Source organism: Diospyros lotus, chromosome 5 (genome assembly GCF_014633365.1).
Source record: "Diospyros lotus cultivar Yz01 chromosome 5, ASM1463336v1, whole genome shotgun sequence".
Lineage (NCBI taxonomy): Eukaryota > Viridiplantae > Streptophyta > Magnoliopsida > Ericales > Ebenaceae > Diospyros > Diospyros lotus.
The window spans coordinates 22,834,538-22,906,626 of record NC_068342.1 but is presented as its reverse complement, the minus strand read 5'-3'; the positions used below and the strand labels follow the sequence as shown (position 1 = coordinate 22,906,626).

The window sequence follows — 72,089 nt, the reverse complement described above, 5'->3', positions numbered from 1 at the left end:
CTTTTTTATATATAAAGATTATTAATGGCTGTGTTAATATTTGTGATTCAAAATATATTGATATGTTATATGTTTAATAAATCAATTCATGTAATTGTCATATGGCATATAGTGTTATATTTTGATGTTAAATAAATTGATGCATTTTACATTTGGGTTGCATCATATTTGCATATGAGTATATTTCATTATGTATGTGGGTTGCATTTACATGTTCTTTAATATGTTCTAATTTGGGTTTTTCATATAAAATAGGCCATGGGTCGTTGGTGATAACCGAGCCCAAGCCCAAGTCTGCCTTTTATCATGAGTTGGCTCGTGTATATAAGGCAAATGGGGGTAGCTGAGCATTCATTAATTCCAATGTACAAGGAGCAAACAAAATGCAAGGGAGAAAGTAATCGTGCAAGAGAGAAACCCTAGCTTTGTTTCTTCTCTTTCATCTTGAAATCAAAGTGTTGTGATAGTGAGAGAGAATAGTGAGAGTGAGTGCTGTGAATGGCTTGTTTCCTTGAAGTTCTTATACTCATTTTTCGCTGATTGTAGATACTATAAATGGTTTCTTCGTTTCTTATTGATTGCTTGTAATCTTTGTAATCCCATTGTATATATTAGTAGATTAACTAGGGGTTAGAAGCCACTACCGTGAGTAGGATTCTTTTGAATCCGAACACGTATATCTCTTATTCTTGGGTGCATTGTGTTGTGATTTTTCATTTTTGTTTCGGCTTTTGATTCCGTATCATTTCTTGGTACTTCTCTTGGTCTTGGTTGTGTGGCTATGTGTGGATTGATTCGCAGATAACATCAACAGGTTGTATTAAGGTTACTATTTTTATTTTTAATTCTGTCATTGCTTACATTTTATTAAAAATTTCGGTATTAGAGTACGCTTTACATTCTATTTTATTATTATATTTGATACTTTTATTTTTTTTTTTTTTGTTACCCATTGCATGTTATTATTAATTACTATTAATGCTTTACCATTTTAAATTATAGTAATTGTGGATGCACCGGGTTCGTCCCACATCGGTTGCCCAGAGGGCAACCACTGAGGGGCTCATAAGCGCAGTGGGGCTCCTGGCAGTTGAAGGGCGAGAGCTAAAGAGTTGACCCGCAGCTGTGGGGCCCATGATGATGACACGATGTGTGTAATACCCCAAGAGCCCAGAGAAAGGGTAGTATACATCGAAGATAAGTAAGGAAGGAAACAACACCAGCTAGATACTTTTTGGGCTGAATGTAGGCAAAGAACTCCCCGAGTTAAGCTTGCTTAACCTGCGAAAACCCAAGGATGGGTGACCCCCTTGGGAAGTTAGCGTAGGCCCATAAGGGTAAGTTATCTCGGACCTTCCTATCACTCGATGCGAGGCATTACAAAAATATGTGTCAACATTTGGCGTCGTCTGTGGGAATTCCCCCTAATGGTCCCTACAACCCCCGATAAGGGAGGGGCTGATAGAGCCCCACCACACCTGCACGCGCGGGGGGGGGCGATGGTGTGGATGCACCGGGTTTGTCCCACATTGGTTGCCCAGAGGGAAACCATTGAGGGGCTCATAAGCGCGTGGGGCTCCTGGCTGTTGAAGGGAGAGAGCTAAAGAGTTGACTCGCAGCTGTGGGCCCCATGATGATGACACGATTTGTGTAATACCCTAAGAGCCCAGAGAAATGGTAGTATACATCGAAGATAAGTAAGGAAAAAAACAACACCAGTTAGATACCTTTTGGGCTAAATGTAGACAAAGAACTCCCAAGTTAAACGTGCTTGACCTGCGAAAATCCAAGGATGGGTGACCCCCCTGGGAAGTTCGTGTAGGCCTATCAGGGTAAGTTGTCCCAGACCTTCCTATCGCTCGATGCAGAGCGTTACAAAAATGTGTGTCAACATTTGGCGCCGTCTGTGGGAATTCCCCCTAATGATCCCTACAACCCCTGATAAGGGAGGGGCCGATAGAGCCCCACTACACCTGCGGGGGGTGGGGGGCGGAGGGCAGGGGGGATGGTGTGGACGCACCGGGTTCGTCCCATATTGGTTTCCCAGAGGGCAAGCACTGAGGGGCTCATAAGCGCGGTGGGGCTCCTAGCTGTTGAAGGGCGAGAGCTAAAGAATTGACCTGCAGCTGTGGGCCCCATGATGATGACACAATGTGTGTAATACCCCAAGAGCCCAAAGAAAGGGTAGTATACGTCGAAGATAAGTAAAGAAGGAAACAACACCAGGTGGATACTTTTTAGGCTGAATGTAGGAAAAGAACTCCCAAGTTAAGCGTGCTTGACTTGCCAAAATCCAAAGATGGGTGACCCCCCTGGGAAGTTTGCGTAGGCCCATCAGGGTAAGTTTTCCTAGACCTTCCTATAGCTCGATGCATGGCGTTACAAAAATGTGTGTCAACAGTAATTAATTTATGTTCTTTAAATTCTACTTTTTAATTTCTACAACTTTAATTTTTTGTTATTTAATTTGTCATTTAGATTCCCATCATTTAATTTCTATCAACTAATTTTTAACTGGAGGCATGTGGCTAAGTAAGTCTTGGGTCGAGGTAAGGACAGTGTCCGATGCCATGAATAACCCAAGCAAACCGAACTCCATTGCTTAGTTGAGGTTTTGAAATTAGATAAAGAATTTTTGCCAAAACATTTAGATTTGGATTGGGGTATATGTCTAACTCGGAGCTCTCATGCCAAGTATGTGAGTTTCCCAAATAAGAAATACCGTCATACCATACCCAAATCTAAGTGTAATATATTTGCATTTTGGTTTATGATGGTTGCTTAAGTTAGAGCTTCTCATGCCATGAATAGAAGATGCTAGAAATAGAACCATCATCATCCCAAAATGCAATTAATAGCAAAATTCTATAATCTAATTTTCAAATCTGATGATACTATAATTTTATGCTTGCTTGGGGAATGAATGGATCGGCACTAAAATTGTCTTGTCTCAAGACGTTTTATTTTTAGTGTTAATTCACTATCTCAATTTTCCCTATATCACATCACACTACATTACAATTTACTTTTATGTATTGTCTTTATTTTCTTTTAATAATTGACTTCCCTGTGGATTCGACTTGGACTTACCAGTTTTAAATTCTGTACTACATAAACCTCATACACTGGCAAGTGTGACCCCTTGTGTGTGTGTCTTTAAGGTAATTAATTTTATGTAAGGGTAGGAGTCAAATAGTATTTCATACTAATCAAATTAGTAAACTTCGTGTAAGTCCATAATCGAATAATCAGAGTCCCCATCTGATTAATCTTAGGACCAAGAATATTGAAGAAATCTCGTCTCTAGAAAATCTCGTTACATATTTTTAATACCTTAAAAATAAGACTCTCAAATAGGAAATCTACATATTCATTTATATAATAAACTGGAGAGTTTAATGAATGAAGATAAACTTGTCTTTTATTAATTATATATAAAGATACATCAAATGTATTTATTACATATGTCATACGCCATCTAAATGTTGCATTAAGGCATATCACTAACAATCTCTCACTTGTACTAATGTTATTTACATCAAATGTACAACTAGTGCATAACCATAGGCAGGTATTGAGATCCTGTTGCTGATAAGCGACGAGCCGGACTCCCGTCGCTGATTCCGTCACAAAACTTTTCACGTTGCTAATATTTAGCGATGCCACATTTAACGACGGGTATGCCCCCATCACTAAATCCGTCGCTAAAAGATTTAGTGACGAATTTTAATGTTTCGACGACGAAAATTTCCTTCGCTAAAACTCTGATTTTTTGTAGTGTAGCTATGACTAAGTCATAGTCTTGGTCAGTGGGTCATCTATATTATCCATTGAATTATCTTAGGCAAATGCACATCCCCACATGTTATAATCTCTCGAATAAGGTGAAATCGATGTTCAATGTGTTTGGACTTCTTATGAGATTGTAGTTCTTTTGCCTATGGAATAGCATCATTATTGTCATAATACAAAGGTACTAGTGACAAAATGGATGGAACTACACCAATTTCATAAACAAATTTCCAAATCCAAATAGCTTCCTTAGCAGCATCACATGTCTCCACATATTCGGCTTAAGTGGTTGAATCTACTATGATTTCATGCTTGAAACTTTTCTAACTCATAGCACCACCATTCAAGAGAAAAACAAAACTAAATGTTAATTTACGATCATCAACATTTGACTAAAAATCCGAATCTGTGTACCCATTACTATGGATATCGAAGGTATTTAAAGATCATAATGCAACGAAGAAATAAAAAAATTTAACAGTAAATAACTTTAGGATCTCCCCAAGAGAATAGATTATGGAAGAATGGAAATGGATTATCTCTTGACATGTAGATCCAATCCCGAAAAGTGATGATCACGAATGATAGAAAAGTAAGCTTAAGAGGAGGTGAATTAAGCTTTTTCATTCCTTTTCAAAAATAAACTAAAAAGTAATGTTGTAAATAAATAGAGAAAACAATACACACAATATATAGTGGTTCATCTTTAACTGCTTAATCCACTACCTTGATCCGTGACCAAGGATTTTGCGACCACGCCCATTAGTGTATTCTATTACCTTGTAGTTTTAGCAGGCTCACTACCAACCTTTACACTTGGCTTTTTACAAAGGGCTCAGCCACAACCATAACATTTTCAAAGGATAGGGTTTAACCTTTACAAGTTGGTTTTTCAAATAGGTTGTTGCCTCATAGAATTCCCAAGGTCCATGTAGGGGTATTTTGGTCAATAAGCCCAAGGCGGGTGAATCCCAAAAGTGGTCTTGAGTCGGGACATGTTTCCCAAGAAGAAACCATAGTCAAATAACCAAAGAACCAAGCTAATGGGAAAAGAGTAAATAAGCTAAACTTGGAGGGAAAAATGGTCCAAGGCATAAAGGGTATATAAGGAAGAATAAGACAAAGGCAAGGTGGGGGCTCCTTTTGGAAGGCAAAAATCTCTCTCCCCTCTCTCTCTCTCAGTAAGGAAATGGTCATCTCGGAGAGGACCGGTGTCTCTCGGAGAGGCTTCCCCTCTCTCGGGAAGGCAAACCTTCCGGCGGCAGCATCTCTCGGTGGCTCTCGACGAGGCAGGACTACCTCTCGGCGGTGATGACAGGTTGTCTCTCGGGAAGGATTCTTCTCGAGAGCCCTCTCAGTGGAGGCCGACTTCTCTCAAAAAGCCGCCTCTCGACGGTGCCTAGATGCTCTCGAGAAGGCCTCTTCCTGAGAGGTCTCTCTCCCCCTCTCTCCTTCTGTTTCTCTCTGTCTGTGTAACATATAGTGTATATGTATATATATGTATGACATATATACTCACGTGGTGGCCAGAGAGATGGCTTTTTAGGTTGGGATGGCCTTATAATAGACTAAGACACTTAAATGGTAAGGTATGTCTCCTAAGTGCATAACGGGCCCCACTTCCATGAATTAGTCTCCACATGGCCTTCCATTATAATCCCCTATGCTAGGAACTTATTAAGCACACACGTGTCATGTACGCACACACACAGGAGCCCAAGACATGTTACTTGGCAATACATATATGGCATTAGGCCACGTGCCACAATAGTCTTCCATGGGCAATGCGTACGATCAAGTAAGCATCACGTCAAGGCATCTCCCACCAACCCCAGAGCTGCGCTCGGGCAGGTCCTCTAGGGGCCGAGACCCTGTTTCGGCAGTTCGTCATGAGGCTCAGCTTCTCCCGAAGGACTCCCTAGGTTGTCTAATCCTCTGGGGGGGGATTCCTTTCAGGCCTTCTCAAGTGCTACTAACATACAAGTCCATCCCCGACTCCCTCTAACAATATCGTGATCAACCCTTTTTGACCAAGTAAGGTACGATTATCTTATGTTCAAAGATAGTGTTATCTCTTTACTTATCCTGATCCTACTGACTTAAGTAACGGAGGGCATACACAGGTGAGGAATCCCCGCGTGCCTTCTAACCTATTCTTATGTGCGTAGTTACGCCCCGAGTGCCTGGGAGGCCACTACTTGATGGAGAAACCCATTACCGAAAGTGCTCTTAGAGGCCCATCTACGACCCCAACAAGGATATCGCAGACTGGAGCTGCCCCACATCCATCTCCACTGGCAGACTCCTTCCAACTGTCCACCTTGCTCTGCCTTGGCTATAACTCTCCTACACTACAAATTTCAATTGTTGTATTTTGAAAACAACATAAGTTAAGCCATAACCACTACCTTTTCAAGGCTAAAGCGTAACCTTTTTCAAGTTCACAATGAGTTTGTGAAAGAATATTTCAAGAGAATGATGAATGAAAAAGTAAGCATGGATGTTATTCTCTTAAATGAGAGAGTTACAAGATTTGAAATGAAGTTCACTCTCAAATAATTTCCCACATAAAGATATTAGAATGAATAGCTTTTGAGAAGCAAGATTGGAGAATGGAGAGAAGTCAAGAAGCTCATTTGAAGTAGTAGAACGCGTGTGCAAATCAGGTGCAACCTTCTTCAAGCAGCCCCTTCTCCTATTTATAGATTTCTTACACTGAATGTTAGCTGACATGACAGATTTCAAAATGAATAATCCATTTTGTCTCACAACTAACACTTTTTGTGTCTAATAACTTTAAACAACATTTAATAATTCATGCAAGAAAGCTCATGTTGTTTAATCAACATATAATGATATGCAAAGTGTAAATTGTCAAGCATTAAATGCGACTAATGACTATAATTTTTAAATTTGGATAATAGTTACTCGATTGGGTTAAGTAGATACTCGACTAATGAAAAATCTTCCAATTGATTGAATAAAGAATGTGAATTATGTAGAGTTTACTCAAGTATGAGCAAGCATTACTCGATTAACTCATAAGCCACAGAAAACACATAATAAATACGCAACTACCAAGCTAGACTTACTCGACTAATGACAATGTATACTCGATTACAAATACTTTATAGTCGATTAAATTTGAAGCATAGAAACTTAGCCATATTCAGTCAAAGCTTTACTCGACTAACTCATGAAAACACTCGATTGAGTTTAAAAGATACAAAGAGCATGCATAACTCACTCGACTAGTAGATCATTAATACTCAGTTGAAATTTATCTTTAGAAAGCATATATTCGATTAACTTAAAAATCACATAAAAGAATACTCAAATAATTTTTTCAAATAATAAAAACAATTGTGTAAAGCTCTTAACCAATAGATACTCAATTGATCTAAGTATATTCTTCGATTATAGAAACGACTTTACTATATTGAAAATATGATTAAACTTTGATGCTTTTGCAAATACTCAATTAATCTCAAAGCATACTTCAAGTATAAGAAGGATTTACATATGATTATATGAAGTGCCAAACTCGATTGAATTTTTTAGAAGAATATACTTGTATAGCACATCCTCGAGTTGGAACTTTGCAATAATCGATTGTATAATACCCCATATTTTTGTGAAGTTGCCACGTATTTTAAGTGAGTTTAAAATACCGAAAAATATGCTTGAAATGGCAACAAGTGACCGAATCAGTTGTAACGACCGGGGTCCACATAGTGACGTATTGTCTTGTTCAGGTCGCAACCAATCCCCGATTTTATCGCTCTTGGATTTAATCCCAAAACGCGCGTCACTATGTAGAACACCCTCCGCACTTATATGCCCAGTTCCCCCCCCTTTGCATAGCCGATGTGGGATTCGCCTATGGTGCTTACACACACCCCCCCTTGGGACTCAGCGTCCTCGCTGAGGTTCGCCCCACCACCGTGCTCAGAGGCTCGGGGGTCGGCTCTGATACCATTATGTAACGATCGGGGTCCACATAGTAACGTATTGTCCGGTTCAGGTCGCAACCAATCCCCAGTTTTATCGCTCTGGGATTTAATCCCAAAATGCGCGTCACTATGTAGAACACCCTCTGCACTTATATGCCCAGTTCCCCCCCTTTGCATAGCCGATGTGGGATTCGCCTAAGGTGCTTACACACCCCCCCTTGGGACTCAACGTCGTCGCTGAGGTTTGCCCCACCACTGCGCTCAGAGGCTTCGAGATCGGCTCTGCTACCACTTGTAACATCCCACATCGAGCGATAGGAAGGACTGGAACAACTTACCCTGACGAGCCTACGCAAACTTCCCAAGGCGATCACCCATCCCTGGATTACCCCAGGTCAAGCACACTTAACTTGGGAGTTCTTTACCAATATTCAGCCCAAAAGGTATCCAGCTGGTGTTGTTTCCTTTTTTACACTATCCTCGATATATACTAATCTCTCTGGGCTCTCGGGGTATTACATTCTCCCCCCCCCCCCTTAAGCACATGACGTCCTCGTCATGCGACCTTACAACTGGTCCCAGCTCTCCCCCGTCCAGTGTCCCCGATCTAGTACCCCCAGCCTTGGGCTAATACACGGTCCCCAGTCCAGTACCCCCAGCCTTTGGCTAGTACACGGTCCTAACACACGGCCCGGGTCGGCTTTGATACCACCTGTAATATCCCGCATCAAGCGATAGGAAGGACCGAAACAACTTACCTTGATGAGCCTACGCGAACTTTCCAGGGGAGTCACTCATCCCTGGATTACCCCAAGTTAAGCACGCTTAACTTGGGAGTTCTTTGCCAACATTCAGCCCAAAAGGTATCCAACTGGTGTTGTTTTCTTTCTTACACTATCCTCTATATATACTAACTTCTTTGGGCTCTTGGGCTATTACATTCTCCCCTCCTTAAGCACATGACGTCCTCGTCATGCGACCTTACAACCGGTCTCAGATCTCCCCCCTTGCATGGCCGATGTGGGATTCGCCTAAGGTGCTTACACGCACCCCCCATAGGGCCTACACACACCCCCATCGGGACTCAGCCTCCTCGTTGAGGTTTTCCCCACCATCACGCTTAGAGGCTCAGGGGTCGGCTCTAATACCATTATGTAACTACCGGGGTCCACATAGTAACGTATTGTCCGGTTCTGGTCGGAACCAATCCCTGGTTTTATCGCTTTGGGATCTAATCCCAAAACGCGCGTCACTATGTAGAACACCCTCCGCATTTATATGCCCAGTTCCCCCACTTTGCATAGCCGATGTGGGATTCGCCTAAGGTGCTTACACATACCCCCCCTTAGGACTCAGCGTCCTCGCTGAGGTTTGCCCCACCACCTCGCTCAGAGGCTTGGGGGTCGGCTCTGATACCATTATGTAACGACCGAGGTCCACATAGTAACGTATTGTCCGGTTCAGGTCGCAACCAATCCCCGATTTTATTGTTTTGAGATTAAATCCCAAAGCGATAAAACCGGGGATTGGTTGCGACCTGAACCAGATAATACGTTACTATGTGAACCCTAGAGAGATTAGTATATATCGAGGATAGTGTAAGAAAGGAAACAACACCAGCTGGATACCTTTTGGGCTGAATGTTGGCAAAGAACTCTCAAGTTAAGCGTGCTTGACTTGGGGTAATCCAGGGATGGGTGACCGCTCTGGGAAGTTCGCGTAGGCCTATCAAGATAAGTTGTTCCGGTCCTTCCTATCGCTCGAACGGGATGTTACATCAGTCATAGGGGGTACCCTAGAGCTTAGATACCTAAGGTTAAAGGTATATTTTTGACGAGTGTCTCGAGGCGAGATTTATAACGCTGAAAGAAATCAAATCAGAAATGGTTTTCGGTTAAGCTAAGTTGTATCCTAAAAAGACCTAATGATGGTAAGGGGCTTCCGAAAAATCGTATATATTGAGTAATTTTGAGTTACTAATTTTGGAATTTTAAGTATCTCGATAAACTTGATGTTTGAGGGTGTAATTGTAATTAGAGAATTATCTAAAAGAAATAAGGATAAAATTAAGAGCTTATGTGGTAAAACATTGAAGTTGAGGACTTGAAATAAGGGTCAAAGTGTTATTTGAAGAAGTTTGGGGTTTTAGCTTGGATTTCAAAAGTTCAATTCATTCTAGTTTTGGATTTCAAAAGCCACTCAATTATAACTTTGAGTCTTTGGAGTCCATGGCTAAGATTTTGACAAGTGGCATAATGTGATTGGTTGGAGAAATCTATAGAAAAGCACCATGGGTTGTTCTCAAATCATTCCTGTAACACCCCAAATTTCTTGAGCGTGTTATAACTTAGGATTTTGGGAATATAAAATTTTTCATATCTCAATAGCTGTCATACATCACACAACATCCCAAAAACCCTAATTTTCACCTTCTCAGCTTAACAAACCCAATTATTGAATAGCTAAGACAGGCATTAAAATTTCAAATGCGGAAGCTAGATCGAACCTGATATGGTTCACAACCATAATGCTTTATTTATCATAAAATTGTCCAAGACGTTTACAAAATGAATTACATGGACATCATCTCTCACAAGATATAACTGAACGTCTTAAACATATCCAAGACATACATAGGTTCGCATATAAATGAAAATATTCTAAACATGCTATAGACAGCAAATTAAACTTATTCTTCAGCTACCTCATTTCCCTTAGAGCTGCTCGTCGAACCTGGAACGTTTGAATATTCCAGGGACTTAGTTCAATTAGAAGATGAATCTTCTAGTGAGAAACTCCAAAAACAGTTTCTATCGATGCATGATCAGGTATAAAATGTATGAGAAGACAACGAGAACTACTCCGAAGTGCCTCGTGAACACATTAGCCTCCTCCAACTAGAGCTTTCTCAATGGCACACGCATAGCGCCTCTCGAGAGGTCCCTAACCATGTCACTTTGGCCCAACTTCATAGCACTCATGCAAGCACCACATCCGTTGTTCCTTAGACTCACAGTCTTCCCCACGAGAGCTTTCTCGATGGCGCACGCATAGCGCCTCTCGAGGGATATCCAACTTTTGCCCTCGACCAACAACAAATAGGTACAACAGTATAGCCACATGAATTTTATAAATGCAACAGTTAAAAAGCCAATAGCATATATTTTTCAGAAAAATACATTTCATATATGCAACAAGATTTCACGTAAGAGAATAACAAGCGTTTATGTATAAGAACTTCACGAAACACGTCTCATGCAATAGAAGTCTCTCATAAGAGAATAAAAAATAGGATTTGGAGTATAGGAGTCTCACCTTGTTGGTTTATCTCTTCGACGGTATAATTTCACAGCAAACGGCCTAGGTTTCTGCAGAAAACATGCGTTTTGGTAAACTTAATCTTAAATATTTTTACATAGGATTAAAGGGTATTAAATTAGGGGTATAACTTGAAAATTTGAAGGAAAATAGACCCCTCATGCGCCCTCAAGCGCCTCAAGAAAGTCGGCCATGCGCCTTCACACGCAGCCATTTTCCGGCGTGTGTAACTCACGCGCAAGCACCAGAATCCGAACAACAACGCCTCATTTTCGTATTTCGGCCATATCTCCCTCGTTTTAACTCTGATTCGACCCCCGTTTGAACCTACGTGACCCTCTCTTCCCCCTCTATAGGATTATCAAAAAAGGGACTTACCTCACTTTTTTGCTGAATGATTTTGGCGAACTCCGGCGAAGACCCGCAACTTCGACGAGGCTCGTACTCCGCCGCTTCTTCGCCGCTTTCTTCCTTCCTTCTTGCCGAACTCCCTTCTCTCTCTCTAGAGTAAGCTCCTCCTCTCAGAGTGCTTCACTCCTCAAACTTGGTTTGAATGATTTGAGAAGAACCCATGGTACCTTTTTATAGATTTCTCCAACCAATCACATTATGCCACTTGTCAAAATCTTAGCCATGGACTCCAAAGACTCAAAGCCATAATTGAGTGACTTTTGAAATCCAAAACTAGAATGAATTGATCTTTTGAAATCCAAGCTAAAACCCCAAACTTCTTTCAAATAACACTTTGGCCCTTATTTCAAGTCCTCAACTTCAATATTTTACCACATAAGCTCTTAATTTTATCCTTATTTCGTTTGGATAATTCTCTAATTACAATTACACCCTCAAACATCAAATTTATCGAGATACTTAAAATTACAAAATTAATAACTCAAAATTACTCAATATATACGATTTTTCGAAAGCCCCTTACCATCATTCGGTATTTTTAGGCTACAACTTAGCTAAACCGAAAACCATCTCTGATTTGATTTCTTTCAGCGTAATAAATCTCGCCTCGAGATGTTCTTCAAAAATATACCTTTAACCTTAGGTATCTAAGCTCTAGGGTACTCCCTACGACTGATTCGGTCACTTGTTGCCATTTTAAGCATATTTTTTGATATTTTAAACTCACTTAAAATACGTGGCAACTTCATAAAAATATGGGGTATTATAATTCTAAGCAAGCTTGAGAGTTAAATAACTCTAATAGGAGGAGCTTGCTCTAGAGAGAGAGTAGGAAGTTCGGCAAGAATGCGGGAAAGAATCGAAGGAGAAGCCGGGGAGAACGACCCTCATCGGAGTTACGAGCCTTCGCCGGAATGCACCAAAATCAGTTAGAAAAATAGTGAGGTAAGTCTCTTTTTTTTTGATAATCTTGTAGAAGAGAGAAAGAGGGTCGTGTAGGTTCAAACGGGAGTCGAATTGGAGTTAAAACGAGGGAGATATGGCCGAAATACGAAAATGAGGCGTTAATGTCCGAAATCTGGTGCCTGCGCGTGAGTTACACGCGCCGAAAAATGGCTGCGCGTGAGGGCGCGTGGCCTGCCTTTCCAAGGCGCATGAGGGGCCTATTTTCCTTGAAATTTTCCAGTTATGCCCCTACTTTAATACCCTTCCAGCATATATAAAAATATTCGAGGTTAGGTTTACCGAAACGCATATTTTCTATAGAAACCTAGGCCGTTTGCTGTGAAATTATACCGTCGAAGAGATAAACCAACAAGGTGAGACTCCTATACTCCAAATTCTATTTTTTATTCTCTTATGAGAGACTTCTATTGCATGAAACGTGTTTCGTGAAGTTCTTATACATAAATGCTTGTTATTCTCTTACGTGAAATCATGTTGCATATATGAAATGTATTTTTCTGAAAAATATATGCTATTGGCTTTTTAACTGTTGCATTTATAAAATTCGTGTGGCCATACTGTTGTACCTATTTTTTGTTGGCCGAGGGCAAAAGTCAAATATCCCCCGAGAGGTGCTATGCATGCGCCATCGAGAAAGCTCTCGTGGGGAAGACCGTGAGCCTAAGGAACAACGGATGTGGTGCTTGCATGAGTGCTATGAAGTCGGGCCAAAGTGACATGGTTAGGGACCTCCCAAGAGGCGCTATGCGTGCACCATTAAGAAAGCTCTCGTTGGAGGAGGCTAACATGTTCACGAGGCACTTCGGAGTAGTTCTCATTGTCTTCTCATACATTTTATACCTGATCATGCATTGATATAAACTGTTTTTGGAGTTTCTCACTAGAAGATTTATCTTCTAATTGGACTATGTCCCTAGAATATTCAAACGTTCCAGATTCGACGAGCAGCTCTAAAGGAAAGGAGGTAGCTGAAGAATAAGTTTAATTTCCTGTTTGTAGCATGATTAGCATATTTTTGTTCATGTGCGAACCTATGTAATTTTGGATATGTTTAAGATGTTCAGTTATCGCTTGATGATGTCCATGTAATATATTTCGTAGACGTCTTGAACAATTTTATGATAAATAAAGCATTATGGTTGTGAACCATATCAGTTTCGATCTAGCTTCCACATTTGAAATTTTAATGCTTGTCTTAGCTATTCAATAATTGGGTTTGTTAAGCTGAGAAGGTGAAAATTAGGGTTTTTGGGATGTTATGTGATGTATGACAGCTATTGAGATATGAAAAATTTTATATTCTCAAAATCCTAAGTTATAACACGCTCAAGAAATTTAGGGTGTTACAAATTGAATCACTTCAACACTCGATTAGTCATGAAGACAACTTTGAGCAATATTTTTTAGAAAGCTTTTATACTTAGTCAATTTTCTCAAAATTTGATTATGCTCGATTGATATATATATATATATGTGTGTGTGTGTGTGTGTGTGTGTGTGTGTGAACATATTTGACCATTTTTTTAAAATACATAACTATAAATGCATGATTTTTTTCAATAAAAAAATTTAAAAAAATGTTTTAGAAATCATCGTTAAACCAAATTTATCAAAAAATAGATTTTTTAAAAGTATTTTCTCCATAAATCAAAATAAAAATTTCTCAACAATCTCTCTCTTTTTTATTTATGAGCCTATTTGATGATGACAAAACATTTTTATTCAAAGCACTTTTAGAGACTGTATAATGACAAAACATTTTTATATAGAGTTTAAGAAAGCATAGAGGCTTAAAGAAAATACTCCCCCTGAAGCTAGGATCCCTTTTCTATAAAAAATAGACAACTTTTCTCCCCCTTTTTGGTAGAAATCAAAATTTGCTCAAGAGGATTTTTTTTTTTTCTAAACAAAGACTTCCCCTGACTTTCTCTGACTGATAGAATATAGGAGAACAAAGAATAGAAGGAATAGGACAAGAGTAGTTAGCATGTAACATGTAGAAGAAAAAAGAAAACCACATAATAGAAACCAAAGCATATAGCAATAAGAAATTGCACATTTTGCAACCCATCATGGGTGTACCACAAAAACAGACAAAAGATCGTCATTCGTGTTAATTACAACCCAGATAATCATTTTAAAAGATAGCCCCTAGTTATTGGAAGTGTCTGCTTCAGCAAGATAAGGTGAGAACTTCTTTCAGTGAGAGGAGGATGGACTAGCTCTAAGGGCTTCCAAAGCATGTTCCATGGCCTGCTGTCATTCTTCTATTCGCTGCAACTGATGGAGGATCTATGTCTAAGTTGATAGGAAGTTCTAGACAGAGGAAGGTGATAGATCAATGTGTTTACTCTTGTGATTGATTATGGTTTTGATGATGAAAACATTCCAAGCAAGCTATTCTAAAAGTATCAAAATAATTTATCAAAATATATATGTATAGTTACAAATCTAATAAATGTTTTTGGGATTAAATCTCTCAGTTTACTAATATCAAGATAAAATCCAAAGTATATGTGATTTGTTGAAACTATTGCTTTTGGACATTGAATTTACAAGATATAGTCATTTGTTGTTTATAGAAATTATCTTGAGGGGTGTTCTAGCCTATTAGTCGACAATTTTAAAGAAAATTGCTTGAGATTGTTGATAGTCCTCTAGGCAATTATCGACAGACAAAGAGCATGCTATGTTTTTTTCATGAAACTGTTGATAGTTTGGCAAACAACTATCGACAGACAATATGCTTGCAAAGGCATCTATCAACAGCCTATCAACATCTGTCGACTAAGCCTTTATTTTTATGTTATATCTGTCGACTAACATTCTTAATCTGTCAATAGTTTGTTTTGCAGATTCTCATAACGGTTAGTTTTTTTTAACGCATTTAATGTTCCCAACCACCACCAACGGTTTAATTTTTGTCTCATCTCTCCATTAACTATAAATAGGTGGTTGAAGCATTATTCAAAGCTCTTAGATGATTTAATACTCAACTACCAAGTGTCCAAGAAGTGATAGAGCTTTAATTTTCGTGTGTTCTCTGGTATCAAGTGTAAGGGTTATGCTTCTCTTGTATCTTTCTATATTCTAGCATTGTATTTTCATTGAGAGAACTTGTAACTAAGAGGTTAAGCTCTTAGAACTCTCATTTTACTGTTGTATTCATTTATTCCAAGCTTGTAGAGCTTGAGGGCCTATCTAGGTGATAGGAGGTTGTATTCTTTCCTAGTCTTTGGACTAGAGGACCTACTTGGTTTAAGTAGGGGGTGTTAGTGGATTGAGTTAAAAAATCCTTAGTGAGGAGCTAAGGTAGTGGACTAGGCTTGGATAAGCCAAACCACTATATATCCTTGTGTTCTTATGTGCTTATTTCATTTAATTTCCTTTTAGCTCTCTTACATCCCTCACTTATTTCTTATAACACTCTTTTACTTTGTTTAAAATATTGAAAATCAACATTTCTTTTTAAAATCACTAATTCACCCCCTCTTGGTGTGTGCCCTAGTACTTATTTTCTATCAGAAGGAATAAGATCATTCAAGATAGATTTGAATTAATCAAGAATGACTTGAATGATCAATCAATCAAAAACATCTGATAGAAAATTGTTTAGGGCACACACTAAGAATTTGTGAATTGGCTAAATAAGGAATAAGGATTTGTGAATTGGCTAAATGGTCCACAAACATCTGCATGGATTAAACCTAACAATTCATTGGCTCTCCCACTTTGTCCTACAAATGGTAACTTAGCCATTTTCCCTAGAAGACAAGATTCACAAGTTGGCCCAGGTTCAGAACCCACTGGATCAATCAATCCTTATTTAGCCAATTCACAAATCCTTTTCTCATTAATATGGCCAAGTCTTAGATGCCATAATTGTTTAGGGTCAACACCGTTATCACAAGAATGCTTCCTGTTGCTTATGAATGCAACATTTTCATCCCTCGGTTAGATACTTTCATCTAATTCTAATATATAAAGACCATTCACCAAGATGCCTATACCAACAACCTCATTACAATAATGGATGACACTACGTTTCGAATAGCATTAGGTAAAAAAAAAAATCTTTTAATTTCATTACATGCCCAAAAGAAAGAGTAATAGAAGTTATCCCTATAGCTAATGGCTCAACAAGAGCTCCATTTCCCACTCTTAGGACAAATTCCCACTTCTCAAGAGGCATACTTTCCTCGAGGTCTTGCATGAAAATACAAATATGAAACATTGCACCAGAATCAAGTATCTAAGAGATGGGAGAATGACCAATCACATTGATCATCTCAATGACAAGGAAGGAAGATATACCTACACCCTGGGTCTCAGCCCACTTGACTTTCAAGCTATGGAAATACACCAAGCAATTCCTCTTCCAATGCCCATCTGCTTGACAGTGGAAACATTTTTCCCTTGATGTTTTCTCCTTTAGCTTTGTCTTGGAGATGTCCTTCTTTGGGCCCAACTTCTTTTTCTTGAAAAAACTCTTCTTTCTTCTAGAAGGTTTAGAAGAGGAAGCAATGGAAAGGACTTATTCCTTGCTCTTCCCCTTGATCTAGGTCTGGGCTCTTGTTAACATGTTTAATAACTCAATAAGTGTGCACACAATCTTGTTCATGTTAAAATTCAGAATGAAAGAGATGAATGGATCTGGAAACGACTAGAGGATGAGGTATATTTGAAGGTCTACATCCATGTTGAATTCCAGGATGTCTAATTGACCAATCAAATATATCATTCTCAGGACGTGGTCTCTAACATCAAAACCCTCTACCATCTTAGACCTAAACAACTACTTAGATATATCATATCTAGTTGTTCTGTTCATCTCTCCATAAACCTCCCACAAATTCAAAATCATGTTGGCCACATCAACCATGTGCTCATGTTGATGTTGTAGCTCATTGTTCATGGAGGCAAGAATATAATTTCGTGCCCACAAGTCTTGCTTTCTCATTTCGTCCCATGTGACACGCTCTTTCTCACTCGAGCCTTCTAAAAAATAAGTAGGGACACTCATTTCCAACACACCATCAATTTTTTCCATGCTAAAAATGATTTTTGAGATTTCGATGCCAGTCTTTAAAGTTAGGTCCAGTTAAAATGTTTTTGTCCAAAATTCATGAAATTGGGTTTCATAAGTTTTCCATTTTTAAATGCTACATAAAATAAACAAATGATTGTTAGTTGATTTTATCTTGCATAACAATTTAGTTTTGGTCTCAAACCAAACAATACCTCCCACTTAATTTTTCAAATCTCACACTTTCCATGTGAAAAACGCTAATCCGAAAAGAGACTCATAGCGAGTGATCAAGTTCTCTCCTACATGGATACCCCGCAATGCTTTGTTGGTTTCTAGGGATACCACATATTCGAGTAGGTAACCCTTGCCTTCCACATCTCATATGGGGTTCGATCTTCGGCCCCCATGCCATCTAATACGCAACACTTTGGTGGTTTCTAGGATGATGACAAAATTAGATTTGACCTATCGCCTCAGTCAATGATCCACTTGAAATCTATGACCACAACACTTTGGTAGTTTCTAAGCTATATCTGTCTGGGTACACCAACAACATCTCATGCTTTAGATAGGCATCGGTCTACTCTCTTGAAATGCACCCTTTCACCTTTGGGTAGTTAGAGTGCACCCAATTAAGTGATGATCACCTACGATGATGGAGGCCACGATAAATCTTATTTATCGTTTTAATCTAATATTAAATTTGCACAATTAAAGGAAGATTTATGTCTTTATTTAGAGGTCTCACGTTGCACATGCATTAAGTTTTCCAACATGCATCACATACATAAAAAAATAATGCATATAAATAAATAGGATGATCATGGACTTTTTGCTCATTAATTAAATATGAGCCTCTAGATTTAATTAATAGCAATTTAAGAGACATACAAACAGCGCACATCAACATGTGCACAAATCTCTATCGGCCTTCTTGCTCCTTGGAGTCACCAACCCTTGATGTCTTATTCTTCGTTTTACATAGACTGTTGTACAATTCAATTTCTAAAATTTAAATGAAAAATACAAGGAGACTTATTTCTCTTTTATAGACCCAATGAAATGAATTATTACAAATTATTTCCAACAAATACTTGTAACATTCATCCAATCATTGAATCAAGTCCATGATCATCCATTGAATCACATTGAATCATATGGATAATTTTTTATAAAAAATCATCTTTATGTAATATATATCATTTTTCAGACACTTCATATCTCATATCAACTGCTCCATTCAAATATGCCCCAATGCAATCTCATTGCACTTAGGCATACACCGAAAATACCCAATCCAATGAGTTGTCAGTGCTTCATACAATCAATCGTTTCTAAGTTTCTTGGGGATCAGTCGACTGTTTAGAAGAACAAGATGAAGGTCTCCCATTGAAACAAAAGCGGTCGACTACTTTTGAAGATTGGTCAATTGGTTTCTAGGTGTGCTTTAAACGGGTAGAAACCAGTTGACCGATTATAAGAAGCTATCAACCAACTCTCTATTGGGGTTGACTATTTCACTGACTCCTCAACCATCCTCAAGGTAAAAAGCCAAGATCGATCTACTACATCATCAAAATTGTCGACCAATTTCTAGAAAACCTACAAAACAAATAACTATTTCCACGTCTGAAACACATACATATTATGCAACATCTAAGCATAGGTTGAAAATATCGAGCTGAGGCTCTGATACCATTGAAAGTAAATGCTAAAACTTAGTGGTTCATGTAAGGGTTTTAGCCAATTTTCATAACTTTCTCAAAAACAACATTAAAATGGCAATGGAAGAAATACTAGATAACCATGCAAGACCTGGTATCTAACAACCATATGCAATAAAACTAAACCATCCATAAGGTGTTAGAGATTATACATCATTGGATGATTTCGATGAAGATGTGAATGTTGTACAGATAGATGAGACAACCCCTAGTCACACAGTAAGCTATAAAATAGCTTCACAAATAGCCACCAAACCTGCTTCCTAGATGACCAATCCACCCCCCGCTTTCATGAGGGACCAATTCAGTCTATGCTCCAAGTAATGGTAGAACTCTACAAGAAGCTTATGTGCTAACCAAGCTTCTTTATAGGTGATCGGTGTTGTAATTGGGTTTATAATAAAACAAACCCAATAGTCTCATTGTTGGATTGGGTTGTTATAACAATAACTAATAAGAAGAGAGCAAGGGGAGAAAGAAGATGAAGCATTTTTTGGAAATACAAGGAAGGAGAAGAGAGCCAACAGCCGAGAGAATTTTTGGTAGTGTTATACCATAAAATTCCTGAGCGTCCACCTAGGGACATTTGGGTTATTAGGCGCCTAGAGGTATTTCGGTCATTAAGCCCAAGGAAGGCAAATCCAAAAAGTGGTCCCAAGCCTGGGTTTCAATCCCTAGAGAAAGCCTTGGTCGAACGGAGAAGAAATTATTTAAATCGGAGGGCAAATGAGCAATATAGAAGTTAAGGGGGGAAAACTGTAATTAGGCCAAACTTAGGGGAAGTGTGAAAGTGTAATAAAAGGGAAGTTGAAGGATGTATAAAAGGGAAAAAAGACAAAGGAAGAGAGGGACTGTTCATGCCCTCCTTCTCTCTCACGTGCTCTTTCTCTCCAACTCGCTCTCTGTCATTTTCTCTCCGAGGGAGATCTCCCTCTCTCGGAGAGGAAAAAGACCTCTCCAAGAAGTCTCCCACTCTCAGTTGTCTCCTTGCGGAGAGCCCTTGTCGCCGTGGCTCATTCTTAGCAAGGCATGGCCGCCCATCAGAGGCCATGACAGCTCTCTTGGTGAGAGCTCCCATCGGTTAGCAACAGTAACAGTCCTCTCCGCAGCTCCTATCGGCAACCAGCTCCCTCTTTCTTGGTAGTCTCCCTCAACAATGGAGCAGCAGCACAGGTCCTCTCGAAGAGGACCTGGGCCTCGTGGAAAGCAGGGGCTCCCTCTTTCTCGGTGAGCATGGTAGCCCTGGTGATCCTGGTCCTTTCTTCTACAGCTCTTCCCCGTAGCAAGCAGCTGCTTAGGAAGGCTCCTCCCTGAGCCCGAAAGCTCCCATGAGCCCCTGCCAAAGCCTCTCGGCGAGGCATCTTGTCGAGAGGCCTCTTAGGAAGGCTTCTTCCGAGGTCTTCCAGGAAGACCGGCTTCTAGCATTCTTTCCTCTCTCTCCCTCTATTTCTCTCCCCTACAACTAATGTCTAGCATATACATACATACATATGTGTACATAAGATGTGTTTGTGGGTGTTAGCAACCAATCAATATATGTATTTATATGTGTGTCACAAATGCTCACGTGAGTAGAAACTAAGTGAATGAGTCTTGTGTTGTGATATGGCGCCATGGCACCCCATGTTCCTATGATGTATCCTCAAGTCCCTATATCCCATTTCGTCCACTTGACAGTACATATATAAGGCTTATATATTTATATAATGTTTGCATAACTCCATACGCAGTATGCTCATAGGATATAATATGGCATGTTTGTGTTCATGGACCGCGATATATCCCTTAAGAGAGTAGTGGTCAAGTAAGAGTCACCTCAAAACATCTCTCATTAAGCCCAGAGCTACACTCGGGTAGGTCCCTTAAGGGCCTAGACCTTGCTTCGACTGCCCGCCGTAAAGCCCCCCTAGGCAGTCCGGCCCTCCAGAGGGGATTCTTCTTAAGCCCGTCCTATTGCTACTAACATGCAGGCATATCCCTTGTTCCCTGCAACAATATCATGGTCAACCCTCTCTCGCCGAGAAAGGTATCACTACTATATGTTCAATAATAGCATGTTTTATTTTTCTATTGCTCTTCTCTCCTATTGGTACTGACTTAAGCATCAGAGGACATATGCGAGCGAGGAATCCCTGTGTGCCTTCTAACTTATGCCTGTGAGCGCAGATATGTCCCGAGCACACAAGAGGCCAATCCCGAGTGATATCGAAGAGGCCACCAGGAGATCATCTATGACCCTGGTCAGTACATCGAGGACCAAAGCTACCTGACGCCTATCTCCACCAGAAGACTCCTGCCAACTGTCAACCTCGCTCTACCTCGACTCCAGCTTTCCCTCCTATATAAATTCTATTATCATGGTTTTTTCTGGCCACTACAGGTAGCAAAATGACAACTCACCTTATTTTCTCTTCTTCTCATCCTTTAAATACCAAAACCCCAAACCCCTATATCAACCCAAATCAGATAAAACCGACTAGGAGAGAGAGGGGGAGAGAGGAATGCCATTTACATACCCTCTTTCCACTTCGTTACCCTTTAAAATGCGTCCCTTTTTTAATTACTCTTGCTATTAGAAATGGTCAAACGATTTCAAGGACACAGTCGATTGATTTACACTGAATCAGCAAGGAATAGTCAATTGATTTTGAACTGGTCAACCGATTCAGGGTGAATCGTCAAAGACCGATCAACTACCTCCAAGGCCGATCAACTGCCTTTATTCCCTCGTCTTAACTTTCTATGAATTACATCTAGGCCCATCATTAACTTTTAATAGCCCTTTCATTATCTTATAATGAAACCAAGACCCCCGTTAACTCTTAACGGCATGCCTATTAACTCTTAACAATTGCTCCCGTTAATTAAACCAATTTTGTTAGCTCTTAAAGGCATCATCATTAACCCTTAATGATGATCAATAATTAATTACAACATTACATCATTAATCCACCCACCATACTCAAATTTGTGTGTAACCTTCTAGGTTCACCACTAAGTAGCAATCGAGACACATCAACAACTTTGACGTCAATCAAACACTTTGATCTATAATGAGGATCTCTCCATCTCCTGAATGCACCCCGAGAGGTCTTAAGTGACAACTAGCACTATGTTAGGATGATCTCATTAGTAATTAAGTCATAATTTCAAGTGAGCCTATTAAGGCATTTGATTCTCGTTTACTATAATCCTTCCACTGAATAGCATCCCGATCAAGTGAGAGTCATAGACTAATCAAACTCACAAAACTTGATAGATATGCAAAGATCTAGCATTGTGTGATTGAGATGACACTTTGAAACTCTTTCCGACATTGGAAACTCTTTTTCAATCACGTATACCCTGGACAGGGGTTTAAACAATCACAAGCCATAACTGATCGCATAAGATGTTTACCTCACACCGAACGTCAATATATCCCATTAGAAATCACTTGCCTTCATATGTTACTGTAAAGAGATCACACAGAGAACATTCCCACAGCAATATATGAGAGATTCTGCATAACAACAAATCTTTGTCTCTAACATACGAGACAATTGTATTGCCTCCAGTCTAAGGACCAATAACACAATCAAAACCAGGAACAAATCATTAATCCTCTCAGCCATGTGATTTGTTACTTGCGTCACATTCAATAGATGTTCAACTAATATCTGCCCACATATATACTATATTCATCTCATGAATTATGGCATTAGAGTTCTCTCTATAGACAAAATTGCCTCCACTTTTGTAGTTGATGTTGTTGAAGAGTTGCTCATCCCCCATTATGTGTTTGGAGCAGCCGCTATCTAAAAGCCACTTGCTCTTCACATAGTTTGATACTAATGCAGCCTGTCAAAAAATAAATTATGTTGTTTGATAAGTGTCTTTTATACACTTATTTTGGTCTATAAACTTAGCATTTATACATTCAATGAGCATGATTTCTACTTGATTTGGTTATATATATGGTTATGTAGATGTGGAGCATGTGTTGAAGACAATTGGAGCAAAAAGTGATGATGATGTCTCATTTTTGGAGCTAAAATGGCAGTAAAGGCAAGGTCAAAGGTCCATTCGGGGTCGAGGTTGATGATGTCGCAAAGCACCGGAAGAATGATGACATTGGTGAAGTGTTGAAAATCAAAGAGAAACGGCTCATGGTGCTGTCACGCAAAGCATTGCGTGGTAGGGTCATGGTAAGAATTATTTTCTGTGGCTCACGGCCTTATCGCGGAAAGCATTCCGTGATAAAGACGTGGTTGAAGAAGTATTATGTGGCTCACGACCTTACTGCAAAAATCTTTCTGTGCTAAGCTCGTGATAGGATTTGCATTATGTGGCTCACAACCTTACCGCAGAAAGCATTCTGTGGTAAGGCCGCGGTAAGGCTCTAGGCTTCGTGAAAAGGCCGTTTTAAGCCCGTTTCCTTTCAAATCAAGTGGAGATGGGCTCTCTTAAGGGACATGACTTTGAAGACCTGAAAAGCATTATATAAAGAAGGATTCTTGAGAGATTTGGGAGCTTTTGGAGGAGGAGAAGACAGCAAGTAGAGGAAGAAGAAGGAGATTTTCTTGAAGATCTTCGGTTTTGGTTGTATTTTTCTGTTCTTTCTTTTCTCCGACATCATGAACTCCATTTTTGTTATTATTTCATTGGTTGAAACTATGTTAGGCTAAGTACTTTGTGGCTAGGGTGATTGATGAAACCTAGTTCAATGATGGTTTAATTAAAAGTATTTGGGTTTTATTATATTCTTATCTTCTGGGTTGATCGTTTGTTATGCACTAATTCCGTTTTGATACTTGGCCGCCATTAGAACGTGTTTATGATTTATATGGCTTTCAAGAGATTCAATATAGATTAGCACTTGGTAATAAATGACATAAGGTTCAATAATAGGTAGAGATACCGTTATGCCTTGTGAAATCTTATTTAGATGATCATTGTGGATAAATGCATGTTTGTATAATTGCAGATTAATTAGAGATAATTAATCTCATATGTAAGCATAGATTCAATTGACCATTGAGAGAGGCTTTTGATTAATTTAAGATCATCGATTTTCAACTCAAACCAAGAATTATAAAACCCGATCACTAAAAGATTAAACCAATTAAAGAACTACGGTGGATTCAAGAACCCTAGTGCATTAGATTTCTACATTCGAAAACCTAAAGAATTATTTTGTGTTTTCCATTTGGTGAGTTCGTTTTAATTAATATAAAACTTCCATTGAGTATTCTTTTAATTATGCGTCGCTTATTAAAGTTAATAGCAGTTAAAGTAGGGATCAAAAGCTAATCCTCATGGGAATGATACTCTATTCATCATTATATTACTTGTTACGATTATGTTCACTTGCAGGAAAGAATACGCGAACAAGTTTTTGGCGCCGTTGCCGGGGATTAACTCTTTTGATTATTGCTTTCGCTAAGATTATCTTTAACACTTATGTTGTTTCCTTTAATTTTTGATGCTGAACTATTTCAATTTTTGTCGTGTTAGGATTGAAATACTATATGCGGCGTTCAGAACGTCTTGATCTTGTGGGGTTTGATCCGAAGATTGAACAAACCTTTCATCAAAGACGTCGTGAATAGAGAGCAAAAAGGGAACAACAACGAAGCACTATGGACGACAACAGAAATCAGCTTGTTCAAGTGGAGCGTACTATTGAGATCAATGAGAGAGATATCCTGATGGGAGATTTCATGATGCCCCTATCGTTGAGAACCGGTCTAGCATAATCTATCCTCCATATGGACATGATAACTTCCAATTGAGTCCAGATGTGATTAAGTTATTCTCCAACAACATTCCATTTTATGGAAGAAGTGATGAAAACCTCACTATCATCTCGCTCGCTTTTTTTAGTATTGTGGAAATTTTAAATATCAAGGCATCAATGAGGAAGCACTGAGGATGCAACTTTTTCCTCATACTCTGAAAGACAAAGCTCGGGAGTGGTTAGATTTACCATCACCTGGCAGCATCACTATATGGGCTGATTTTGTTCACAAGTTCACACTAAAGTATTTTCCACCAGCCAAGATCAGCAAATTAAAGCATGAAATTTTGACTTTCCAACAAGATGAAACTGAGAATTTTCATGAAGCATGGGAACGATATAAAGAGTTGTTAAGGAAGTGTCTGAATCATGGGTTCTCTTTACCAGCTCAAAAGCACTATTTCTATGCCGGGTTAACTCCTTATAGTCGTTCAGCAGTTGATTCTACAGTAGGTGGTTCTATTAGAAACAAATCAGCTGGGGAGCTACATGATCTTTATGAAACAATGAGTGAGCAATTTGTAATGTGGCCAGATAGGAGTTCACATAGGAGAGCATCTGGAGTACACGAAGAGGATATGAATACATTGATGTTAGCCAAGATTGATGCTCTGTCAAAACAAATGGAAACCTTAAAATACTCCCCATCAGTTAGTATGGTGCAAGGATCTCTTCCAGTTTGTGTAACTTGTGGGGCAAACCATCTTTCATACGAATGCCCATTGACCATTAGGGACCATTCACTCACAAAGAAGGCTGCTTATGCGCAAAACTTCCCGTGTCAACAAAATTTCCAGTGTCCACATAATAATCCATTTTCTCCAACATACAATCTTGGCTGGAGAAACCATCCTAATTTTTCATATGGCAACAATCAGGGAATTCAAAACCCACCAAAACAAAGGAGACCACATGAGGAAAAATGAGGATAGGAAGAAGCAATTTCTAAACTTCAAGAACGAAATGAACGAACCGATGCAGCCATCAAGAATATAGAGACTCAAATTGGGCAGCTAGCTAAAATTCTTACTGAGAGGCAATAGGGTACATGGCCAAGCAATACAGAAGTTAATCCCAAGAAGCAAGCGAATGCAATCACTACAAGGAACGGGGTGTAATTACCAGAGATTCATGTTAAAAGACCAAGTGTGGAAAAGAAAACAAATACTGAAAATGAGACAACAGCTAAAACTAAGGAGCCTGAAGACGTAGTTGAATAAGAAGAAGTGATTCCATCACCAGTCAAGCCTTATGTTCCACCTATTCCGTTTCCTCAAAGATTGCACAAGCACAAGTTGGATAAGAAATTTGAGAAATTTTTGGAGGTATTCAAGAAGCTACATATCAATATACCATTTGTTGAAGCTCTATCTCAAATACCCAGCTATGCGAAATTTATGAAGGAGATTCTATCGAATAAGAGGAAGTTTGAGGGGTATGAAACTGTGATGCTAACAGAGGAATGCAGTGCCATTTTACAGAATAAATTTCCGCCAAAGTTGAAAGACCCAGGAAGTTTCATTATCCCTTGCACCATTGGCAAGCTATATTTTGAACGGTCTTTATGTGATTTGGGTGCTAGCATTAATTTGATGTCATTTTCTATCTTTCAAAAGCTCGGGCTAGCAAATCGGTCCATGAAACATCCACGTGAAATTGTTGAAGATATTTTGGTAAAAGTGGACAAGTTCATATTCCCAGCAGATTTCATTATTTTGGATATGGCTAGAGATAAGGACATTCCCCTTATTTTGGGGTGACCTTTTCTAGCTACCGGACGAGCGCTTATTGATGTGCAGAAAGGATAACTCATGTTAAGGCTAAATAAGGAGCAAATCACTTTTAATGTGTTTGAAGCACTAAAATTTCCTACTGCTTCAGATTCTTGTTTTCAGATTGATATTGTGGATAAAGAGACAGAAAACACTTTCACTCTGGAGCACACATCAGATCCCTGGGAAGCATGTGTGATGCACTCACAAATGAAGATATCGACTCAGCTACGATTAAAGAATGTGTCAAATATTTGTAAGGATTTGAACTTGTTCAAAATGGGAGCAGTACAAGGCATTGGGCACGGGTCCTCCACGACCTTTACCCTCCATTCAACAGGCTCCAAAAATGGAGCTAAAGCAGTTGCCATCCCATCTTCAGTATGCCTATTTGGGTGAGTCTTCTACTCTTCTAGTTATAATTGCTAAGTCTATTAGCCAAGAAGAGGAGGATAAGTTACTCCGGGTGCTTTGGGAAAATAAGTCAGCTCTTGGATGGACTATAGTTGATATAAAAGGGAATAGCCCATCTCTTTACATGCACAAGATATTAATGGAAGACACTTACAAGCCGGTGGTGCAACATCAGTGACGACTAAACCCTCATCTTCAAGATGTGGTTAGAGCTAAAGTACTGAAGTTACTAGACGCTGGGATTATCTATTCTATCTTAGATAGTGTTTGGGTTAGTCTGGTTCAAGTAGTGCCTAAAAAAGGAGGTATTACAATGGAAAAGAACGAAAACAATGAGCTCATTCCAGTTCAACCTATTACTGGATGGAGAGTTTGTATTGACTATCGTAAGTTGAATGATGCAACACGAAAAGATCATTTTCCCTTACCTTTCATTGATCAAATGTTGGAGCGCTTAGCAGGTCATTCTCACTATTGTTTCCTTGATGGCTATTCAGGATATAATCAAATTCCAATAGCTCCAGAAGACCAAGAGAAGACAACATTCACTTGTCCATATGGTACGTTTGCTTACCGATAGATGCCATTTGGTTTGTGCAATGCCCTTGCCACTTTTCAGCGTTGTATGATGTCAATCTTTTCTGATATGGTAGAAAGATTTATTGAAGTGTTCATTGATGATTTTTCAATTTTTTGTTCTTCATATGATGAATGCTTAAAGAACTTAACACTTGTTTTGAAGCGCTATGAAGAAACAAACTTGGTGCTCAATTGGGAGAAATGTCACTTCATGGTCCAAGAGGGAATTGTATTGGGACACCGAATTTCAGTTAGGGGTATTGAAGTTGACAAGGAAAAAATTCAAGTGATTGAGAAGCTTCCTCTACTAACATCAGTCAAGGGTATCCGCAGTTTTTTGGGACATGCCGGCTTTTACAGACGATTTATTAAGGATTTCTCCAAGATTACAAAGCCTTTATGCAACCTATTAGAGAAGGATGAAAAAATTGAATTTTCTGAGGAGTGCCTAAAGTCATTTACCACTCTAAAGGAAAAGTTAATTTCAGCACCTATTATTGTGGCACCAGATTGGAACATGTCGTTCGAACTAATGTGCGATGCTAGTGACTATGTAGTTAGGGCAATTTTGGGACAACGAATGGACAATTTAAAGTCTTACATGTGATTTACTATGCTAGTCGAACTCTCAATGATACTCAAATGAACTACACCACTACATAAAAAGATCTCCTAGTAGTGGTCTTTGCTTTCAAAAAATTTTGGTCATATCTCATTGGTTCAAAGGTGATTGTCTATACGGATCATGCCGCACTGAAATATCTATTTTCAAAAAAAGATGCAAAACCAAGGCTAATTCGTTGGGTACTACTTCTCCAAGAGTTTGATTTGGAAATTCGAGATAAGAAAGGATGTGAGAATATGGTAGCCGATCACCTCTCTAGATTAGAGCAACAAAATCAATCTGAAACAGGGGATATTAATGAAAATTTCCAGATGAGCAACTTTTAAGAGTGGAACGAGCAAGCAGCAAAACAGAGGTACCATGGTATGCCGACTATGTGAATTACCTTGCAAGTAACCTTATGCCTCCTGATTATGACTACCACCAACGAAAAAAGTTCTTTTCGGGACTCAAATATTATTTTTGGGAGGATCCCATTCTCTATCGAAGAGGCACCGATCAAGTAATCCGAATGTGTGTTCCAAAAGATGAGATGGAGATGATCTTAAAACAATGCCATGCCTCCCCCTATGGTGGACATTTCGGAGCAACAAAAACAACAGCTAAGGTACTCCAATCTGAGTTTTATTAGCCAACTCTATTCAAAGATGCTCATACCATGGTAAAAAAGTGTGATAAATGCTAAAGAATGGGGAACATCTCTAGGAAGCAAGAGATGCCACTACATGGCATTCTTGAGGTTGAATTGTTTTATGTTTGGGGCATTGACTTTATGGGGTCATTTCCATCCTCGTTGTCCAATTTATACATCCTAGTGGCAGTGGATTATGTCTCTAAGTGGGTTGAAGCCGTAGCATTACCAACTAACGATGGTCAAGCAGTGGTAAGTTTTATGAAAAAGAACATCTTTACTCATTTTGGAACTCCTAGGGCCATTATCTGTGATGGGGGGAAACATTTTTGTAACCGGCATTTTGAATCCCTTTTGGCAAAGTACGGGGTGAGGCATAAAGTTACTACACCATACCACCCCCAAACAAGTGGCCAAGTGGAAATTTCGAATAAAGAGCTAAAGAAAATCCTTGAGCTTACAGTGAGTACTTCCTGAAAAGATTGGTCCAAGAAGCTGGATGATGCATTGTGGGCATACAGAACAGCCTTCAAAACGCCAATTGGTATGTCCCCATATTGCCTTGTTTTTGGCAAAGCATGTCACTTACCTGTTGAGCTAGAGCACCGGGCATATTGGGCAATGAAAAAGTTAAATTTTGATCTCAAGAAAGCTGGTGAGAAACGGTTGCTACAGTTAAATGAGATGGATGAGTTCCGGTTGGAAGCCTATGAGAATGCCAAGTTACATAAGGAGAAGACCAAGAAATGGCATGATTAGCATGTACACCGAAAACAGTTTCAGGTGGGGCAAAAAGTGTTGTTATTCAACTCGCGTCTCAAGTTATTTCTAGGAAAATTACATTCGAGATGGTCAGGCCCATTCACCGTGGTCCAAGTATACCCTTATGGTGCCGTTGAAGTGACTCATGACACCAAGGGCACGTTCAAAGTAAATAGGCAGAGGCTCAAATCCTAATTGTGGCGGTGATTTTCTAAACGATAAGGTTTCCACCGCATTGGGCAACCCTGAATACGCACATTGAAATCGTCAAGCTAACGACGTTAAATAAGCGTTTATTGGGAGGCAACCCAATCTCTTCACCTTTCCATTTCATATCAAGTTGCATTTATTTCTATTTTTTTTATAATTATTTCATGTGCATTTTTGTTTTAGGCTAGATTGCTAATCTTGTGAATTTGTTTTGTGCATCCACAATAATGTTTAGGTATTATTTGGATTTTTTTTACAGCAAATTTAAAAAAAAAAAAAAGAGAGAAGAAAAGAAATAAAAATAAAAAAATCAAAGGAGCAGAGGCAGTGGCGTGATCCACTGCCCTTTCTGTCATTCATGCCCAAGCCGCAGCATGCATGCCGTGGCAGTGGCGTGAGCCACTGTCCTCTTTGTGGCTCACGCCCAAGCCACGGCAAGCATGCCGCAGCAGTGGTGTGAGCCATTGCCCACTCTGCCGCTCATGGGTGGACCGCGGCATGCATGCTGCGGTCCAACCACGTTAAGGGCAGCCTTTCAAGGCCGCCCCCTTTTTCTTTCCCTCATTTTTAAATCTCTCACTCTCTTCCTCTGTTTACCTCTCGCATCCCTCCTCTAATCACTCTCTTCCCACTATTTTCTTGCTTCCACCTTGCTTGAACCTACACTCATTGCATTCCCCACACTTCCAACTAGTGCATCTCCTCCTTTACATTGGGGCATCCACAGTATGTGTTTTATTTGTTGTTGATTTTGCAATTTGTGTATGATTCATCTTGATGTTGCATGATGGGGGTATATAATAGAGTTGGGGTTTGTTTTTGAGCGATTATTGGTGGCTTTTTGTGGTGGTTTTGTTTTTGGGTTTCTCACACCTTCCATAGCCTATTTTACCTTGTGATTTCGGTTATGCATATGATGTGTTTGATAAAATGCCCAACCAATGTTCACCTGCACATTACACCTTCAATTTGGGATTGTGAGGTTTAAGTTTGGGGGGAGTTTGGGCATCCATGTGACTCTGTCTACTTCATGTCGCTCTTATTCATTGTTACCTTCTCATGTTCAAACTTGTGCATGTAGGTACGTTTTTGAAAGTGATAATGCAATCGAAGAGCCATCCTACACCAGCTGCTTAAAAGGGCAAAGCCATTGCCAAAAGTTCCAATACCTCAAAACGAGCATGTGTTGATCTATCCACCATCACAACCTTGACACTATAGACCGGGTATACTCCTTCCTTTTCTTTCTCTTCGTTCTATTGGGACAATGAAATGTTTAAGTTTGGGGGAGGTTCACTATGGGCAGCTACATATGTTATATGATCTGGTTGTATAGTATTGAAAATTGTCTTATTTTGTTGGGTAGACGTGCCATCAATGATGAAGCCTATTTGGTACGATTTTGATGAAACGGATAAAGATAGTGATGCTATTCATTTTGTTTTGTGATTCATTATCCATGATAGACGAATGTGAGCACAAGTGTTAGGAGGTTAAATGCATAGGTTCCCATTTAAACTTTTGCCCTTAAACTAATTTTGTGAGCAACTCAATCATCAAACATTATGAAAAGAAAAGTTTAGGGAAGGTTGAGCAATGATGGCAAATGTTGAGGAATGTGTTGATTCCGTGCATGTTAAAATTTGTGTGGAATGTGTTAGGCATACTAAAGGAAGCTAGGCAATGACCATAGGCTAGTGATCTAATCCATGTATCACATTGTCGTGCACCAAATTAAATTTGAGCCTGCATATATCTTATACCTTTCTTCGTAGCCTAAATGACTTGAGTGATTATGCCCGTAGGGGTATCTTAAAACCTGATGCCCTATGGTCATTTGGCTCGGGAGTCATCGGCTGAAAGCTTGTTACAAGGGTCATTCAGAAAGCTTAATGGAGTAAAGGCTTGCACATAAGATATCTAAAAAAAAAAAACGAGATGGAGCATGAAATGCACTCGTTTAGCAAAAAAAAAAAAAAAAAAATCAATAATGGTGCTGATGTTTGTAACTCTTGGGGATTGAGAAAATGGGCGAGTTTGACTGTCTAGTGGATGTTAGCATGCCAAAGCATTCAAAATAAAGGAGAGTCTTCACAAATCGAAACAACGCCATTTTTGGCTAAGTCTAACCAAACTTGAACAAGAAAGAAAAGAGTGATTGAGAGCACATAGGGATTGAATGAAAAGACCAAGTTTGGGGGTAGAGTGAATATCACAAGCGAGAAAGTGTATAGGACCATCAAGGGGTCGGGAAACCAACAACCTTATGCATGATATTGTATCTAACAGGATTCGCTCATACACACATCAAAACATGGAATAGGTCCAAAACATTTGTGTAGCATTACTAGAAAACTCTGTGTGAATTATGAATGATACCAAAATCTAAGGCTACCTGGAAGGCTATCCAACTTGTAAGTGAGTTTGAAGTATTAACTATTCTCTACTTGAGGGGTGATATATTTGAGTCGATAATCTTGCTCGGGACAATCAAGAGTCTAAGTTTGGGGGTATTTGATAAGTGTCTTTAATACACTTATTTTGGTCTATAAACTTAGCATTTATCCATTCAATGAGCATGATTTCTACTTGATTTGGTTATATATATGGTTATGTAGATGTGGAGCATGTGTTGAAGACAATTGGAGCAAAAAGTGATGATGATGTCGCATTTTTGGAGCTAAAATGGCTGTAAAGGCAAGGTCAAAAGTCCATTCGGGGTCGAGGTTGATAATGTCGCAAAGCACCAGAAGAATGATAACATTGGTGAAGTGTTGAAAATCAAATAGAAACGGCTCACTGTGTTGTCACGCAAAGCATTGTATGGTAAGGTCGTGGTAAGAATTATTTTCTGTGGCTCATGACCTTATCTCGGAAAACATTCTGTGATAAATACGTGGTTGAAGAAGTATTATGTGGCTCACGACCTTACCGCAGAAATCATTTTGTGGTAAGCCCATGACAGGATTTGCATTCTGTGGCTCACGACCTTACCGCAAAAAGCATTCAGTGGTGAGGCCACGGTAAGGCTCTAGACTTCGCAAAAAGGCCGTTTTGAGCCCATTTCCTTTCAAATCAAGTGGAGATGGGCTCTCTCAAGGGGCATGAGTTTGAAGACCAAAAAAGCATTATATAAAGAAGGATTCTTGAGAGATTTAGGAGCTTTTGGAAGAGGAGAAGATGGCAAGTCGAGGAAGAAGAAGGAGATTTTTTTTAAGATCTTCAGTTTTGGTTGTATTTTTACGTTCTTTCTTCTCTCCGACATCATGAACTCCATTTTTATTATTCTTTCATTGGTTCAAACTATGTTAGGCTAAGTACTTTGTGGCTAGGGTGATTGATGAAACCTAGTTCAATGATGGTTTAACTAAAAGTATTTGGGTTTTATTATATTCTTGTCTTTTGGGTTGATCGTTTGTTATGCACTAATTCCGTTTTGATGCTTTGCCGCCATTAGAACGTGTTTGTGATTTATATTGCTTTCAAGAGATTCAATATAGATTAGCACTTAGTAATAAAAGACATAAGGTTCAATAATAGGTAGAGATACCGTTATGCCTCGTGAAATCTTATTTAGATGATCATTGTGGATAAATGCATGTTTGTATAATTACAGATTAATTAGAGATAATTAATCTCATATGTAAGCATAGATTCAATTGACCATCGAGAGAGGCTTTTGATTAACTTAGGATCATCGATTTTCAACTCAAAGTAAGAATTATAAAACCCGATCACTGAAAGATTATACCAATTAAAGAACTATGGTGGATTCATGAACCCTAGTGCATTAGATTTCTACATTCGAAAACCTAAAGAATTATTTTGTGTTTTCCATTTGGTGAGTTAGTTTTAATTAATATAACACTTCCATTGAGTATTCTTTTAATTGTGTGTCGCTTATTAAAGTTAATAGTAGTTAAAGTAGGGATCAAAAGCTAATCCTCGTGGGAACGATACTCTATTCATCATTATATTACTTGTTACGATTTCGTTCACTTGCGGGAAAGAATACGCTAACATTGTTCCTTTTGATACCCACATTTTCTTAGTTTTTTTAGGTTAACATTAATTTCAGTTTTTGGAACCCAAATTTGTTTAAACCTTGTGGGTTTATTTCTAATAAAGCATTTTTTTATTGAATGTCCACATTTCCCACAATAATGACAAATAGCTCTACTCCTTGTGAAAAATATTTTTGATAAGAATTTTTTATTTGAAGCTCTTACAAAAATAGTCTTTCCACCTTTGTTTTGAAATGGATCAAATCCTATTCCTTGTTTCTCTCCAAAACTTCTTTGATTTCCTAGAATCATTTCAAGTTCCTTTTTACCTTCAACTAACTTTTCTAAAGTCTTTCAAATCCAAATTTTGTTTATGAAGACTTTCTTTCTCATCACTTAAAGCTTTCTTGTCACCATTCAAAGTGTCTTTTTGCTTTTTCAACAAGATAATCTCTTCTTTAAGAGACTTAATTTTATTTTTAAACAAATTATTTTTCAAAAATATTCTACTAGTTCATTAAAAGCATCACACAATTCCTCCAATGTAAACTTTGAACTAGAGAGATTTGAGATATTAGAGGATACTTCATCATCTTCTTTGGCCATGAGACAAAGGTGGCCATCTCTTGGTCACTTGATTCATCACTTGATGTTTCCTCATCACTCCAAGTGGCAAGAGCTATCTTCTTGCCTTTCTTTTGAGATATTTCATCCTTATATTTCCTAATTTATTACACTCAAAACAACGAATTTCGTTAGTAGTAGTTGATTAGTGATCAATTTTGTAAAAATTTTGTTATAATTTCACCCTTATTTTGATCTTAAAATGGTTTAAATTGAATATTATTATGCATTTTATGATTGCGTGCAGTTTTAAAAATATTAATATAAAAATATATATAAAATATATAAAATAAAAAAATAAATATAATATATATAATATATGGATTAGAACCCTAACACAAGGAAGGCTCAATCCCAAAACAAGGAAAAGCCCAAGTCCCACAAGTTGCTTACATCATCACTTGTATCATGGGTTGGAATGATGTCATCGCTTACATCAAGTCACGAAGTTCCAAGAACTACACTTTGGCTCTAACTTTTTGTGTAATTAAATATTTTATTTATCTTTGTATTTTTAAATTAGGTATTTTGTTTTTCTTTGAATATTTTGTATTATTAAATTATATATTTTGTGTGGTCTCCATTGCATCTTATGGGCTATAAATAGCTCACTTGGTTGCATTTGTATCCATTCAATTTTCCTATAATGAAAGCATAGTTGTGTTCTTAGGATTTCTCTCTCAAATTTTTCACTTCAGTTTTTATATAGTTTCGTTTTTAGAATTTCTCTCTCAATTCTTCAAACTTTAATTTTCATATAGTTTTGTTATGTTATTCTTATTGTCTTTTAATTATACACCGCCTATGTGGTCGGTTAAATATTGTCTTTCAATTCATGTCTCTTAATTATACACCGCCTATATAGTTGGTTAAATATTATTTTTCAATTCTTGTCATTTAATTTCCACCGCCTATATGGTCAGTTAAATATTGTCTTTTAAATACTATAATTTTAATTTCCACCGCCTATATGGTCAATTAAATATTGTCTTTTAAATACTATAATTTTAATTCCTATCATTTAAATTCCTACTCATTTATTTTCAAATGAAGATTAGTAGTTAAATCTAATCTTGGGTTAAAGCAAGGACAATGTCCAACGCCAATGATTCCCAAAGAAAGCTGCACTTCAAATGTGTAATATTAATCTGATTTAATTCGAGCAGTGTGTGTATAGTGTATCCTTGAGTTTGGATTGGAGCATAAGTCTAACTTAGAATTTTCATGCCACGTATGGAGATTGCTAGACCTATAAATGTTTTCATACTCAAGCCCAAATGATTAATCTGTAACTATAAATTCTGTCTGTGGAATAAAATTCAATTTATGGTAATTGCGTAACCTAGAATTTTCATACCATGTATGGAGATTGCTTAAACAAGAATTATCATTATCTTGAACTAAAATTATTGACAGATCTGCAAAACTTAATTCAGATAAATATTACTGATATTTTCTATTAAATCGGGAATTAATTAGTTTTGACACTGAAATTGTCTTAACCCAAGCTGCATAAATTTAGTGCTAGTTTAATTTTAATTCTTACATTTAGATCATTTTAATCACCTCTTAAAATCAAATATTCTGTGATTTTTATTTTCATCCATAAATAATCTCCTTGTGAACCAACTCAGACTCACCCAAATATAAATTTAAAATTGTACTACAAGCACACTCGCACACTAACAGGTATAATCGCCCTACACCTGCTTTATTAAGAGGATTGACGTTTGATGAATTTGGTTGTAGTTTTGATGAATAAATGTGCAAGGTAGCGTAGCAGTCAGTAGTGTCTTCCTTGTGATCTTTTTCCCTCTTGAAATTTTTTCTTTGGTTGAATTTTCCTCTTTTCAAAAATCTATTAAATATTGTAGTTAACAAGGCAATATGTTCATTGCCACTATCAATACTTTCATCTTGTTCTTTATCAACCTTGAAAGCAACATTTTTCATTTTCTTTGATTTCTCTATTACATCCCTTTTTAACATAATTTCATGAGTCATTAAAGAACCAAACAAATTATCAAAAGACAAAGTATCTAAGTCTTTAGCTTTAGTTATATCAATTACCTTAGAATCCCATGCCCTTGGAAGGCTTCTTAAGCTTTTTCTCACCTTTTCACTGTTTGAATAGATTTTTCCCAATTATTCTAGCCTGATAATGATGTTGTTGAATTGTGTGAACATCTCTTTAATTGTCTCTTCATCCTTCATAGACCGTGAGCTGGAAGTCACTCATTTTATTATGATCTGCAACATGTTAATGTCCTCCATAAGAAAGCAAGAAATTATTTTCTTCCAATACCCGTAATTAGTTCCATCAAAGAAAAGGGGTCAGGATGTGCTTTGGCCTTCAACTTGCTATGAGCAGAAAAGTGATGTTCTACCCTTGTGTTTAGTTTTGATGATGAAAAACAATACCTTGTTTTATCCCTAAGTCATGAGTCAAGTCTATGGTTTTCAACAAAAATCAATTTCAAATGCTTTGTTAAAATGAAAACCAAAAAGATTTATCATTTTCTATATTAGTTGGAGATTTACAAAGTCAAGTATTTAGTCTTAAAAGAATCTCCTAAAATGATTATCAAATTAGCTTTGAAGTCATTGGTCAACATAGAGCTAAAATTGTTCTAAGGCAAAAGACCATCTTTAACATATATGTGTTTGATGAAAATCCAATCTTAAGTATGAAAAATCATTTATGTTAATCTCATACTTCAAAATAAGCTTTCATATTTTGAAACGTGCATGAAATGTTTTGGCTTGAAACTTAATCGTATGAAAAATTCTTTAGTTCATGCATCATATCTTGAAACTCATTTTGATAACGTTTCAATATTTTTTCTAAGTCTGGAAGACTAGCACCTTATAAGGAGACATATATGAAAATGTTTCCTTTTTAGAAAACTAACTCCCGGTAATTCAATAGCTAACATTCATTAGTGATAAAATGATTTTTAACGAATTTTTCAAGAAATAGAAAGTGTATATCTTGGAGGTGGTAAAATCGCAAAATCCTAAGTTCCTACTAAAATCCAAATTCTACTTTTTTATTCTTATGGATTTTGATTTTTTAGATATTTTTATTGAATCCAAATGGGGGGTACTTTCTTATTTACATTTATGTATTAAAGTAAATGGAAGGTAAAATATAAATTAAACAAAATGAGGACAAAATGTAAATATGTGGTGATGTTTTGTATTAATCAAGTGTGCTTCTACATGTTATCTATTAAGTTTCCAGATTTTCCAAGAAGATAGTCGACTATGTTGTTTAGTGCTGTCGACTATGCATAAGGATAGTCGATTATGCTTGTTTAATCTGTCGACTATATATGGCCTCTGTCGACTATATTTCATTCTGTCGACTATTGTGTAAAGATAGTCGACTATGCTATTTCATCTGTCGACTATTTTTTTTCTGTAAATTCAAAATTTTCTTCACATTTTCACATCTGTCGACTATACATTTGTATCTGTCGACTATGGGATTTTTGTGTTATAAGATAGTCGACTATGCTTTTTTGTCTGTCGACTATGGCTAGTTTTATTTTATAAAATAGTTGACTAACCTATTTTCTCTGTCGACTATGTGTTTCCCAGAAAGCTTCCAACGACTATTTTTTCAAATCCCAACGGCTCCAAACGACTATATTTCTCTTCAACTTTGTGGGACACTTATATATACATGTCATGGATGATCAAGAGAAGGCTAATGGACGGAAACGAGATAATCTAAATATTACAAATCATTTTATTTGTGCTTACAGTGTTCTCTGTGCTTTCATTGTTATATTTTTCTATGCAAGGCTTTGTTCTATCATTGTAAATCTATTCTTAAGCCTAGTTTTCATTGTGAGAGAACTTGTAACTAAGAGTGTTAACTCTTAACTTCTCTCTTTCATTTGTATCGTTGTTATTTTCTTAGCTTGTGTAGCAAGAGGGCCCATTTGAGTTGGAGGTTGTAATTCCTAGTCTCGGAGTAGAGGACCTACTCGGGTTGAGTAGGGGATTGATAGTGGATGGTTTGAAAAATCCTTAGTGAGGAGCTAAGGTAGTGGATTAGACTTGGGTTAAACCGAACCACTATAAATCTTTGTGTTCTCTCTTGCTTATGTTTCTTTTTATTTGTTTATCACTGCTAGCATTTCATTATCCTCACGTGCATTGAGTTTTTCATTTTCAATCAAAAGGATTTCAAAGTTCTATCAATTAAGTTTTTTTTTTTAAAAAATAACCAATTCACCCCCCCTCTTGGTGTATGCCATAGAACCTACTGTTCTAACAAAAAGATATGCCATTTGAGGATCTTCCTTAGGTGATTAAACCTGAAAATCAAATAAATCAACTCTAATACCAATTGTTGGATTGGCACAAGCAAGTCACCACACACCCAAGAAGGGGGTAAAATGGGTGTTATAAAAATTAAATCGATTTTTACAAATTTTTTCTTGAAAATTGGTTTTAGTGCAGAAATAGACACAAGAAATTTATAGTGGTTCAACTCAACTCAGCATGTCCACTACCTTACCTCATCTCTAAGGATTTCAAACCTCACTAAAACCTCATTCTTGAAATCAAATAAGCCTTCTAACAACTAGCTAGGTAGATATAACCTGCTACTTGCACCCAAGTAGGCCCTCTAACAAAACTAATAGGAAATACACAGAGATTACAATTGACAATATCTTAAAGTTAAACCTCTCAGTTACAATGTCTCTATAAAATATACAACAAGGCTTAAATAAGGTATAACAAATGAATTACACCTTTGGTTGAGAGAAAAATTGAAAATTTAAGCACTTGAATGAAGGATGAGATCACTTGAAACTTGTATATGCTTGGTAACCTTCTTTAGTGCATCATTGGGCTGGTATTTATAGGTTTTTCCTAAGCTTTGAATTTATTAGCTGTTTCAAGAGCCGTTGAAAGCATTTAATACTTGCAAAAACTAGTCATTTTATCATGTCAATGAAGAAACCGTTGACAATTTTTCAAAACGATCTACTGTTTCCATCGAGAATTTGAAAATCTTCTTACGGCTTAAGAAAAACTTTCGACATCTTCTAAAAATAGTCGACTTTTTAAAAAATTCAATTGACAAATTTTATAACCTATAGACATTTTCATGCAAAAGGTCAACTATTTTATCAAACAAGTTGACAGTTTTGAGAAAAATCTGACATGTTACAGCGACGATTGACTTTTTTGAACTTACACAAAAATTACATAGAGTATGAAAATGTCCTGTCAACAGTTCACAAGAACGATCGACTGTTTTTGCTCCAAAACTAAAAATGGTCAACTCTTTGGACAAAGAGGTCGACAATTTTTACGTGATTCATCAGCCCATTTTCTTAGGCACAAAACGGTCGAAAGATTCTCCAATGTGGTTGACAGTTTTGCTTTGAATTTAACCGAGTATGTATGATTTTAAAAGAATTTTAACACACTCCTCTAAAAAAACGTTTGATTTCAAAATGAATATTCTTTAATACCATAATACTAACTTCCAAATTGAAAATTTATGCCACAAAGGATTTTTGCATATATTGAAAGCACATTAAAAATAGATCTATTCTTCGGTGTTATTTGGATTTTTCATTTTCTATTTCCAAAGATATAAAGTTTTTTTTATCATCAAAAGCAAAACAACATAATTGACACTATAGCCTCCAATGATATACACTATCCTATTTACAAATTACAACTAGTTTTGAATGAAGTTAACCCAACTGAACATTGATAACAGGAAAGCAAACTCAGCTAATCTTCAGCTCGTCATTAATCTTTAAATACATTCATATATACATCTCGAATAAGTAAAACAAGCCATAGTCTTGATTACATTTATTGCAGAATTAAAATACAAATACTAGCCTCCAGCTAGTTGTACATGAGGACATATATATAGATATATATATATGCACAATCAAAACTAGAACTAATCTCGTATAGCCTTTGTAAAACGTACGCTATATGTGTTTTCCTTACTAGCCAAATTGGTTGGATTTAGATGCAACTCATTCACATCAATTCTCTCTCCCAAACCCATATATACGTGGGTTCCTTACTAACTAAACTGGCTAAAGTTTGGATGCAACTCAGAAAATGACTCTGGTTCCCCCTTTTTATAAGCACCCCCAGGACAGGAGACGAAGTGGCAAGGACCATGCGTCACTCCAAATGGAAGCCCACAGGAGACCCCAATCGTTGGATCTCAACAAATTGTACATAGCCCAAAAGGCATTTCAAATATAAGCTCGCGTAAGATCTCAACAAATGGATCAAGTGGTAAAAAGATCTGATCCGGTAATTGATGAAGGAAATTAATATGTACATAGTCCAAAAGGCCCACAAGCCCAAAAATAAGAGAGACAATTTTACCGAGCAAAAGGACTTGAGGGATCCTCTCAGGCAAAAGCCTTTGGACAAACCCCACAAAGGGTGCCCTAAGAGACTTTCTTAGTCAGTCTCTCATGGGCTATTCCCCTAATATTGAATGTAAATCGTTGCCTTTGAAAATCGAAACAAACAATCTTGAAATTACGGGAGAACTCCCCCACCCACCACACACACACACACTCATCATCTACCGCCTGTAAAAATAGTATGTGACTCCTCTCAAAGTATGTGAAAATCATGCACAAAATTCTCTGCATTTTCTTCTGATTTTTGCCAAGCTTGACTAACATTTGAGGGTTTGCGCGGAAATAATTTGGGCCCTCTGACCAACTTCTTTTTTACAGAATCTAGACGGTTTGAAGATGATTTATTGTCGTATTTAGGAAACAATAAATGAAAATTTAATTTTAAGAAATAATCTAATATAAGTATTAAACAGTAGGTGTAGTTAATTATAATTTTTAAAAAATAAGAGATAATGTGATATGATTTTGGAACTAATAAAAATAATCAATATAATTTTAAAAAAGTGAAGAATATTCTTAATATTTGTAGATTTGTGCTTAAATGTAATTTTCTCCCAAACTAAGTATGGAGGCTCTCTATAATTGCTACACCGTGTTTGTTGTTCAGGTTGGACAAACATGTGTGAGAGATTTGACTCATAGAGTACTGTGTAGAGGGGAGAGAGAAAAATTTTAGAAGTTAGGTGCTTGTAATTAACTAGTGAGTTTTATGTTTTTAACATTTCGTTGACCTCAAAAAGGGTGAAAAGTGATTATTAATGGGATGATGTTATTGGTACTATTTGAACTATACTTTAGACTACATAATACATTATAAATGATAAAAATACTCCTTACGCGTCTCACCGTCTTGGATGAGAGGTATTTTACTTATGCGCTTCATCACCTCATTCATTCTCACCGTCTTACGCTGCCTCATTACCTTAGATAAGGGGTATTTTAAACATTTTAGCTACATTATTGTTAACGTTCAGAATTGGTCGACCGTGATCCGTCGGCCTGCACTGATTAAATCAATACGAATACGAAGGGAAGAAACAAATAGCAAACAATACGCAAGAGAATTTTTATGCGATTCAGCCAAAAAAAATCTACTCCACAACTATTCTCTGATAATTTTGGTAGAGTAACAGTATGTAATTCATCATGTCCTTTACAATGGTTTTGTGACACCCTATTTATAGAGTGGGGTGTTTACAGTTTACATGAAGTTCAAAGTAGTGGGCCATATCATGAGGACAAGGTATCCTTATCAACTCCATACAATCAGGAATGAATTCTATACTATCGGGGATTGGGTTTGCTTTTGATAAGGAAGGTGGGCATCGCCTCCAATTATTACTCGATCTTTTTGCCCTACGAGCTTATCGGATTGGCGAGCGAGCTAAAGGCCTCGCTGGGAGCTCGCTTACTCTCGCTGTCAGAGCTCAGGTTTTAGCGATCTGCGACCTTATTGAGGTGTCCTCATCCTTAGGCCCATTGGACTTCGGGAGGTTGGATCGGCCTGCTTGGTAAAGTCTGGTTCATAAAAGGTGATTCAGAAATTACCCATAACACTAGCCCCCAGCTCGCAATGCGATCTACGAAGCGCGAGCTGATATATGCTGGTCCGTCTGGGCTACGCAAATTGTCGGCCCACCTTCTAGACTTCTGCCCAATTGTTTCAAATAGTGTCGCTTTCTGCAGCACGTCTTGTCTGAGGCGCATTAAATGTGCACGTTTCCCGTAACCGCTTAATATTATGCTCGTGGGACCCATGACTTTATGCATTGCCATTAGATCTAGGGAAGTTCATCAATCTCTTAATCCAATGGTGGAATTACTCAACCTATAGAAGTGCGGGGGAATTCTTTTCCCTCTCACTGTGCCATTTCAAAACGCCTCTTGCTCTTGCAATCTTCTTCTTCCTTCCGACTCCAAGACTCCACTGCTGACTGCTCCGAAGCTTTTTTGCCTTTCTTCGTCGCATTCCTACCAAGTATTGGTTCTTGTCTCTGACTTTTGCAATGATCAACCAAGAACAATAAGTTTCTCATGACTCTTTAGTTTGCTTCGTCACTACTCCCATTCTTTTTGTCGATTCATTTTCCGTGCTTCACCTCCTGGTGATGGTTGTGTGTTTTTTAGGGCTAGCTTTCATCTTTTTTAGGGGGCTTAATAGGCTTATATTAAGCGAAGTGCGCGTTTGATAGGTAGGAAATGTCTTTAGGAACTTCAGTTCGTGAGGACTGGTCTGCTCTCAATGACCTGACTCTTCTTTTTTCTTTTTGCCTTTTCATCATATTTGTCTACATCAAATCAGAAGCACCACAACCACAGGGTAGAAGACGATAACACCGTTAGCTCTCTAGAGCACTGTAACGACCCGCTCCCACTTACGGGCGCTATCGGTAAATAATCGACCGGATTACTCACCTGACAACCTCAACTGAAGGGTTGGACTATGTTTCAACAAGAAACGCCCTAGGTGGGAACTAGGCTTCGTCCTTCCCTTCGCTCCACTCAGGAATCGGTCCCAACTCAAATAAGAAAAATCCAGCAGACCAAGACCCGAAACCCGAGTGAGCTTCACCTCTCTTCAGCTCACCCCATAGCAAGCCAAAGGTGACCCAGGCACAAGGCTAGCATACAAACACTTCGCTGAGTATTGGGGATTTATGAGAACATACCTTGCTGATCTTGACTCGATCCGAAACTTGGCTTTAACGACTATGCCACATTCAACAAGCAATCTCACAATCATCTATCACACTATGATGATTACACAATTAAATACATCTAATGCTCAATATTGCTTACACTCAATTACATGAATAAGTATAAAAATTTACAAGGGAATATACAACAACACATCTCAGGCAACAAATTTAATTGCCACAGTAGCCTCCCGGCGCCATCCTTGCTTGCCTCTGGACTTGCAATATCTACACATGAGGTAAAACCTCATGAGTCATAAAGACTCAATAAGGGTGCAATGCATGTAAATATGAATATAATCATGTTTATGTATGCCAATGCATGCAAATTAGGCTAGGCTCACACATCCTCACAACCCACTAAGGTTTGAGGCATCAACCTATCAGCCCCCACCACACTAGTCCTCCCTATGGCCATAGGTCCACTAGGTTTTGCATCACACAAGATATAACCACTACATGCCAATGCAACATAAAAACATTATCAGGCATATTTACCAACTTGCAAGGCCACCACCACATGGGGCCGTCCCTTACCTGGCTCGAAGCCTCATCTCTGCCTCGGCGAGAACGCCAGCCCGAACTCCGAGCCCTTCTAGGATTACCGCCTTCCCGATCGAACCTAGAGGCAAACACACAAAAACCCAACTCTATCAACATCCGGCATTAAACCAATGCCCTCTACTTCGCCACACACACACACCGACAACAACTTCCAATCAACCCCACTGAGGGCTCAATCCAACCAATACGACACAATTCATTATCTCTCATAACCAAATTATTTTGAAAAGAAATAAATTAATTACCTCAATTAATCTGAAGAGAAAAGCAGCTAAACGCCCACATCGGCCTTGCCTCTCGAGAAGCCACTTGTGCTCAAAAATCCAATTTTCGAGCTTCCGGCAAGCTCATCAAGCCCCAAAATAATTTCAAAGATTTTTCCCATATTTTTCTGGATTTTTTGACTATTTTTCCTTATTTTCCAGAAATTATTTTCCTTTTATTTTTTTTTCTTTTCCATTTTTCTTTTTTTTTTTCCCTGCTCATCTTCTTCCCCGCGCCTTCTTCTCCTTCGCGCATGGCAGCCTGCCATCGATGCCCAGCCCGCTGACCGCCGCCGCTGCTCGTGGCCACCGGCTAGCCACTACCTCCGCCGAAATCTGCCTCGCAACCACCGCCATCAGCCGCCATCGCCGCTGCCAGCACCTACGCGCGCCATCACCTGCTCGCGGCCAGCCATTGCTGCAACCAGCGGCCATTAACGGCCCTTGAAGCTTCCGCCGACACCGACCCCCGCCTCTGCTGGTGCTCACATGGCCACCACTGGTCGTTTTTGCCTCAGCCTCCATCGAAGCCCATCTCACTACGGCTGCCTCACCGCTGCTGGTCATCTTCCTCGGCCATGGTGGTTGCTGCCATGGCCGATCAGCTTTGCTGCGCTCAGCCCACATCTCCCTCTATCTCGATCTCCCTCATTCTCTCGATCTCTCTCGGCTTGGCTCCCTCTCTGTCACGAGCTCTCTCTCCATCTTTTCTCTGATCTCACTCTCCTCTGTTCGGCCATTTCAAATGGCAGAGAACTCACGAAGCTTCAAGGAAGCTTCCTTGCCTATATATATATATATATATAAACTAATTACATATATAATCCTCTAATTTTCCCAAATTACACTTGAGGGATTTATTAATTGCAATTAAAAAAAATATAGGTAATTGCACTTTGACCCTCCATGCCTTACTTAATATATATCAAGCCCCATTAAATCGTGATTTCTCTCCAATTAATTATCGACGCTTACTCGATAATACCAATTTCGTCCCTGGGCCCACACGGAACCTTTATTTGACCCAAAAATACTTAAGAGTTGCCTTACTCAGAAAACCGAACCACCCCTAGGGTTCCCTCAGCTTCCAGGAGGTCCCCTCCGACTATTCGGTATCGGCACCCACTCGGGCTTATACAGAATTTATTCCGAAAATTATTCCCGGTCGGACCGTCAACAGCGTCACTATCCTCATCTCGAGAGGCTCACCAATCCCTTGCCCTCTTCCCTGGACATCCAAGTCTCGAGGCACTCCCAGTTATCAATTTGGCAATTCTTAATAATTAATTACTCGAAATTGACTTTTGGCCTTCCCGGACCACCCGAGGTCCTGCCAAAATAATCAAAATTATTTATTTTCAATACCATGTAATACCGGATATTACATTCCACCCTCCTTAAAGAATTTCGTCCTCGAAATTCACTTTACCTTGATCTCTTACCCAAGATAATCACGTTCTCCGGCTACCCCCCCCCCCCAAATCCCCTGCTCGAGGATCTCGTAACCGAACCATTTCTCGACCTTTGCCCTGGGTCATTCTCACCTTAAGGTTTCACTTAGGCATTTGGTCCTCCACTTCTCGAGGACATTTATCAACCAAACACTGCTTTGGCCTCTCGCCAAACCGCACCACTGGTCGCTGGTCATGCTTACTGCAACGACATTCATCTCCGGATGAATTTTCTCTACCTCGAAGCATCGCTTTGCAGGTTTTCTTCCCATTTCCCTCTTTCGCATCAACCAAAACAACTCTCACTAACATTGCATTACTGATCAGTCTACCACGATTTTACGCCGATCACACACGGCAACGTTTCCCACTGCCAATCACACATGGCCACGATTTTACGCTGGTCCAACCAACAACGTCTTAGCACTGATCATTAGCCGCAATGTTTCTTTTTAGTGCCCACAAGACACTCAGACACCCATTTATCATGGCATACCGTCATTAATCACACACATGCATAGCTTGAGTTGATCCTCATGGCAATCTCTCATTACCGATCAACTTATCACGCTAGCACTACATGGGAAGCACCCATTTGGCCCACCCAGCCAACTTCGACCATTTCATACATGGTTTTCTACTTTGACCAGCCGACCCTCATTTATCGATACGATTATGCAAAATCGATATACCTAACACCATGCTAGGAAATTTCACATTTCAATCACACGTGCACTACTCGAGTCCACCTCGAGCTTGGCGATGCACGCACCATGACATTTTCACCTCGAGCTTAACCATGCTCGGGCCACAACCTTCTCCCAACTAGGAGTTCTTCGCATTAAGCACACAAGGTACTTACTAGCCGATATCACATGCTAGTAGGGGTTTCATACCCCAAACAAGGAACTCTTCACTGAGCAACCCCCTCTTCAATTCCTCACCTCATTTTAGATTTCACAATCTTGCCCCATGCTAGGCCTTACCTTGGCTTTTAAACCCTACCGCGAGTTAAGGATTCTACCATTTCGCTTTTGGGTCGCCGAACCATTAATCGGCCCTCGTCATCACCCACGGTGCGTGGCACAAGTGATTGACTTATTACTATCTGCACATTCACTTATTGCATCGCACCTGTAGGATGACTCGTGCCTTTGGTCCGCACCTTAACAAGCTAACACGGTAACACCCTCACTCTTGTAGCGGTCTTCTAGCCAAATTTATTCGCCCAGCTTCAATTTCATTGGAACTTTTCAAATCTCGCTAGAGCCTCGACAGGGCCTCTTACTCTTGAGGCACGAAACTTTCAGCAATCCTAAATCAGGTTCATCCTCAATTTGCGATAAACACCTGATTTAAACTATGCATAATGGTTCAAAAATAACAATGAATTTTTCCTCCACGGTCGTTGCATCTGAAATTTCACAGGCACCAGCCTTCATGGCCATTCACACTCGGCTTCAAGGTCTTACCATGCAAAATGGCTACCTTTGACTTTCCTGACATCTTTTCCCTGACAGCGACGATGACACTACCATGCCATCTCAAAAGACTCGTTGCTCCATGAACCTTACTGGTCATCACAACAAACACGACCCCACCCTTAGGCCATTTTCCCAAATCACTTTGCTATACTTATAGTAGCTAGCTTATTCCCTGAGAAACTTTGGCTTCTCCCAGGTTTCTTATAACTTTTGCTACAACCAGCTCACATCACTCAGTGAGCGTGCACATTAGCCTTAACGCCATCATCATCAGCTAAGACAATCTCTTGCCATCGCTTAGCGCCACATCCAGCCGCAACCACGACTCCAGATCCACCAACGCCACTGACCAACTACTCTCACGACGCAACACGACCATGGCTAGCCACCGCTCGCCGCTGCTGCTATCACCAATTGGCGTCTTTGGTCACCATCAGCTACCCTCAGCTAGTCACCAATCGGCTCCACTAGCTGATTTCCTTTCACAATCATTAACCTTTAGCCACGAGGTTAAATCTCATTAATTGCCCAAACTCCAAGGCATCCCTCTAGCTGTATTACTCACAGCTTCCAGGTGATTTCATCACTTTTACACGATTCCTGGAAACCAATCTCGTCCCACAAGCTCTTTCTTTAAGCTCTAGCCACCCATTGGTGACATCTTAAATTCGCCTTCACCTTCCATCTAATCAACTCGATTAGCTTTAACAGGATCGCCCGGCTCATAACCAGCACAACTTTTCTCCAGGCACTACTCTTGCACTCATCGACTATGATTTTTGATTTAACTCCACCCACTGGACATCACCCCTGCTACTTCTGTGGAACTCACACTTCCATTAGATGTCGTAGGACTCACATTCCTACTCAGGCACTTGCCATCACGCTGGCTTTCCCCGGGTGATGCATCCCGTTAGAGTGGTAGTGCCTTAGGAGGTCCATTTAATGTTGTTGCCCTATGCTCGACCTTTCTCGGGAGAACCTCTCACGTTCTACCCAGGACACATTTCAACTCCACCATTTATAACTCTCGTTACGGAGTAGCACTCCTTCAAGCGGCACAACTTTGCCTTGACCAACCTTCTTTTATCCCCTTGGATCTCTTTCTCAAAATTGGCCTGGTCTAACTACCAGGACCCGCTGAACCTTTATACTAGAGGCATACACGACACCCAACAAGGCTTTACTTCACAGTCCTCGAGCTTCACGCTCTCACCATTGCCATCAGGTGCTACCACCTGGCAACTAATCCTGTGTCTTCAACCGGAAATCCATCCGGTGCTACATGAGGGTACCTCCTCATTTTTGCATCGACACATCAGGACTACTACTAGACCGTGCAATTTCAAGCCTTCACGAATTTCAAATCGTGCCTCGGCCACACGTTCAACCTGCCACAACTCACATCACAGGATTAGAGATCCTCATACTTGAGACTTTCGCACGCCTCAATATTCCCATCTCATGGTTGGCTTCTAACTCGTAAGTCTCGCCCTTCACGACACTTACGTAACATCCTAGAGTCATTTATCGACTCCACCAATTGACCCATCTTCTTGCATCACCGCAAGGTCACACAGGGTCCATCATCTCAATTTATTCGATCAACTTCGATCAAATTCAACCACAACTGCGTTAGCATCCTTTAGCAAGGAGCATTGCCACACATCTTGTTATCACACCACAAGATATCACCTAATCGATTCATAATCCTTCTTGCTGCCCTGACAACAAAAGCACTACCACGACACTTCAACCCTCACAGAAATTTAGGTCTAGCCCAGACATAACCTATGGCATACCCCAAGTCTTCGGCGTCTAATCGTCTCCACCGCAGACAGGTTACTCCACATAGAGGGCTGCAGTCCCTCCTGTGAACTAACCGTCTATATCCAGTGGTCCTTAGCATTAGACCCGTCAACGATAGGCATCAACCGTAGCGTTATTCCCATGCTAGACCCATTTCTTTTTCCCAGGTTTCTTCCTTAAACATCTCGAGATGCTACAACACCTCAACATTCGCCAAACCACTTCGACACTACTTTAACGAGATAAAGGGGCTTACACTCCACCTGGGTGGAACACCCTGACAACTCTTATTACTAGCAGTTGAGTTGTGGAACTGGCCACAACTTTCGTCACCCTACCGCATTTCACAAATCTTTAGCCCCTGACCATCTGCATAATCACTGTGTTGCCCTGTGCTTTAGGCGAGCCAACACCTGGTCACCATCACCGTGTCACTCCCATACACTGGCCCAACACTGGTTCCCCATCGTGTTGCCCTGTGCTTCGAAGAGCCAACACCTAATCATCATTACCGTGTTGCTCCCATACACTGGCCCAACAATAGTTTCCAACAGCATGGCTCAGGTCCCACTCTGATCTGTTTCACACCCCGTAATGTGACTTTCAGCCTTTCAGTCACACCTCTGACATCGAACTTGACGTGACTACCTCGTTACGCTCGCAGCCACTATTCTTACCAGGCGTCCTACTCGACAACAAATCTATCGGATCATTACCGCGTTCCACGTTTTCTCCTTAGGACTACTCTAGATGTCCTATCCTTAGCAGGAGATTCTTAGACTCATCTGACCAAATTTCCTAGGGTGCTGCTCCAAATCTTCGGCATTTGACCGTCACCTGCAGTTCACTAAATTGATCAAGCCCATGGGCCACTTGCCCTCAATGCGAGCCAACTCATTAGTCCTCTGCCACACGGTCCATAGCATCAGATCCGTCACATCGAGCCTTGCACCCTTAGCATCAAGGCTACTTAAAGCCCTCCTGAGCTACGATGGTTCCACCACCACCTTACTAAAGCCATCTTGCTTGGTTATCCTTGCCTTGATAACCTCAAGCTCATACCATGAGCCTCGCTTCTCAAGACTCTGCATCTCTTACCTCTTAAGAGACTCTCAAACCACAACCAACATGCTGAGCCTATCTCAAGCTTAGGTACCCATAACCATCGAGCACCTACCATTACCCTCTAGGTGAATTGAGACCTCTCGTCTCTCCTTGCACACCCATAGTGCATTCAGTCATGATGCCCAGCTTGGCCTTCCAGCACGCCTCACTCAGGCTCCCATGAATTGGAATTTAAAATTCGGAGCCTCCACATTGCTCACCATGCCCCTGCCCACTTGGCATCCGAAGTTGGCATTTCCATTGTGCGCATAGCCTATGGATGTCCTATTGCCACACACTCATCGCCCTCGGAACACACACACCCGTTCATACCCTTCATCGGGTGACCTCCGCGTCTCCCATCAAGGGTCTCGAGACCTTAGGCGTCATCACGACCCTAGGCATCATAATGAGGGTCTATTCACCTCTCATCTCCCGACCTTAGGAGTCCTACCAGACCCCAAGCATTCTAATGAGAGTTTTGATTGACCCCTCATCCATCACTCACATGAACGGTCTTTTGGCCCTTCACAACTAGGACTGCTAACCCAATGGCTCTCACACGCACATCAACGCATGCCCAACTCCTTAATCTCAATCTGGATTCCAGCTCGACTCGCTTGGGACTTCCATCACATACAAAAACCTGCTAGGGTCCACTCATACCCTAGGCACATCCCCTCCGGGATCATCATAACAGTACAATCACCTCTCATTACATCGTACCGTATACATCTAGCATGCTTTCAGCACGCATGACTCAACTCGAAGTCCTTCTAGATGCTACTTACTTCATGCCATCATTGGCTATGACAAACAGATGCCTTACATGCATGCTCCCCATGGAGCCTTATTGCAGGCAACCTTACTCCTAGGAGCTCGTCACATAACCAGTTGACGACTCATTTTTCTTGAGTCTCGGGCTAATCCCACTATAGCTCACTCTATCTCAAGTGCCCAAGCCTTACCGCACCACTTCCAAGGGACAACTCTATTCCCTCGAACATGCTCGGCAGATCCCTGGCATAGGGATGCTCCACTAATCCCTTCTCGGATTAGTCATGCTTCGATTTCGTGTCCCCACACAAGCCTCAACACTTCATATCCCCGAAATGCCACATTCGAGTTTTCTTAACACCAACACCCACACTCGGGTTTTCGGTTCCTCATTGCTCAACTTGTATACCTCTTACAGGTATATCTTCTCAATCCAGGGTATTTTCTCATCCAAAGAACAGGAATATCCAAACATGCCATTGCAGGCCTCAATGACTTGACCCAATCCCTTAGGGTCCTCGGTCCACATGTCCAACTTTCAAGGTTATCGGACCAACCTTACATTGAAATCTCAAAATTTTAAATCAATTGTTCTCGACCCCAACTCAGCAGTTACGAAATTTCGACTTGCATTCAAATCATGCCAGACATCCTCTATTCCAAAACCCTTGCAATTCCTCACATTAATCACTTAACCGACCACATTTAACACTTAAGCACGCTAGCCTTCCCCACTTATACAGCTATCCATGCTCTGATACCAACTGTAACGACCCGCTCCCACTTACGGGCGCCATCAGTAAATAATCGACTGGATTACTCACCCGACAACCTCAACTGAAGGGTTGGACTATGTTTCAACAAGAAACGCCCTAGGTGGGAACTAGGCTTCGTCCTTCCCTTCGCTCCACTCAGGAATCGGTCCCAACTCAAATAAGAAAAATCCAGCAGACCAAGACCCGAAACCCGAGTGAGCTTCACCTCTCTTCAGCTCACCCCATAGCAAGCCAGAGGTGACCCAGGCACAAGGCTAGCATACAAACACTTCGCTGAGTATTGGGGATTTATGAGAACATACCTTGCTGATCTTGACTCGATCCGAAACTTGGCTTTAACGACTATGCCACATTCAACAAGCAATCTCACAATCATCTATCACACTATGATGATTACACAATTAAATACATCTAATGCTCAATATTGCTTACACTCAATTACATGAATAAGTATAAAAATTTACAAGGGAATATACAACAACACATCTCAGGCAACAAATTTAATTGCCACAGCAGCCTCCCGGCGCCATCCTTGCTTGCCTCTGGACTTGCAATATCTACACATGAGGTAAAACCTCATGAGTCATAAAGACTCAATAAGGGTGCAATGCATGTAAATATGAATATAATCATGTTTATGTATGCCAATGCATGCAAATGAGGCTAGGCTCACACATCCTCACAACCCACTAAGGTTTGAGGCATCAACCTATCAGCCCCCACCACACTAGTCCTCCCTATGGCCATAGGTCCACTAGGTTTTGCATCACACAAGATATAACCACTACATGCCAATGCAACATAAAAACATTATCAGGCATATTTACCAACTTGCAAGGCCACCACCACATGGGGCCGTCCCTTACCTGGCTCGAAGCCTCATCTCTGCCTCGGCGAGAACGCCAGCCCGAACTCCGAGCCCTTCTAGGATTACCGCCTTCCCGATCGAACCTAGAGGCAAACACACAAAAACCCAACTCTATCAACATCCGGCATTAAACCAATGCCCTCTACTTCGCCACACACACACACCGACAACAACTTCCAATCAACCCCACTGAGGGCTCAATCCAACCAATACGACACAATTCATTATCTCTCATAACCAAATTATTTTGAAAAGAAATAAATTAATTACCTCAATTAATCTGAAGAGAAAAGCAGCTAAACGCCCACATCAGCCTTGCCTCTCGAGAAGCCACTTGTGCTCAAAAATCCAATTTTCGAGCTTCCGGCAAGCTCATCAAGCCTCAAAATAATTTCCAAGATTTTTCCCATATTTTTCTGGATTTTTTGACTATTTTTCCTTATTTTCCAGAAATTATTTTCCTTTTATTTTTTTTCTTTTCCATTTTTCTTTTTTTTTTTCCCTGCTCATCTTCTTCCCCGCGCCTTCTTCTCCTTCGGGCATGGCAGCCTGCCATCGATGCCCAGCACGCTGACCGCCGCCGCTGCTCGTGGCCACCGGCTAGCCACTACCTCCGCCGAAATCTGCCTCGCAGCCACCGCCATCGCCGCTGCCAGCACCTACGCGCGCCACCACCTGCTCGCGGCCAGCCATTGCTGCAACCAGCGGCCATTAACGGCCCTTGAAGCTTCCGCCGACACCGACCCCCGCCTCTGCTGGTGCTCACATGGCCACCACTGGTCGTTTTTGCCTCAGCCTCCATCGAAGCCCAGCTCACTACGGCTGCCTCACCGCTGCTGGTCATCTTCCTCGGCCATGGTGGTTGCTGCCATGGCCGATCAGCTTTGCTGCGCTCAGCCCACATCTCCCTCTATCTCGATCTCCCTCATTCTCTCGATCTCTCTCGGCTTGGCTCCCTCTCTGTCGCGAGCTCTCTCTCCATCTTTTCTCTGATCTCACTCTCCTCTGTTCGGCCATTTCAAATGGCAGAGAACTCACGAAGCTTCAAGGAAGCTTCCTTGCCTATATATATATATATATATATATATAAACTAATTACATATATAATCCTCTAATTTTCCCAAATTACACTTGAGGGATTTATTAATTGCAATTAAAAAAAATATAGGTAATTGCACTTTGACCCTCCATACCTTACTTAATATATATCAAGCCCCATTAAATCGTGATTTCTCTCCAATTAATTATCGACGCTTACTCGATAATACCAATTTCGTCCCTGGGCCCACACGGAACCTTTATTCGACCCAAAAATACTTAAGAGTTGCCTTACTCAGAAAATCGAACCACCCCTAGGGTTCCCTCAGCTTCCAGGAGGTCCCCTCCGATTATTCGGTATCGGCACCCACTCGAGCTTATACAGAATTTATTCCGAAAATTATTCCCGGTCAGACCGTCAACAGCGTCACTATCCTCATCTCGAGACGCTCACCAATCCCTTGCCCTCTTCCCTGGACATCCAAGTCTCGAGGCACTCCCAGTTGTCAATTTGGCAATTCTTAATAATTAATTACTCGAAATTGACTTTTGGCCTTCCCGGACCACCCGAGGTCCTGCCAAAATAATCAAAATTATTTATTTTCAATACCATGTAATACCGGGTATTACAGCGAAGGGACATTGGTGCAGATTGCGCAGGATGTGATCCCGTCTGATACTGATGTCGTTGAAAAGGTACCTCGGCGTCTTGACCCTGTAGTCGCCCAACGAGCTGTTGAGGAACGAGCAACTCGCGAGGTCTTCAAGCGTTACCCTTCGAAACTGACGATCAGCAAGCTGAGGTCATGCACTTCGGAGTACCACCTACCCTGCGGCACTCGTGTAATGGTGCCTTCTCCCAACAACCACGTAGCCTTTCTGAAAGGGTTTAATTGTATATATATTTTTATCTATTTTTTATCTTAATCTTGTGTTAATATTTCTACATAAATATGTGTTTATATGAATTTTATATTATTTTAACCTCTTTTTGTAGATACTCGGCAAAGGAAATTAATTTGACGATTTGGGCGTAAAAAGAAAAAATATATATATTGTAAAATTAATTTTAAAATAAATAAATATTTTAAATAATTAATATTATAATATAATTAAAGTTATTATAATTAATAGTATATTAAATATTTTATATTATATTATATTATATTATATTATATATTAAATATTATATTATATTGTAATATTTATATATATGTATTATATTATACAAATTATAATAAAAAGATAAATAATATATCTATATATATAATAAATGGTGGCAGTGGCGCGAAGAATAGGACATGGCATATGCATTTTAGATATATTATATATTATTAAATAAGAAGAATCTAACAGTGGCGTGAATTGGGTTGGCTAGGGCAGCCCACGCCACACACACACACACATATATATATATATATATATATAATACGTGAAGGGGAAAAGGGGATTGAATGGAATTGGAGACGGCTTGGAAGCGGCCGAGCACTGGAGGCGCGCGCAGTAACAAAGAAATTGAAGCTGCGGACACAGAAGAATTGAGCGCAGCCGCACCCAGATCTGAAACAGATCTTGGATAGGGAGCCTCTCTGTTTCTTCATTTAATTTTTATTTTATTTTTATTTTAATAATATCTAGTTAATTTATTTTAACTAGGATTTGGATGGATTTTAATATCGGGATTATGTGAGTATTTGTTTGGTTTGATTCAAAATCCGATTATTATTTGCGTGAGAAATTTATATTGTTGTATTTAATACTTTAAAAGATTGGCTACCTTTTAATGATTCAATGATTTATGCATGACTGACTAAATGAATGTTATAAATTAGATCCATAGGCAATATAAATCACATGCTTGACTATGAGATCGAAAGATGATTAGCTCATGTGTGAGAATCGATGAAGCTTAGTGAGTCAAATCCCCTTCCGAGATTAGAGATTTCTAAAGAACTTAATGCTTATTTATTTCGTTGATATTTGTTCAGAAATCTGACAGAGAAATTGAATTAGTAAAGGATTAATATGACTTGAGAAAGCTTATTAATTAATTGAGGAAAATCCACCATCACATGCAAATAATTATAAAATACTGTAAAGGTATTTATGGTTTTGAATTGGATTGAATAGAAAATTACATAACTTAGATTGAATGAAATCTAAATCCTAGTGCACTCGTTAATTAATTTTTCTCACAAAGAATCTAGTTTTTCATTTATTTTTCTTTTTATTCATCAATTAATTAATTGGTTCAACTTAGGTTAATTTAGAATCGTTTTGATATTGTGATCTAGTTCTCGTGGGATCGATATCTTTTCATCACTATATGCAGATTTGACTAGGGTACACTTGCCTGAATTAATTGTGCATAAATCAAACATCAAGTTTTTGGCATCGTTGTCGGGGACTAATTTATTACATATCAAAACTACATAAATTAGCCTTAGATTGAACATTTATATATTTTTCTTTAGGATTTAAATATTTTAATTTTATTTTACTTCTTTTCTTTTTCTTTGTAGATTTTCTTTTTTTATTTCATTTATTTATGATTATTTTTATTTTACTTTACCTTTTAAGAAATTTTTTTATTTTTAATTTTTAATTCTTAACTTTTTCAGGAGATGGCAACTAACGGTTATCAATGGGGCAATGAGAGAGCAAATACAAAGGGAGTTGACATTTATAATTTTGATTCTATCACTGCCTTATCTATTCAAATAGCTACATTAAATGAGAATGTGAAAAATTTGGGGGTGTCAACAATGAATGTTTCTCCTTCTTATTTTTTTTTCTTGTGAGCTTTGTGGGCAAGGGGGACACATTAGTGTTAATTGTTAAGTAGGAAATCCTTTTTGTTCTTCCTTTGAACAAACTAATTTTATTTCTTATGGTGGCAACAAATCCGATTTCAATCCTTACTCTGACACTTACAATCCTGGATGGTGGAGCCATCCCAATTTTTTTTGGGGGTAATGATCAACAATAAGAGCCTCCATGTTTTCAACAGCATCAAAATCTACAAGAAGAAAAGTCAAATTTGGAGGACATGATGGAAAAATTTATCAATAGTACAGAGGCAAGACTTCAAAGCATGGAAACTCAAATTGGATAATTTGCTCAAACAATTTTGGAAAACCCACAAGGAGAAGCGCTTAACAATATTGAGAAGAATCCAAGGAAACAAGTACAAGCCATCATTTTGCAAAGTGAAAAGGAACTTGAAAAAGAAGAAAAAATTATGAGCATACAAAAGAGGAAGAAAGTCAAGATGTTGAAATCAAAGAAGAAGATCGTGGGTCATCAATGGAGAAAAAAGGGAGTTCTTCTACTCTTAATTTAAAATCTTTTAGAACCCCTCTTCCTTTTTCAAAAATATTTCTTGTGACTAATTTGGTTTAACAATTTATTAAATTTTTAAAGAGGTTTAAAAACTTTCATATTAACATCCCTTTGCTTTTTGTTATTTCTCTGATTCCCAATTATGAAAAAGTTTTGAAGGAAATAAGGGCAAAGAAGAGAAAATTGGAGGAATTTTAGCCTCCTTGAAGAATGAGATATAGTCAAGCTAATGACTATAAAGAAGCGCTTGATGGGAGGCAACCCATTCGAAATATTATTTATTTTTTCTTTTTATTTTTGTTAATTTTTAGAATATTCTTGGATTGATTTCTTATTTCATTTTTTTTTTTATCTTTCTTCTTTTTAGGACTTGTTGAATCCAGAAGTCCAGCCTCTCTTCTTCAAAAGAATAAGCCCAGAAATCTTCAAGTATTTCAATAAGGTCTAGCCTCTCTTCTTCAAAAGAATAAGCCCAGAAATCTTCAAGTATTTCAATAAGGTCTATATCAGGGGAGTATTGCTTTTCTCTTCCTCTTTTCTTATTTTTTAAATATTGGGGACAATGTTTAATTTAAGTGTGGGGGTGGGAAATTCAATAGTTTTCCTCAATTTTTTTTTGATTGAAAAAAAAGAAGAAATATATAATGTGCATGAATGATGATTTTCTTTAAAAAAATGTTTTATTTTCATGTTTAGGTCGATTTCATGTTTCCTATATTAACTTTGGTTCAATGCATAATTAATTCAAAATTGGGAACTGTTCTATTTGATTATTGATTCTAGGTTTAACAATATTAAGGAAAAGGAATTGATTATGACGGATTATCATGATTGTTGAAATATATGCTTCTTGATAAAATTCATGAGATTTTGTGATTATGCATGATTGATTATGTGAGAATAATATTGTGATTACTTCTTGAAACTAGGCCTAAACAGAGTTAAAGTAAAATGGGATGATGAAAAAAAAAAAAAAAAAAGAGCAAAACAAAACAAAAGGAAAAAAAATTATTTTTGCTATTTTTCTACTCCTATGTTTTGAGCTGCTTAATAGTAACTGACAGTGTGCTCTTACATCATCCTTCATGTCAAACGATAGTTCAAAATATGAGTATACAAATGCATTTTAAGCAATTATTTAGGGGAGTAATCGGATGTCTTCATCACAAAATGTTGACATTCGCGTCAAAACCAAATAATGCTTAGAAAAGAGTGATTCAAAAAAAAAAAATCATTATCCCTATTACTCCTTATGTTTGTAGTAGTGGAGAGAAGTAATTGCAAAAAAACTATTGCATGATTCAATTGTGTTAGTTGCAAGATTTCATGAATTAATTTTGAAGTATGTATGGCATCAAAAGTGATGATTTTGTATGACTAATTCTTTCAATTAATACTTTTGGATTTAGAGTTGATATAATAATATGGATGGTAATCAATTTTGTGATTAATTATGCGTTGATATGTTATTGGAATTCTTGATTTTGGCCTAACATGAAAATGAAGTGTTTATTTTGTATTTCTTCTCTACTTTGCTTGAGGACAAGCAAAATGTTAAGTGTGGGGGTATTTGATAGGACTTAATTGTATATATATTTTTATCTATTTTTTATCTTAATCTTGTGTTAATTTTCCTATATAAATATGTGTTTATATGAATTTTATATTATTTTAATCTCTTTTTATAGGTACTCAACAAAGGAAATTAATTTGACGATTTGGCATAAAAAGAAAAAATATATATATATTATAAAATTAATTTTAAAATAAATAAATATTTTAAATGATTAATATTATAATTAATAGTATATTAAATATTTTATATTATATTATATTAAATATTATATTATATTGTAATATTTATATATATGTATTATATTATACAAATTATAATAAAAAGATAAATAATATATCTATATATATAATAACTGGTGGCAGTGGCGCGAAGGCCTGAAGGTGAAGAATAGGACATGGCATATGCATTTTAGATATATTATATTATTAAATTAGAAGAATCTAACAGTGGCGTGAATTGGGCTTGGCTAGGGCAGCCCACGCCACACACACACACACACACATATATATATATATATATAATATGTGAAGGGGAAAAGGGGATTGAATGGAATTGGAGACGGCTTGGAAGCGGCCGAGCACTGGAGGCGCGCGCAGTAACAAAGAAATTGAAGCTGCGGACACAGAAGAATTGAGCGCAACCGCACCCAGATCTGAAACAGATCTGGGATAGGGAGCCTATCTGTTTCTTCATTTAATTTTTATTTTAATAATATCTAGTTAATTTATTTTAACTAGGGTTTGGATGGATTTTAATATCGGGATTATGTGAGTATTTGTTTGATTTGATTCAAAATCGGATTATTATTTACGTGAGAAATTTATATTGTTGTATTTAATACTTTAAAAGATTGGCTACCTTTTAATGATTCAATGATTTATGCATGACTGACTAAATGATTATTATAAATTAGATTCATAGACAATATAAATCACATGCTTGACTATGAGATCGAAAGATGATTAGCTCATGTGTGGGAATCGAGGAAGCTTAGTGAGTCAAATCCTCTTCCGAGATTAGAGGTTTCCAAAGAACTTAATGCTTATTTATTTCGTTGATATTTGTTCAGAAATCTGACAGTGAAATTGAATTAATAAATGATTAATATGACTTGAGAAAGCTTATTAATTAATTGAGGAAAATCCACCATCACATGCAAATAATTATAAAATACTGTAAAGGTATTTATGGTTTTGAATTGGATTGAATAGATAATTACATAACCTAGATTGAATGAAATCTAAATCCTAGTGCACTCATTAATTAATTTTTCTCACAAAGAATCTAGTTTTCCATTTATTTTTCTTTTTATTCATCAATTAATTAATTGGTTCAACTTAGATTAATTTAGAATCGTTTTGGTATTGTGATCTAGTTCTCGTGGGATCGACATCTTTTCATCACTATATGCAGATTTGACTAGGGTACACTTGTCTGAATTAATTGTGCATAAATCACACATCACTTCCCCCCCCCCCCCCCGCCGCAAGGTTTGTAGTTGTCAGCCCCCAACACCTAGAGTTTGGACTTAGGTTTCCAATCCATCCCTACCTTATAACCATTCTCAAAGACTTGAAACTCGCACCCTTCCAATTGACTCCAAATTCTTATGCCTAGCTGACCTCCCTAACCATACTCTTCAAAAAGAACAAACTTCCTCTTCCATCACCTAAAATTCTCAGGTATCTTTATTCTTTCAAGGATACCAAGGACGGGTTATATTACATGGCACCTCGTTCTTCTGACTATAAGAAGCTCTTGCCTCAAGGAAAGGCCAAGGGCAAGTCCAATGTAGAGGAATACAAGTCCTAGTGGTTTTACATCTCTTATTCCTCGCCTCATGATCTTAATAATCTCAGCTTCATCCTTGTACCGAGTAAGTGGACCTTCAGCTTGAGCTTTATTAAATTTTTTTTTTAACAAGTTTCTTCTCAGATCTTGTAGACGTCACTGGTGGAAAGCCCGAGCTGACCATTTCTGAGGCCCAGGGACTTAAGTCGGCTTTGAAAGCAAAAACTGACGAGGACGACTACAAGCTTATCGATTCTTTGCTTCGCAACTACTAGCTCTCCCTCCTCTTGGCTTCAAAGACATTAAGGAGGAGGACATAGGAGTTTAGGGCCAGAAGAAGGTAAGGTCGGCCTTCGACATGGTCAACTTTAGTGAAAGTCCAATCAGGGAAGCTACAGCTCATCAAGAAGTCATGGTTGGGGCCTTACCAGCATCATCGGAGATGGTGAAGCTTCAACCCGAGAGGCCTAGTCAGTCCGCAAACTTAAGCTTGCATGTTGTCGTCTCTTCTTCTCTTCCCTCTGCCAATGTCCAAAGGGCAGAACCTTGCTCCGTGGTGGCCGACGAGAATCACGGCCTCGTCGCTCTACCCAATTCTGACCTCGCGACCTTGCCAGAGCATGCCCCTGATGCACAACTTGCCTCCTCTTCACAGCGCGAGGTGGCCATGGCCGAGGCTAGGCACGGAAAGTTGATAATTTGTGAGAAGGCCCCTGCTGCTGGGAGCAAAAGGAAAGCTCCCACTTCTTCGTCTACAGCTCAACAAGCTCAGATGGACAAAAGAAAGAAAGCAACCGCTTCCACCAAGCCGAGCGCATCTGAGGTCGTAGCCGGGGGGGGGCATACTTCGACCCCCTCCTTGACAACTTGGGTAGGGTCCTTGGTAACTCCACCAAGGCTCTGGACAAGAAGGAGGTGTCTAGTGATACGTTCTCCAACTACATTGCTCGTCACGGCCTTTTGGTAAGGATCTTCGCTCGACTTTGCAAATTTTGTTCTTCTCTTTCTCATATACTAACCTCTCAGGTTTTACAGGCTTCCCTGAGCATCTTTAAACAAAATGAGGAGAGAGCCCTTGTCGCCAAGAATAAAGAGCAGCTCGAGGCCATCATCGAGGTGCTCAGGAAGGACAAGAAGAAGTTGGAGGATAGTTTGGCCTTCTTGACCATTAAGTCCCAGAAAGCCCAGAATGTCACCCTGGGTCTAGAGGAGTGGGTGAGGGAGGTCGAGAGGGCCAAAAGCGAGGCTGAAGACCAGGTTGCTAGTGAGAAAAGAGTTTAGAACTCGGCCTTTTCCCAAGCTACTACAAAGCTTAATAAAGCTGAAGCGGAGGTGATTAAAATGAAAAACGATCTGGAGCTAGCACTCGAGCGAGTTGACACTGCATCTAAGGAAGCGGAGGCAGCGAAGCAGGAGGTCAAGCAGATAAAGGCTAAGGTCGAAGCTCGGGTGACTAAAGAGCTCGAGGAGGTCGAGTCCGAGACCTGCAGTGCGTTTCTCTTCACCCTATGGCGAAGGAATCCTGAGTTTGACTTTTCTCTCTTTAGCGAGGAAGCAATGGATGAGGTGAAGAAGTATGTTGTCGAAGCCGTAAGTAAAGAAACTATCATCACCACGCTCGTGCCTGATCAGCCCGAGGTCAACCTCATTTCTGTAGACGTCAGCAACCCAGCGCCCCATGATGCGGCTACTCCGAGCTTATACTCACCAGTCCGTTAGTCAAGATGAACACCCAGGTAGGTCGCAAACCATGATTTTTGTCAAGATGAGAGGACCCCAGCTAGTGAACCATGACTTATAAGTTTTTAGCCGAGATGGTAGCTTAGTAGGTGCCAAACCATGACACTATAATCAAGATGAATGTGCTCTAGTTCGCCGACCACGGCCTAGGGCGAGGACTAAGATGAATGTTTGGATAAGCCACAAACCATAGCATGTAGGCCAAGTTGAATAGGCCCTAACTCACAAACCATAGCCTTTTATCCCCAGATTAACATTATTTCCTGCCTCTTATTTTTTACAAAGGATGGAAACAACAAAATTTGGCAATAAAAATTAGGAATTAAATTCATTAAAGGAATAATGTTTAGAGTAAACAGAGCATCAATCAATGAGTAATATTATGTGAAGCAAAAGTGTTGCTTATCGAAAATATAGCCTGAGGTGTTCTGCATTCCAAGCTCGCGGAAGGATAACCCCATCCATATTCGCTAAGTGATACGCTCCATTACCCAAATTTTCATTGATAATGTAGGGATCTTCCCAGTTAGAGCCTAGTGTCCCATCGCTAACCTTGCAAACTCTAGGGAGAACAAGGCGCAGTACAAGATCACTGACGCTATAGCACTGAACTCGGACCCTCCTATTGTAATACCTCGCGACCCATTGATGATAGGTGCCCACTTTCATGCAAGCTAGCTCCCTTGCTTCCTCGAGCAGATCGAGGTACGTGGCTAGTAGCTGGTTGTTGTTCTTCGGATTGAATGTGGCTCTTCACTGACTGGTTACTTCGTCTTTTGCTGGAATTGCCTCAGACCCATAGACCATAGAGAATGGAGTTTCTCCAGTGGTGGTTCGAGCTATGGTTTGATAGGTCCAGAGTATTGTTTGTAGCTCATCTACCTAAGCTCTCTTTCTTGCTTCCAGCTTTGTTTTCAGGATCTGTTTTATTATTTTGTTGACAGCCTCGACTTCACCGTTGGCTTGGGGGTGGTCCATGGCCGTGAAACTTTTTTGGATCCCCAACGATTTGCAGAACTGGATGAACTGTTTGCTGGTGAATTGGGTTTCGTTGTCTGTGACTATCTACTAGGGAACTCCAAATCTACAAATAATGTTACTCCAAACAAATTTTTCTACCTTTGACGTGGATATTTATGCTAGCTCCTTTGCTTCCGCCCATTTGGTGAAATAATCAACTGCTACTATAGCATGCTTGCACCCGCCATGAGCTATTAGGAGTGGCCCGATTAGATCCATGCCCCTAGCGAAGGGTCATGGGTTACACATCTATTATAGATAAGCGAGTAGAGCTCGTGGTACCTTTGCAAATCTCTAGCATGTGTCACACCTTCTTACTAGATTCATAGCGTCTTACTTCATGGTAGGCCAGTAAAACCCCTAGCAAAGAGCCTTTTGTGCCAAGGATAACCCCCATGCATGGTTGTCACAATGACCCGTATGTATCTCATTAAGAACTGATTGGCAATCAAGGTCATCAAGGCACCTCAATAACGGGGCTGTGAACCCCCTTTTATAGAGCACATCATCGTGAATGCAGTACCTGGTCGCGCGAACTTGTATATGTCGTGCCTCTATCTTGTTGCCTGGCAACTTTACCTCCTGTAGGTAGTCGACAATAGGCCTCATCCATGAGTCTAGGCTCACCGCAATTGCCAATACTTCACCTTGCCCTTCCATGCTTGGAGCTGTTAGGGACTCCATTGGAATGGCTCCCAATGAGTCTGCATCTCGAGCTGACGCCAAGCGAGCTAAGGCATCGGCATGGGAATTCTAGTTCCTTGGCACTTAGTTCACCTCGCACCCTTCAAAAGTTTGCATTAGATGCCGAACTCTCTGGAGGTAAGCCACCATCTTTGAGTCTTTAGCCTGATACTCTCCTTGTATCTGACATACCACGAGTTGGGAGTCACTGAAGACCTTTAGTCTTTCTGCCTTTACCTCTTTCGCTAGGCATAGTCCCGCTAGGAGGACCTCGTACTCCGTTTCATTATTGGTCACCTTAAACCCAAATCTCATCGCATAGGGGATTTTATGCCCCTCCAGGCTTATCAGGAGTACCCCAACTCCAGCTCCGTGCTCGCTGGAAGACCCATCTACATACAATTCCCAAGATGGATTCTCTGAAGATTCAGGTTCCTCTTCTGTTGGGCCTATGAATTCGGCAATGAAATCCGATAGTACCTGCCATTTTATAGCCGACCTTGGTTTGTATTCTATATTGAACTGAGAGAGCTTGATGGCCCACTTGAGTAAGCGACCAAAAGAATTGAGCTTCTGTAAGACCTACTTCAATGGGTACTTGGTCAACACATTGATCCGATGCGCTTGGAAATAGGGGCACAGCTTCCTGGATTCCACCACTAAGCAATAGGTGAGCTTCTCCATAGGGGTATATTTGGTTTTCGCATTGAGCAGCCTATGGGTCACATAATACACCGGGTATTGCACCATGTTTTCTTCTCGCACCAGTATTGTGCTGATGGCATATTGAGACACTCCCAAGTAGACGATCAACTCCCCTCCTTCCTTTGGTTTTGACATGAGTGGAGCGCATCTCATATACTCTTTGAGTTGTTGAAAGGCGACTTCACATTCTTCTGTCCACTGAAAGCTTTTTACATGCTTCAATACATTAAAGAATGGAATACATTTATCAAAGGCTTTAGAGACAAACCTGTCAAGGGCAGCGATCTGGCCTTTTAAGCTTTGTACCTCCTTTATTTTTGTGGGTGATCTCATGTTAAGAAGAGCTCGGATCTTTTTGGGGTTGGCTTCAATCCCCATTTCATTCACCATGAAGCCCAAGAATTTCCCAGAAGCTACCCCAAACGTGCACTTGAGTGGATTTAGCCTCATTTGATATTTCCTCAGGATCTGGAACATCTCGTCCAAGTCGCGAACATGGTCATTGATCTACTTAGATTTCACCAGCATATCATTCACATATACTTCCATGGTTTTCCCAATCAGGTCCTCAAACATTATATTAACCAGACGCTGGTAGGTCGTTCTAGCGTTCTTCAGCCCAAATGGCATCACTTTGTAGCAGTTTAACCCTTAATCTATGACGAGTGAGGTGTGCTCCTCGTCTTTGGATTTCATAGGAATCTGGTTATAACCCGAATAAGTATCCATGAAACTGAGGAGCTGGCGACCAGCCGTTGCGTCCACGAGCTGGTCTATCCTGGGCAGAGGGAAGCTATATTTTGGGCACACCTTATTCAAATCCATGAAGTCAACGCATGTCCTTCATTTCCCATTCTTCTTCTTTATGAGGATCGAATTAGCTACCCAAACCGAATAGTGAGTGCACCCTAGAGAAGAGATACATAGTTTGACAGAAAACTAAGTAACAAAAGAGAAATGAAATGAAAATCAGTAAATGAAATGCAACTAGCTGTGTATTTGTCCCCTCTGTGAAATCTTCCTCGTCCAACCTATAAATCTTAGCTTGTTAGATGTTTTAATCTCTGGATATCAAACTTAAAGCATCCCCAACAACCGTCCAAGGATTAGAATGATTGGAACAACAAAATGAATACAGAAATCTCTTATAAACAAAATGCAACCATTCACTCTCTATTCAACCCATCCGGAGCTATGCAAGAACAACCATTCAAGCACATTATATTCATTTCTGAGATGTTATACCAACCGGCTACAACACTTTGTTCTCTTAAGCATTTAACAGAAAATGAATCCATGCAAATTCACACAAACCTGCCATGAACTCCATACATTTGAAAATCTACTCAAACTAAACCAAATGGAAATGAATAAGATTAAAACAAACAAACCAGATTTTTGCAGCTCATCCGGGACTCAGATTCCACATGGGTTCAAGATACACAACCAGTTACAATAGCTCTAGCCTTTCATTACAGCAAGGAAGACAAAATGGAGACAAAAATGAAGAAAACAGAAAAATGCTAACAATAAGAAAAACGGCCAGAATCTCCTCTCTTTTCTCCTCTCCAATCCTCTGGAAATAAGTGCTAAGAGGCCTTAAATACATGGCTAAGAAAGAAAGAGCTAGGAAGGCTAGGGTTGGGCCTAGCCCAACAGAAAAGAAAATAAACAGAAGAGAGATAAGTGAGCCCAAAACAGCAAAATTGAGCAGCCCAAATCTGCTCCTTGAAAGTGAGCCCAAGCTCCTTTAGATGAATCCCACAATTGCCCAAGGCCGGCCTACCCTCATGAAGTCCGAAATGAGCCACTTCAAGTCTTTTCCAGCTGCTTCTCTAGCCCATTCAATATTCCCTAAAGCTAAGAAAGCTTGGATCCATAGAAGTAAGATAGAAAATAGTGTAAGGACGATTTGAAGTATAATAAAATAGAAACAATGAAAGATCAGCAAAAATTACTTCAAATGGCGTAATAAGACTGAAGTGAAATGCCAAAATATAGCATAAATATGCATGCTATCAGTGAGTTTCTTTTATAAATTTGTTTGCCAGAAGCTTGTCAACTTCTTCTTTTTGGGCCGCGTAACGCTGTATAGTCATAGGCCTTCTCTTCTGGCGAACTGGCCTATGATTAGAGTCTATGTTGAGCCAATGTAGCATCACATTCAAATCTATCCCTACCATATCCTCATGATTCCAGGAAAATACGTCCAGATTTACCTTTAGAAATTTAGTCAACTAGGCTTTTACCTTTGGGGCGAGGTTCCTACCTAGTTTGAGACACCTCTCAGCATTTGTGTCACTAACCACACTATCTTCCAGCTCACCTACTGGGTCGGTTGCTCGATCACAGTCCACCTCGCGTGGATCCAAGTCGTGACTGACTCCCCTTTTACTGATAACGGGTGGCCTCCCTCTTGAGATAACATTGACCTTCTTTCCTTTGAGCCCTATTTTCAATGCCTCTTCATAGCATCGCCTCGCTGAATATTGCTCGCCTCTCATGAACCCCATCCCATTTGGAGTTGGGAATTTGATCGCCAGAGCTCTGGTCGAGGTGACCATATTTAGATCGTTCATTACGGACCTTCCCAGGACGACATTATACGTCGAGGGGCAATCGATGATCAAGAAATCTTCCATCATGGTGGACTGACGATCTGAGTCTCCAACAGTAAGTAGGAGTCTAATGCGCCCCTTCGGGATCACCGCGTCTCTAGTAAAACCATAAAGAGGCTCTGGGGATGCCATCACCTGATCCATCCCCAGGCCCATCTGGTCGAAACATCCCTTGTACATTACATTCACCGAGCTGCCGGAGTCTACCATAATTCTTCGCACTTCAGCATTGCTAATTCGAGCTTGGACCACAAGAGCATCATTATAAGTCCAGTGCACATCTTTGTTGTCTTCTTCAGTGAAGACGATGTCATCGGGGGTCGTCCTGGCATTTTTGGATAGTCCTTCTTATCCGCTGTATCTAGTGAGCAATAGGTGATTGGCCTCCCGCACGTAACGCTCATGCGACCTGTTAGATGTTCCTGCGATATAAGGCCTACCATGAATAGTGAAAATAGTTCTTACCACAGGCGCCCGCTCCTGCTCAAGAGCTTGATGAGGCTCTAGTTGGGCCGGCTGTTGGAACTACTAATCTCCTGGCCGCACCACATAATCACGCAAGCGACCTCTCTTAATCAGTTCTTCAATTATGTCCTTCAATGCCCAACACTCGAAGGTGTTGTGCCCCGCCTCGTTGTGGTAGACGCAGAACTTATCCTTGTTCCTGAATTTGTTAGGAGTCCTTATGAGATTAGGCCTTCTGAAATCCTCTCTATTCTTCTCAGCAGCAAAGATCATATCCTATGTGTCAGACAGGATACTGTAGTTCTCATAGCGACCTCGGTGTGGAGGTCGCTCGCCTCCTTGCTCGTTCTTTGCTTTCTTGGTGACCTGATCATTAGGATTTAGCCCCTGGCCTCCTTTATCGTTGTTGCCATTGCCCCGCTTCTTATTCTGGTTAGTATTTCCACCTCCATCCTTTTGGTTATCGGGCTTCTTCAAGCCAAAAGTTTCCTCCCATCTAATCTCCTTCGCAGCTCACTCGTAGAACTCGCCCAGGTCCCTTACAAGGGACTTATATATGCTCTCATAAAGCTTCCCATCTTTCTACAGCCCTGCATATATCATTGTCAGGATACTCCCGTCTAATGGGCTTTCAACATTATTGACCTCGCGTCTGAACCTCTCTATGTAATCCTTTAAGGGCTCGCCGGATCGCTAAAAAATCGTAGCGAGGTGACATGTTGGAGCAAGCTATCTCTGAAGTGATCTATATTAGTTGATGAACCTCTTCTGACTCTCCTCCAAGCTATAGATACTGCAAGGATGAAGACTTATTAACCATGTCCGAGGTATGTCCCCCAAAGTCGCGAGGAATACTCGGTATTTCACCAACAAACTTAAGGTTTGCAGGTCCATTTGGACGTTGAAGGCATCTAGATGGTCGTATGGGTCGCCATCTCCATTGTACTGAGGGATATTAGGGACCTTGAATCTGAGAGGAAGAGGCTCTAATTCGACTTCCCTAGAGAACGGGGTCCTTTCAGCACAGTCTACCCTCCGATCATGTGCTCCATATCGCGCCTCCAACTGTCGGACCCTTTGTAGTAATTCCTCCACGATTGGGTTTTAATCCACAGATCGTCGGGGGGGAGAGCGCCTCTCTGATCCACTACCTCGCTCTGGCGAGTAGCGATTTCGCGGCATATGTCGTCTCCTATTTCTAGGATCTGGCGAGTTACGATATATGGCATGACTTAGGCTGATCCTGGCCGAGCTCTCCCCTAGACGCAAACCCCCACGTCGCCAACTCCCTTCATGAATCTCTTCACGGCGATTTCCATGATGATTTACTCTCGCCCTCAAATTTGCGGGATGCGTCTCCAGTTCTTTACTCGAGATCGCCATTCTCCCGATCTCCTAGACCGTGAGTTTGAGGAATGCATAGATCTAGCCTGTCGCGATGTTCCTCTACCTTTCCTTTTGTCTAGAGTGGGTCGTTCACCCTGAGGCTGAAGGACACCTTCAGGCGGTGCTACCTCCGCCTGTTTTTGAACGACTTGAACCTGTGTCTGGGCCAACGTCTTAACCGCATCCGCGAGCTACATGATTGTGTTCTCTAACGCCTCTTAACGTTGTTTCCAGGCCTAAATCGCTTCTATCCCTGGGATATGGGTCACAAACTAGCAGGGAATCCATGAGGGGATGCCTGAGGTGGCTCTGACCAATGGGGGAACAAAAGAAGTTACAGGGTTACGACTGTGCCTCCGACTAGCAGAACTTTCAGCGGTTGGCTATCATGGTCTTCAGGTTGGTTGGCCACCACTTCAGAACTTCTTGTGTTTCTTCCTCTTGCCATTGCTATATCGATCAGAGCAAGCCCTTCCTCTAGTGCCAAAATGTTAACGTTCAGAATTTGTCGACCATGATCTGTCGACCCGCACTAATTAAATCAATACAAATACGAAGGGAAGAAACATATAGCAAACAATACACGAGAATTTTTATGTGGTTCGGCCAGAAGAAGCCTACTCCACGACTGATCTCTGATAATTTTGGCAGAGTAACAATATATAATTGATCATGTCCTTTACAATAGTTTTGTGTCCTCCTATTGATAGAGTGGGGTGTTTACAGTTTACATGAAGTTCAAAGTAGTGGGGCCATATCGTGAGGGACAAGGTGTCCTTATCAACTCCATAAAATCGGGAATAAAATCCATACTATTAGGGATTGGATTTACTTTTGATAAGGCAGGTGGGCACCGTCTCTGATTATTACCCAGTCTTTTTGCCCTACAAGCTGATTGGATTGGCGAGTGAGCTAAACGCCTCGCTGGGAGCTCGTTACTCTCGCTGTCAGAGCTCAAGTTTCAGCGATCTGCGACCTTATTGAGGTGTCATCGGCCTTAAGCCCATTGGACTTCGGGAGGTTGGGCCGGCCTACTTGGTAAAAGTCTGGTTCATAAGAGGTGGTTTAGAAATTACCCATAATAATTGTGTAGTTTAAAATATAAGTCATGATGTACCAATAACATTTTCCTTATCAATGTTACAAAAAATGCATTGGCAACTATTGAATGGAGTGCTTGCAAATTACCCAAATTGTCCATGAAAGTCTCCCCATGGGAAGATTACTAGCATCACTATTCTAACTGGAGAAATTATTTCACGTATTCGAAGGACCATGTCAGTATAAATTTGAGTGTTTTACATTAATTAGTTAATGTCATATATTCATATTTGTAAAAGATGTTTTGACCCGAAAAAATAACGATTCAAATTTATTTACAAGTTAATTATCGTCACTAATTAACAAGTGGCCAATTTGTGTTAACTTGTGCCTTGAAGACACAAAATAATTTTTGACTTTCATGATGATAGTCCTTGTGAATACAACGGACAATAATCCTCATAAATTTATGCTCATTTATCTAGATCTTTTAGTCAGTATCTGAAAATAAAAGAACAGAGACGAGACATTTCTCCAACCTCAAATTAACACTTCTCTAACAAGCTAAAATTATTAATCAAACAACACGCGCACACACACAAAGCACGCACGTACGTATGCCTATGCTACAACATTGTTCTCAAAAGCAAGCATCATGGTCATGTAGCACAAAAGTTGCATAAATTCTTGTCATTTAAGCACATGCTTCCCGGCCTCCTCCCCTACCATTACTATTTACAATGCTAAGGCCTCCAGCTCCGGTCTTCTTAACGGAAACTGCCTTGCTCAACTGAAACACAGGGTGCCTGCACAGTTTCCTCACTCCTTTTTTCAGGCTTAGCCGATCGAATATGCCTTCTTCTTCCCCTTCCCCTTCTCCATCATCATCCTCATATTCACCTCTCAACCCGTTTTCCAAACTCCTCCTCCTCCTCCTCCTTCTCCTCCTCCTCCTCCTCCTCCTACTCGAAATGGATTCGTGCCTTTCTTCAGCATCGTCCTTGCTGTGAAAGCTCCAGTATTCCTCCATGCTGTCAGTTTCCAATCTGTCTAGAGTGACACTTGTGAAAAGATTACCCACAGCAGCCCCTTCCAGAGTTTGGCCGTGGAACAACACCTTGCTTGACTTGGACGATGTAGGGGAATCCAAATCTATGCTTGATGGAAACAATCTAGCATCTGCAGCTGATTCTTCATCTCTTTCTCTGAGGGCTTTAATGATGAGTGTCTTTAGGAAGTTCATAACTTGAACCGCATGAATCAACGCAGTCAAAGGATCAGCCATCTGAATCATGTACAAATCATCAGTATTTTACCATTGCTAAAATTCGATGCGTTTGCAAGTGAGGAGAATTTCCATGTCGCATGATAGATGCAAGCAGTGGAACCCCACAATTTAATGACAATCATGTCATGGACAAAAACAGAATTTTGAGGTCATTCAATGGTTAACACGACTCTGTTAATCGAAAGTGACAGCCAGTCTAATTGCACCAACCACAACTGTTATCAAGAACGATGTCAGAAATAACAAGACAGGAAAAGGAAAAGAAGTTAAAAAGTAGCAGATTTTATGAACCTGAGTCATGTTGGGTGCAAAAACCATAGCAATGTTGCGTGCGTTCATCTTATTGTCATTTTCATGCTTCACAACATCTGCCATCAAATTGATGGCCCAGTCAAGCAGTGCAGCTTCGGTTGGAGGAAGTAACTTCACAAGTTGAGTGCACTCCTTTTCTGTGTTGCAGTGCATCACCTGTTCTGGAGTAAGAGAATCAAGAACTCCTGCAGGAAGTTCTCTGAACCACGCCTGATGAACATATAGTTGTGAAACTCCAATTTCTTTTTTTCATTGATAGAAAATTAT

At 39.7% G+C, this 72,089-nt stretch overlaps 1 protein-coding gene and 1 long non-coding RNA gene across 3 annotated transcripts in view; both read right to left on the bottom strand.

Moving 5' to 3' along the window:
* Positions 1 to 40,415: 40,415 nt before the first annotated feature.
* LOC127801653 (uncharacterized) lies at positions 40,416 to 53,933 on the bottom strand. 2 transcript variants are annotated; one of them, XR_008023108.1, is made up of 5 exons: positions 53,087 to 53,933; positions 52,815 to 52,899; positions 44,530 to 52,505; positions 44,258 to 44,342; positions 40,416 to 43,948 (listed from the first exon to the last, which is right to left on the bottom strand). It is a non-coding gene; the product is annotated as an uncharacterized LOC127801653 (long non-coding RNA). The 2 variants fall into 2 exon arrangements; XR_008023109.1 differs by having other exon boundaries at positions 44,530 to 52,899.
* Positions 53,934 to 70,656: 16,723 nt separating this feature from the next.
* LOC127801652 (rho GTPase-activating protein 3-like) overlaps positions 70,657 to 72,089 on the bottom strand; it is an 18,828-nt gene continuing 17,395 nt past the window's right edge. The window contains exons 4-5 of the mRNA XM_052336956.1: positions 71,802 to 72,032; positions 70,657 to 71,507 (exon numbers count right to left, since the gene is read on the bottom strand). Of these exons, the coding sequence (XP_052192916.1) occupies positions 70,917 to 71,507; positions 71,802 to 72,032 (822 nt within the window). The 3' untranslated portion in view covers positions 70,657 to 70,916. The remainder of the gene's footprint in view (positions 71,508 to 71,801; positions 72,033 to 72,089) is intronic.